Genomic DNA, 72089 nt, shown 5'->3' on the forward strand with positions numbered 1-72089 from the left:
TAGTGCTGAACCCATGGCAGGACCAAGAGGTGGAATGGACCAACAAAGAATGCTGTAGTAAAGGCATGGTAGGTAGTAGGAGCAAGTGAGTAGATGGATCATTGCATGTGATGCCCATAGACTGAATTCTCTAGAAAGTGACGTCAGCAGCATGGAATATTTGTTTTCTGTGGTGGGAAGTAAAGATAATAATAATCTTTACAGTTTGCACACATTATCATCACTGTCCCCAATGTCTCACAATCTAGATTCCCTATCACTATGTTTTTTGGAATGTGGGAGGAAACTGGAGAACCCGGAGGAAACCCACGCAAACACAGGGAGGAAATACAAACTCCTTGCAGATGTTGTCCTTGGTGGGATTTTAACCCCGGACCCCAGCGCTGCAAGGCTGCAGTGCTATACATTGAGCCACCGTGCCACCCTAAAGATGTCTTTAAAGATAGTTTTTTGTGGAAATTAAAGCCGCCAGAGTTTGAGGTGAGAAGAGCAGCCAAGGGCTTTATTACACTCTCTGCAGAAGCCCCTACTACCAAATTGTCAGCTTCCGACTTGTGGCCACCGGCTGTCCCTACCTGCAGCTCCAGCTCCCCACTAAGTGTATCTCAGGTTGTGTTAGAGACTAATTCGTTGGTTGAAATTTACCTTCTAAGCAAGTCCATCTGGCTCCATCCTTTAGAAAACCCTTTCTGCCTTTTGTTCCAGTTGCTTCCAATGAGTCCATGCAACTATAGAGGTCAAAGCTTTTGGTGGAGAAGCAGCAATGGAGATTGTCTTATATCCAATGTCTGCATTGTGGAAATAAATCACATTTCCTTAGGAATTTTCAGGGAGAATCTCCAATCCTTGGACAAGTAGGAAAGGCTTACCTAAGCGATAAACCCATACTCACCAGCTTGCAATGTCCATGAGTTTCTACAGTCCAGCTGAGCTGTAAATCTCCTGCTCATGTCCTTAGTTTGTAATCGATCTAAAAAAAAACCCTTCAATTGCCTCTATTAAAAATGATCTTCTTGACATCATCCACTTTATTTCTGTGCAAATGAACTGGCATATAGCCACTTTACAAGAAAAATGATACTGTTCTCTATACTAACTAAACCCGGATTCTGGGTCTTCAAAAACACTCCCCTAACATTGACTTGCTCACTGGCCAGGTAACTTTCTGGAGAAATATTGTCATTCCCAAAGCCTACTGGACATCTAGCCACCGTCTCATAGGTCCAGGTATTCGGACTTGAGGGCTATCGAAGGTACCTATGTTGGCATCATTCAAAAGATTAGAATAAGTTTGGAAGAGAGAATTACAGATACTGTGGAGAACATTAAAGCTCTTGCCCAGGGTTGTAATGAACACGGTCATAGGAGGTGAAATTGTGACCTGGCCTGTTGGAGAGGGGACCCGTCTAGGGCAGAGGGGGCATCCACGGATGCACTATAACCACTTGACCAAGCACAGGAGTCTCCGCCTAGCCAGACGAGAATCCAATATCTTCTCTACCTCATACTCCAAATTACCCTCAACCAATACAGGGTCAGGGGGCGCCACCACGGGAACCACTGGATCCACAAACCTTTTCAACAATGATTTGTGAAAAACGTTATGAATTTTGAACGTACCTGGAAGGGCCAAACGGAAAGAAACGGGATTAAGGATTTCCAAAATCTTATAAGGTCCAATGAACCTTGGCTTGAATTTTGAAGACGCAACCTTCATCGGAATATTTTTTGAGGACAACCAAACCATATCACCCACTTTAAACAGAGGGCCAATGGTCCTATGCCGGTTGGAAAACCGTTGGGCCTTTTCCTGAGAGTGGGACAACTTGTCCACTACTTGGTCCGAAATCTGCTGCATTCTGTCCACCACAGAATCCACACTTGGGCAAGCAGAAGCTTCCACCTGCCCCGATGAAAATCGAAGATAAAAACCAAAGTTACAAAAAAAAGGAGACATCAAAGTGGCAGAACTAGCTCTATTGTTTAGAGCAAATTCGGCCAAGGGCAAAAATGAGACACAGTCATCCTGAACAGCAGATATGAAACATCTCAAATAGGATTCCAAAGTCTGGTTTGTTCTCTCAGTTTGTCCATTGGTCTGAGGATGAAATGCAGAGGAGAAAAATAACTGAATTCCCAGTTTAGAACAAAAAACTCTCCAAAATCAGGAAACAAACTGGACTCCTCTGTCTGACACAATGTTCTTAGGAATCCCGTGCAAACGAACCACCTGTTGTAAAAACAGGGGCACCAACTCAGAAGAAGATGGCAACTTTGGGAGTGGTACAAGATGGACCATCTTAGAAAATCTATCACAGATCACCCAGATAAAAGTCATTCTCTGAGAGACAGGGAGATCAGAAATAAAATCCATTGAAATATGGGTCCATGGCCTGCTGGGCACTGGCAGGGGCATCAACAAACCACTAGAATGAGAACAGGACTTGGACCTGGAACAAGTCACACAGGACTGCACAAAATTCCTGACATCACGAGATAAAGCAGGCCACCAAAAGGACCGACTGACCAAATCTCTGGTACCAAAAATATCTGGATGACCACCTAACGTGGAGCAATTAATTTCAGCCATTAATTTTTTCCTCCACTGGTCAGGGACATACAATTTCCCAACAGGGTATCGTTCAGGTTTGTCCTCCTGAAATTCCTCCAGGACAAGTCTCAAATCGGGCGAGACGGCGGAAAGAACCACACCCTCATTTAGAATGGTAATAGGCTCGGTCACATCAAGAGAATCCGCAAAGAAACTCCTAGAATGGACGTCCGCCTTAACATTCTTAGTGCCCGGAAGAAAGGTGACCACAAAATTAAAATGCGTGAAAAACAAGGCCCACCTAGCCCGTCTAGGATTCAAGTGCTTGGCTGATTCAAGATAAATAAATTCTTGTGGTCGGTGAGGACCACAACTTGATGTCTAGCTCCCTCCAACCAATGTCTCCACTCTTCAAAAGCCCACTTCATGGCTAACAACTTCCGATTCCTCACGTCATAGTTACGTTCAGATGGTGAAAATTTTCGATAAAAGAAGGCACAGGGATTCATCTTAGAGGTTACCGGATCTCTTTGAGACGAAACGGCTCCTGCACCGATCACAGAAGCATCTACCTTCACCTGAAATGGAAGTGAAACATCAGGTTGCCGTAGAACCGGAGCAGAAGTGAATCTCCGCTTAAGCTCCTGAAACGCCGAGACAGCCTCTGGAGACCAATTCACCACATCAGCGCCCTTTTTGGTCAAATCCGTCAGTGGTTTAACAATACCAGAAAAATTACTTATAAATTTACGGTAGAAATTAGAAAAACCCAAAAACTTCTGGAGAGCCTTCAAAGAAATGGGCTGAACCCAATCATAGATGGCCTGTACCTTGGCCGGGTCCATTTCAATAGCAGATGGGGACAAAATGAATCCCAAAAACGAAATCCTGTATACACCAAAGAGACATTTCGATCCCTTAACATACAGAGTATTTTCTCTCAAAATCCGGAACACAGTCCGAACATGTTCCACATGAGAATCCCAATCACTGGAAAAAATCAAAATATCATCCAGATAAATGATCAAAAACTTATCCACAAAGTCCCGGAAAATATCGTTCATAAAAGATTGGAAGATGGAAGGAGCATTAGTGAGCAAGAAAAGGCATCACCAGGTACTCAAAATGTCCCTCCGGAGTAATAAAAGCCGTCTTCCATTTCTCCCCATGCTTGATGCGAATAAGATTATACGCCCCCCCTGAGGTCAAGTTTGGTAAATCAGCAGGCACTTTTAACTTTGGGAAATATATCAGAAATCAGGGGTAATGGGTACTGGTATTTAACAGTGATCTTATTAAGGGAGAGATAATCAATACATTGCCTTAATGAGCCATCTTTCTTGGCCACAAAAAAAAACAGCACCTAAAGGTGAAGAGGATGGTCTGATATATCAAGGAGTCTTTAGAGAAGGGTCATAAGATCACATAGCATCATGTTTAGGTACCGATAAGTTGAAAAGCCGACCTTTAGGAAATTTTCAACCGGGCATCAACTCAATTGCACAGTCATAACTCCTATGAGGAGGCAAAGGCGCAGACTTACTCTCACTAAATACATCAGAGAAATCAGCCAGATAATCAGGAATATCATGAGACTGGGGAGAGATGGAGAAAACAGGAGCGTCCCTAAGAACACACTGACAACCCCAACTCACCACAGACACAGTTTTCCAATCTAACACAGGATTATGGGTCTGTAACCAAGGAAAACTCAGTACAATAATATCATGTAAATTGTGCAACACCAAAAATGTTCAATTCTCTTGGTGGTCCGGGGCGACCAGCATTATCACCTGGGTCCAAAACTGAGGTTTATTCTCCGCCAAAGGGGTAGCATCAATACCCCTCCAAGGAATTGGGGTCCGCAGGGGTATCTTGGGAAAACCACAACGCTTGGCAAAGTCAAAATCCATCAGATTCAAAGCTGCTCCTGAATCCACAAATGCTTTAGCTAAAAATGTAGACAAGGAGCAGATCAAGGCAACCTCCAAAAGGAACTTAGGCTGTACACTGCCAACCGCAAATGAGTGAGCAAAACGTTTCACTCATTTAAGGCAGACAGAAATAGCATGAGAGGCATCCCCACAAAAGAAGCCTAACTTATTATGCTTTCTAAACTCTTGACGTTGCGCCCTAGACAAAACCTTATCACATTGCATGGGTTCAGAGGTTTGTTCTCAAGGCCGCACTGCCTCTCGCGTAGTTTTATGTTCTCGTAAACGCCGATCAACTAGAATGGCCAACAACATAGAGTCGTCAAGACCATAGGGGACAGGAAATCCCACCATAACATCCTTTACGGATTCTGCCAGACCTTTCTGAAAGAGAGCTGCTAGGGCATCATCGTTCCATTTAGTAAGGACCGCTCACTTTCGGAATTTTTGACAGTTTAACTCAGCAGCATCCTGACCCTGTTTCAATGCCAATAAGGTTTTCTCAGCTTCATCAATAGCATTAGGTTCATCATACAACAACCCCAAGGCTTGTAAAAATGCATCTACATTAGCCAGAATAGGATCTCCAGGTGTCAGAGAAAAGGCCCAGTCCTGGGGATCGCCGCGCAGCAAGGAGATGACAATTTTAACCTGCTGCGCAGAGCTCCCCGATGAGTTAGGTTTCAAAGCAAAAATAGTTTATAATTATTCTTAAAGTTCAGAAATTTAGACCGATCCCCAGAAAATACATCAGGAGTAGGGATCTTTGGTTCTACAGCAGATGATTGAGCGAGATAAGCAGAAATTCTCCGCACTTCAGCAGCAAGTTGCTAAACACGATCGGCCAATTGCTTTGTTTCCATTAAAAAAAAATCCTCCTATGGCCCCAGAGAAAAAAGAGGAAAAAATATATTAAAAATTCTGACACTTTTTTTTCTCTCTTTTTTTTGCAGTTCTTTCCTTCTTTAGAGTACCCTAGAGTCTACAGTTAGGCAGGTGATTCTGTTATGAATGGGTCACCGAGGAGGATGGCAGCAATAGCCTAGGCCACCAGAAAACCAGAGAGGTTGATCACTCAGCGGATTGCAGACCCCTAATCTTAACAACACAACTAGAAGTAGCCGTAGGGCGTACCTACGATGCCCTAGACGCCTCGGCACAGCCGGAGAGATAACTAAGCCTGGAGCAAGAAAGGTGAAATCTAAACTGCCCTGGAGCAGAAGCCCCAAAGACAAGATAGCCCCCAACATATATTGTCGGTGAGACAAGATGAGGCACAAACACAGACAGAAAATAGACTGAGCAAATGATGGGGCCCAAACTGTCTAGATAGGATAGGAAAGGAAAGACACTGTCTGCAATCACGCAAAAACCCTAAAAAATCCAACACGTCTGATGTACAAAAAACACTGAGGTCACACAACCTCGCCCCCACTATATCAGCATTCTGGTGTGAACTGGCAGCAAGCAAAAAGGCTAATACAGCAGGAGACTGAGCAAACAAACACAAGCTGTAACATACAGAGCCAGAGCCAGCACAGCCCCAGGGGGGAGCAGGCTGACCCCTGACAGCAAGGCAAAATCAGATGCAAAGGATTAGCAAATGAAACTTGGCTGAAGAATGCAGGATCAGGCAGGAGACAGATATCCTCAAAAATGCACAGGAAGAAACCAAATCACCGGTAGTCACTTAGAGAAGCTTGCTCGCTTATATCCACCCAGTCTGAACACCCACTCCTCCAATCATCCTCTACAGCTGTTGGACTACCATCAGCCTGACCAGCTCCACTACCAGCAGTATCCACCAGAGGGAGGCCTGCCTCAAAAGTCAGATTAAGAGAGTTCACAACAGGACATTATTGCTATATGAGCGACATTATTAACAATTTGGGGCCACATAGGATGACATTGTTATTATGTTAGGGCAAAAAATGAAAGCATTAATTCATGGTTGTAAAATCGGAGGACACTATTACTATATAAGGGCCACATAGGTGGACCATATAAATGTATGTGGCCATATAGGGGAATATTACTAATGTATGGGGACCACAAAGAGGGACAATATATTTGTAAGGAGCATATTAGGTGGACACTGCATAATTCTGCTGTATGAGTGCCACGTGGGGACAATTCAACCATACGAGTGCCTCGGTGGGGTCATTTGAACTGTTTAAGTGCCTTGGTGAGGACAATTCTACCATATGTGTGCCTCGGTGGGGACTCTTCTATTGAATGAGTGCCTCGGTGGGCATAATTCCACTGCATGAGTGCCTCAGTGGGGACAATTCTACTGGAGTGCCTGGATGGGGATAATAAATATAAGGGCCACATAGGTGGACCATATAAATGTATGTAGCCATATAGGAGAATATCACTACTGTATCGAGACCAAAAAGAGGGATATTATCTCTCTAAGGGGCATAATAGGTGAACACTGGATACTTCTACTGTATGAGTGCCTCGGTGGGGACTATTCTACTGTATGAGTGAATTGGTGGGGATAATAAATATAGGGGCAGCATAGGTGGAAAATGTAAATGTATGTGGCCATATAGGGGAATAGTACTAATGTATGGAGACCACAAAGAGGGACAATATATCTGTAAGGAGCATAATAGGTGGACACTGGATAATTCTACTGTGTGAGTGCCTTGGTGGGGACAATTCTACTGTATGTGCGCCTCAGTGAGGACAATTGTACTGTATGAGTGCCTCGGTGGGGACAATTGTACTGTATGAGTGCCTCGGTGAGGATAATTGTACTGTATGAATGCTTCGGTGGGGACAATTGTACTGTATGAGTGCCTCGGTGGGGACAATTCTACTGTATGAGTGCCTTGGTGGGGACAATTATGCTGTATGAGTGCCTCGGTGGGGACAATTGTGCTGTATGAGTGCCTCGGTGGGGACAATTGTGCTGTATGAGTGCCTCGGTGGGGACAATTGTGCTGTATGAGTGCCTCGGTGGGGACAATTCTACTGTATGAGTGCCTCGGTGGGGACAATTCTACTTTATGAGTGCCTCAGTGAGGACAATTCTACTATATGAGTGCCTCGGTGGGGACAATTATGCAGTATGAGTGCCTCCGTGGGGACAATTCTACTGTATGAGTGCCTCGGTGAGGACAATTCTACTGCATAGATGTTTGTGCAGATACAAGTCATGCCTGCTTGAAGTGATAGCGGTCTGCGCCGGATGAAGTAGAGAATAGAATTGGAAACATCAGCGGGGAGTATCTAGAGTTACCAGCACGGTGTATACTGACACCTTCCACTATATGGTTATTGTACGAGGGTAAACTGGGCACGGTGAGGCAGTATTGGTCCCTTGTATTCAGTATTATTGGTATATTGGTCTTGGTATAGTGAGTTTTGCTCACTAGCAGGAGATGGTTACAGTCAAACATTATGTGGTAATAATAAATGGTCATTGTGTGGCGGTATTATTTGTTTCTTGTATGTGGTATTATCGATCTTAATATAGTGGGTTTTGTTCAGTAATAATATGGGGATAATATTTGTCATTCAGTAACTACAATACTATATTATTAAGATTATTTAGATAAGAAAGTTATCTTATTGCTGTGTTTTACTGTCAGAGTTCTATATTATATCTGTATTAATTTTTATGTGGGGTCTAGCACAGCCTCTATCAACACTACTGGAGTCCATGTATCTGGTTCATATATTGCCCTGGAGACCATAGGACTCTAGTTACGCTACCGATCATGCCATTAATCCACAGATTTCATCTTCACAAAACCAAGAAAGGGAGACCTAATGTGGAAGAAGGTGCTGTCACCGGTCAATGCCGCACGAGTGGCATCCAACAAGATTGTCAAAAATTAATTATAGTGTTGTACAAAATGTGAGCAGCAGAATAAGAAAGACCAACACTAATGGCACCAGACGTTTGGTCAGGAGTATTACCAAACACAGGTTACAATTGACCTTATTTGCCTCCAGCATATGTGTTATGGCATATACATTTGGGCTCAAAAGTTTACATCCCCCGGCAGAATTTTTGCTTTCTTGGTCATTTTTTTCAGAGAATAGGAATGATAACACCAAACCTTATCTCTACTCATGGTTAGTGGTTGGGTGAAGCCATTTATCGTCAAACTACTGTGTTTTCTCTTTTTAAATCATAATGACAACCCAAAACATCCAAATGACCCTGATCAAAAGTTTACATACCCCATTTCTTACTACCGTGTATTGCCCACTATAACATCAATGACAGCTTGAAGTCTTTTGTGGTAGTTGTGGATGAGGTTCTTTATTTTCTCAGATGGTAAAGCTGCCCACTCTTCTTGGCAAAAAGCCTCAGGAGACTGAGATGGCCACTCCAGAACCTTCATTTTGTTCTGCTTTAGCCAATGACAGGTCGACTTGGCCTTGTGTTTTGGATCACTGTCATGTTGGAACATCCAAATACGTCCCATGCGCAGCTTCTGGGTTGATGATTGCAAATTTGCCTTCAGTATTTGCTGATAATGTGCGGCATTCATCTTTCCTTCATCTTTGACCAAGTTTCCTGGGCCTTTGTAGCTCACACATCCCAAAAACATCAGTGATCCACCTCCGTGCTTTACAGTAGGAATGGTGTTCCTTTCATCATAGGCCTTGTTGACCTCTCTCCAAATGTAACGTTTATGGTTGTGGCTAAAAAGTTCAATTTTGGTCTTATCACTCCAAATTGCCTTGCTCCAGAAGTTTTGAGACTTGTCTCTGGGCTGTTTTGCGTATTGTAGGCGAGATATTTTGTGGCATTTACACGTCTGACGACTCGACCATGCCGCCCATTTTTCTTCAAATGGTATTGGGCATCTTGAAACAGCCTCACCGCTAGTTTTCGGAGAGTCCAGTATTTCAGCTGATGTTATTTGTGGGTTTTTGTTTTCATCTCAAACAATTTTCCTGGCAGTTGTCAACGAAAATTTGGTTAGTCTACCTGGCCATGGTTTTGTTTTTACAGAGCCCTTGGTTTTCCATTTGTTAATCATAGTTTGAACACTGCTGACTGGCATTATCAATTCCTTGGATATCTTTTTGTATCCCTTTCCTGTATTATATAGTTCAACTACCTTTTCCCGTAGATCTGTTGACAATTCTTTTGCTTTCCCCATGACTCGCAATCCAAAAACGCCAGTGGCTGGATAAAATATGCAAGAGTCTGTCTGGATGTCAGAATTTATGCACACACACTGATTACAAGCAAACAGGTCAAAGGTGAGGATGCTACCTTTAGTAGCCATTCAAACCCATTTGTGTCAACTTCTGTGCATGTTATCGGGCCAAAATCACCGGGGTATGTGAATTTTTGATCAGGGTCATTTGGATGTTTTGGGTTGTCATTAATATTTAAAAAGAGAAAACACAGAAATTTGACAATAAATGGCTTCACCCAATCACTAACCATGAGTGGAAAAGACGTTTTGGTGTCATCATTCATATTCTCTGAAAAAAAGGCCCAGAGAGCAAAAATTCTGCCGGGGTATGTAAACTTTTGAGCACAACTGTATATCTTATCGGTCATCTCAATCACAGAACAAAGATGTTACCTCTGATAGCGACACCATCAGTCAGTGGTTTACACAGAACGGTCTGCCTGATCACAAATTACTAAGATGGATAATTTTTAGATTTTTTTATTTTTAAAAAAATATGAAAGGTTTGTCAGTGTCCTGTGTTATTAAATGAGCTGTTGTTACGACCGGCTACCATCTGCTTTTATAGAGAAATGACATTATCAAGGCAGTGTTTGAACAGGGTTGGATACAGTCCTAGGAGTGTTTAATCCATCTTTGCAGGGCGATTGGAGGCTTTTTGCAATTTGCAGCAAATTTGTTTAGTTGAGAATCAAATTAATGGGAAAATATTGTCAAAACTGACTGTGATGGTGTGATATGTTATGTGGGTATCATTTTGTGTCTATTTATATTTTGCGGATTTCCATAGTGTTCTCCTGTTGCCCTGTATCATTCCGTGTATTCCCCAAATTGTCTAGAGTCTCAATTACCTTCCAAAAGTCTGATAATTGAATTAGCTCACTTACTGTCTGCAGCCTGACTGTATCTATGCCTCTTGTTGAACCCCCTGTGGTGTCTTAATCCCCAAGGCACCTTTGTCAGGTCTGGGAGGCCTGAAAACTGCCCCAACCTGTCTGACTACCCCTGGACACAAGGAGGGGGGCTGGGGAGGACAGGAGCTGTACAAGTCAGACCCTGTGTGGTGATGATCATGTGAGGACAGCACGTCAGAGAGAAAGGGAAGCATATGGACCCATTTTATCCTCTGTCTGCTGGATTATTGGACTCTCATCTCCTTGGACATTCATCCTGTTACTGGACTACATTCTTGTTCTGGACTATTGTATCCTCAGTGTGGTGGATTGTTTATGGACCTTTTAGTTTTGCCTATAATAAAGGTCTTGGGATTGTTCACACTTCCCTCGCTCTGTTGCTTGTGTGGTATCAGAGAAGGGCCCCGTGACACTGACAAATTCAATTCTCAAATGATTCACTCATCTATAGCTGTCCCCTATTCATCCAGAGAGCGTTAATGGAAAGTCGCCTGAACCGGCAGAGGATGTGACCTGATTAGAGATGGGAAAATCTCTAATCAAAATTCTCCTGGAAATTGGAGTCATGATTATTTGATTCAAATCACAAATGAAAAGACATTTTCTATGTTGTGAAGTCTCCTGACCAAGTATCATAAATAAATGGATGGGCCAGAAATGGGCTAGAAATAGTAAAATATCACAGTCACCTAATGCCGCTACCGGCTGGTCCAGACTTCATCTGCTCCGCTCCGGCTCTGGTCTCCTCTATTGTTGCGATGCTTCCAATGCCGGCTAGGCCTCAATGCACATTATGACGTGTCATTGTGCCTCAATTATACGAATCTATCAATCAATATATCTGTCTTTTTTTCTCTTTCTTCTTTGCAGCATTAGTCACTTATTCCCTGGGGACATACAGTATGTCTATGCATGAACTGTACGGCTGCAGTCTCTGGTGGGATATTACTGCACTCATGTAACGAGAAGAAATGCCGATGTCAAAGCCGATCTGTGACATTGCTCATCCTGCAGCCTCCATCAGGGACCCGGAGCAGATATATAGCGCTGCCATCACCGCTCCCCCGTGTCCTGCTCTCTATAGGTGCAGGATGCAGATCACTGCTGGGAAGGGGAAAACGTATGTAATCGTTGTAAGGTAAGAAAAGGAATCAGATCAGAAGGCAAGGAGTGGCCGCCAGCAACACCCGCCTCTGGAGCAAAAGAGGGGGCGTCAGAAATATTCTAGAAAGGCTGCATTTACCTGTAGATCCGCACAGCTGCAAAAGGAAGAAAAGGCCGAGAAAAGGAAGAGGAACGAATATCACAGAGCTGAGATCCTTACACAACACGGGAGGATTGTCTGCATCATCGTCTTACTGACTGTTACACGTCACAGCATCCCCTGCTTACTCATAGTCTGCTACACTGATTGTATTCTGCAACATGTCATATTCATAATATGCTCTATCTTACCTGACATATCTATACAGTGACTGCACCAGCAGAATAGTGAGCGCAGCTCTGGAGTATAATACAGGATGTAACTCAGGATCAGTAATGTAATGTATGTACACAGTGACTGCACCAGCAGAATAGTGAGCGCAGCTCTGGAGTATAATACAGGAGGTAACTCAGGATCAGTAATGTAATGTATGTACATAGTGACTGCACCAGCAGAATAGTGAGTGCAGCTCTAGGGTATAATACAGGATGAAACTCGGGATCAGTAATGTATGTACACAGTGACTGCACCAGCAGAATAGTGAGTGCAGCTCTTGAGTATAATACAGGATGTAACTCAGGATCAGTAATGTAATGTATGTACACAGTGACTGCACCAGCAGAATAGTGAGTGCAGCTCTTGAGTATAATACAGGATGTAACTCGGGATCAGTAATGTAATGTATGTACACAGTGACTGCACCAGCAGAATAGTGAGCGCAGCTCTGGAGTATAATACAGGATGTAACTCAGGATCAGTAATGTAATGTATGTACACAGTGACTGCACCAGCAGAATAGTGAGTGCAGCTCTGGGGTATAATACAGGATGTAACTCAGGATCAGTAATGTAATGTATGTACACAGTGACTGCACCAGCAGAATAGTGAGTGCAGCTCTGGGGTATAATACAGGATGTAACTCAGGATCAGTAATGTAATGTATGTACACAGTGACTGCACCAGCAGAATAGTGAGTGCAGCTCTGGAGTGTAATACAGGATGTAACTCAGGATCAGTAATGTAATGTATGTACACAGTGACTGCACCAGCAGAATAGTGAGTGCAGCTCTGGGGTATAATACAGGATGTAACTCAGTATCAGTAATGTAATGTATGTACACAGTGACTGCACCAGCAGAATAGTGAGTGCAGCTCTGGGGTATAATACAGGATGTAACTCAGGATCAGTAATGTAATGTATGTACACAGTGACTGCACCAGCAGAATAGTGAGTGCAGCTCTGGGGTATAATACAGGATGTAACTCAGGATCAGTAATGTAATGTATGTACACAGTGACTGCACCAGCAGAATAGTGAGTGCAGCTCTGGAGTATAATACAGGATGTAACTCAGGATCAGTAATGTATGTACACAGTGACTGCACCAGCAGAATAGTGAGTGCAGCTCTGGGGTATAATACAGGAGGTAACTCAGTATCTCTAATGTAATGTATGTACACAATGACTGCACCAGCAGAATAGTGAGTGCAGCTCTGGAGTATAATACAGGATGTAACTCGGGATCAGTAATGTAATGTATGTACACAGTGACTGCACCAACAGAATAGTGAGTGCAGCTCTGGAGTATAATACAGGATGTAACTCAGGATCAGTAATGTAATGTATGTACACAGTGACTGTACCAGCAGAATAGTGAGTGCAGCTCTGGGGTATAATACAGGATGTAACTCAGGATCAGTAATGTAATGTATGTACACAGTGACTGCACCAGCAGAATAGTGAGTGCAGCTCTGGGGTATAATACAGGATGTAACTCAGGATCAGTAATGTAATGTATGTACACAGTGACTGCACCAGCAGAATAGTGAGTGCAGCTCTGGGGTATAATACAGGATGTAACTCAGGATCAGTAATGTAATGTATGTACACAGTGACTGCACCAGCAGAATAGTGAGTGCAGCTCTGGAGTATAATACAGGATGTAACTCAGGATCAGTAATGTATGTACACAGTGACTGCACCAGCAGAATAGTGAGTGCAGCTCTGGGGTATAATACAGGAGGTAACTCAGTATCTCTAATGTAATGTATGTACACAATGACTGCACCAGCAGAATAGTGAGTGCAGCTCTGGAGTATAATACAGGATGTAACTCAGGATCAGTATTGTAATGTATGTACACAGTGACTGCACCAGCAGAATAGTGAGTGCAGCTCTGGAGTATAATACAGGATGTAACTCAGGATCAGTAATGTAATGTATGTACACAGTGACTGCACCAACAGAATAGTGAGTGCAGCTCTGGAGTATAATACAGGATGTAACTCAGGATCAGTAATGTAATGTATGTACACAGTGACTTTACCAGCAGAATAGTGAGTGCAGCTCTGGAGTATAATACAAGATGTAACTCCGGATCAGTAATGCAATGTATGTACACAGTGACTGCACCAGCAGAATAGTGAGTGCAGCTCTGGGGTATAATACAGGATGTAACTCAGGATCATAAAGTAATGTATGTACAACACAGTGACTGCACCAGCAGAATAGTGAGTGCAGCTCTGGGGTATAATACAGGATGTAACTCAGGATCAGTAATGTAATGTATGTACACAGTGACTGCACCAGCAGAATAGTGAGTGCAGCTCTGGGGTATAATGCAGGAGGTAACTCAGGATCAGTAATGTAATGTATGTACACAGTGACTGCACCAGCAGAATAGTGAGCGCAGCTCTGGGGTATAATGCTGGAGGTAACTCAGGATCAGTAATGTAATGTATGTACACAGTGACTGCACCAGCAGAATAGTGAATATATTTAAAGGGCTGTCACATTGTAGAAGGATCAACTTTATTCTCATTTGCACAAGGAAAGACTAGAAGCAATGGGATGAAATTGAATGGGAGGAGACACAGTTAAGATATTAGAAAAAACTTTTTGACAGAGTGATCAATGAGTGGAACAGGCTGCCACGAGAAGTGGTGAGTTCTCCTTCAATGGAAGTCTTCAAACAGAGGCTGGACAGACATCTGACTGGGATGATTTAGCGAATCCTGCTTTGAGCAGGGGGTTGGACCAGATGGCCCAGGAGGTCCCTTCCAACTCTACGATTCTATGATTCTATGAGTGCAGCTCTGGAGTATAATACAGGATGTAACTCAGGATCAGTAATGTAATGTATGTACACAGTGACTGCACCAGCAGAATAGTGAGTGCAGCTCTGGAGCATAATACAGGATGTAACTCAGGATCAGTAATGTAATGTATGTACACAGTGACTGCACCAGCAGAATAGTGAGTGCAGCTCTGGAGCATAATACAGGATGTAACTCAGGATCAGTAATGTAATGTATGTACACAGTGACTGCACCAGCAGAATAGTGGGCGCAGCTCTGGGGTATAATACAGGAGGTAACTCAGGATCAGTAATGTAATGTATGTACACAGTGACTGCACCAGCAGAATAGTGAGTGCAGCTCTGGGGTATAATACAGGATGTGACTCAGGATCAGTAATGTAATGTATGTACACAGTGACTGCACCAGCAGAATAGTGGGCGCAGCTCTGGGGTATAATACAGGAGGTAACTCAGGATCAGTAATTTAATGTATGTACACAGTGACTGCACCAGCAGAATAGTGAATATATTTAAAGGGCTGTCACATTGTAGAAGGATCAACTTTATTCTCATTTGCACAAGGAAAGACTAGAAGCAATGGGATGAAATTGAATGGGAGGAGACACAGTTAAGATATTAGAAAAAACTTTTTGACAGAGTGATCAATGAGTGGAACAGGCTGCCACGAGAAGTGGTGAGTTCTCCTTCAATGGAAGTCTTCAAACAGAGGCTGGACAGACATCTGACTGGGATGATTTAGCGAATCCTGCTTTGAGCAGGGGGTTGGACCAGATGGCCCAGGAGGTCCCTTCCAACTCTACGATTCTATGATTCTATGAGTGCAGCTCTGGAGTATAATACAGGATGTAACTCAGGATCAGTAATGTAATGTATGTACACAGTGACTGCACCAGCAGAATAGTGAGTGCAGCTCTGGAGCATAATACAGGATGTAACTCAGGATCAGTAATGTAATGTATGTACACAGTGACTGCACCAGCAGAATAGTGAGTGCAGCTCTGGAGCATAATACAGGATGTAACTCAGGATCAGTAATGTAATGTATGTACACAGTGACTGCACCAGCAGAATAGTGGGCGCAGCTCTGGGGTATAATACAGGAGGTAACTCAGGATCAGTAATGTAATGTATGTACACAGTGACTGCACCAGCAGAATAGTGAGTGCAGCTCTGGGGTATAATACAGGATGTGACTCAGGATCAGTAATGTAATGTATGTACACAGTGACTGCACCAGCAGAATAGTGGGCGCAGCTCTGGGGTATAATACAGGAGGTAACTCAGGATCAGTAATTTAATGTATGTACACAGTGACTGCACCAGCAGAATAGTGAGTGCAGCTCTGGGGTATAATACAGGATGTAACTCAGGATCAGTAATGTAATATATGTACACAGTGACTGCACCAGCAGAAGAGTGAGTGCAGCTCTGGGGTGTAATACAGGATGTAACTCCGTGGTATAATACAAGATGTAACTACAATGGCATGTAAAAATTTGGGCACCCCTGGCTAAAACTGAAATTATTGTAAACAGTTAAAGTGCCCCTGTCAGCAGAATTGTGCACACTAACTTACAGACAGTGTCAGTTCAGCGCCGTTATACTGATTACAATGATACTTGGTAATACTTGTGGTTTAGATACTGAGCACAATCCTGCTGACAGGGGCACTTTACACACACTGCAAATGAAATGATCTCTGAATGGCCTAAAGTTAGAGATGACACATGTCCTTGGCATTTTTGGCAACAAAATTGTTATTTCTTTCATTTTAAAAATTACAAAAAGGAAAAAGGGCCGATGCAAAAAGTTGGGCACCCTTGGAAATTTGTGTGCTCAATTATCTTTGACCAAGGTTTCAGACCTTAATTAGCCTGTTAGGGTTGTAGCTTGTTCACTATCATCGTTAGGAAAGGCCAGGTGATAAAAACTTTCCAGCTTTGTAAAAACCCAGCCTCATCTAACCTTGGGCCAAAAATCAGTAGCCATGGGTTCTTCTAAACAGCTGCTTAGCACTCTGAAAATTAAAGTGGAGGAGGCCCACAAAGCAGGAGAATGCTATGAGAAGAGAGCAAAGTATTTTAAGTTACACTTTACTCAGTTTGAAATGCAATTAAGAAAAGGCAGTTACCAGGAACAGTGTAGGTCAAGATAAGGTCTAGAAGACCAAGCAAAATGTCAGTGAGAGCTGCCTTTGGGTTTGCTAGAGAAGCAAAGCAGAACATCTGCTTGACTGCTAAAGACCTTCAGAAAGATTTAGCAGATTCTGAAGTTGTAGTACATTGTTCTACTGTTCAGAGACACCAGCACAAATATGGCCTTCAAAGAAGAGTCATCAGAAGAAAATCTCTCCTGTGTCCTCACCATAAAATTCAAGGAAGGTCAGAAGTATGCAAAAGAACATCTAAACAAGCCTGATGCTTTTCTAAACATGTCCTGTGGAGCGATGAGATTAAAATAGAACTCTTTGGCCACAATGATCAAAGGTATGTGTTGAGAAAAAAGGGAACAGAATTTCAGGAATAGAATGTCTCGCCAGTCTCAGATCAACGTCTCAGATCAATAATGCTTTGCTGTTTTTTTTTTGCTTTTTTTTGCAGCCAATGGCAGTGGGAACATTTCATATCATCAACTGTAAAAAAGCTGAAGGTAAAAAGAGGATTGTTAGGGCTGGCGGAACGCACCAAATTATAAAATAATAGTAGGCGCGATCACTGCCCGGGGTCCACCGTGCAGAGTTGGTATGCTGCTGCTTAGTAACGGCGGGCGCTCAATAGGGCGGTATAACACACGCGGGTTAAACGTCACCCGGTGTGCGCTCGGCAAACTCTGTTACCTTACAGAGCCGCACTAACGCTAATACACAAATGCCGAGCCTGTTCACACTCGCAGCGCTTGGGGAGAAGACCGCTCAGTCACAGGACTCTGGCCCCAGGACATAGGACCAGCGTCCCTCTAGACCTACCGAGCGTGTGGCATCGCAACTGCAAACGCCGCTAACAGAAACTGATTGCCATGAAGCGACAGTGCCTGCCTTGGTACGATGGTGCCCTATGGCAGGCGACACCATCGGACGCTAGTGCTGGGATATGATGAGCACTTGTGGCCTATGGCTAGCCACTGGCTGATGCTGACTCTGCAACTAATTCCCTAACCACATACGTAATATCAAAGGGAGGGGAATTTAATGAGTCATTCACCAGGTACATGCATCCGTCATCATCCACACATATAGCAACTAGAGTCTATACTAGCGCATGGCCGAGCGGCCATGCGGACCTTTTATAGCCGTGCGCTTCCGGGACCTTCCTGATGCTCCAGATGGACCAATTGGAACAGGAGAAGGACCTGAGCATGTGACTCCCGATCCCCAATGGGAGATCGTCTCATGAGCATGCACAGTGGGCCGAAGGAAGGACTTAGTCTCTGGAGTCTTTTGCTGCTGGCCAGGCTGCATTGCCATAACAGGAACAGAGGTGGCAGTAGCAACTGAACCCACAATGCTGGTGTGGGCTAAACGCCGGGATCGTGAAGTCTGCTGAGCAGGCTCCACTGTGGCTGGAGAGGAATGGGAGACCGAAGGTGGTAAGGCTCGGGATTCCCGCTGTGCAGCGCTCGGACCCCGACACCTAACATTGAAGACTTCTACAAATGGGTAATGAACCTAAACACACTTCAAAATCCACAATAGACGACCTCAAAAGACGCAAGCTGAAGGCTTTACAATAACCCTCATAGTCCCCCGGTCTTAACATCATTGAAAATTTGTGGCCAGACCTCAAACTGGAAGAGCTTTCTAAGCAAGAATCATGTCTGGCTACAACAAGTGTTTACAAGCTGTGATACTTTTAAAAGGGGTCGCTACTAGGTACTAAAACTAAAACAATGACTTTAGTCTTTTAGGCAAAAAAAAAAGAAATGAGTCATCTGTAACCTTTGGCCTTTTAGAGATACTTTCATCTTCAACTTGCTTAACTGTTCACGATAACAGTAATTTTGACCAGTTGTGCACAAACTTTTCCATGCCACTGTATGTACATAGTGACTGCTCCAGAAGAATAGTGCTCTAAGCCATGATTAGTATACAGACTTATAGAAATAGATTAGCCAGTTAACATGTCGTCTGTCCATACTGTAAGGACGTTGTGTTAGGGACAAGGCTACAAGAAGAGGAAGCTCCTCCACCTCTTCCTCCTTGGGCTCTGCTTCTGACCCGCTGCCGACCTTTGATAAGGAACAAAGAAATTAATGATTTTAATATTATATATAATTAATCCAGCCCTGGGTTCTTAAATGTGTAAATGGATTTAAGGTGTAAGGGGTTTTCTACAGAGTTGGTCTCCAAAACACAATGTATATGAAAAAATGTGATGGAACAACTTTATATGTCTAGGAAATATGGAAGAGGATGTATGAACCAGACTGATGTCTCCAGGGGACATTTGGTTGCCTACAATTTCTCTTCGCGTCATAAATTCAGTGCAACTTTAATGCTTATATATAATACAAAACATTGTGTACCAGATGTAAGATTTTAAGCTTCCCAGACATGTGTGTTGTCCATCGTTTTTATCACCATATGACAAGTTACAGCCACAATTTTACCACTATCTGTAGCCAAATATTGTCAGGAAGTCATTGCAGAACTTTTACTTTTTTATTAGTTCAAGTATCTGTTTTTTTCCATTAGGGGAGCTTCAATCATAAGGATTTCCTCCACTATTCTGATAATGGTCAACTTCACGGCAGACGGTGTAGCGTCGTGGGCCGGGCTGGGGGGGTGGTCCCTCTGTATACCACGCAGTGATGTACAGACAAAAGATGGGGGCAGATTTCAAGCGCAACAGGTCCAAGTTTATTTTCTGCCGTCCGACTGACGGCCCTCACGATACACCGCAATTCTCTTCACGGCCCTCAGTGTCCAGGCCCCATTACACACTCACACATCGTACTTTTCCACCAGGGACGTAATTACACGTACCGTCCCTTTTTCACTTAGTGACGATCCTGTCAGCACAGTCACTGTGGCCGCCTTAGGCCCGTTCACCATCAGCACTTTTACTGGTCAGCTATCGCCTTCAATACAGTACGCTTTTCTCCGGTGCATCGTCTGTACTGCAGTACTCCCAGTCAGGACCACCCCCCCTGACTTTCTCTCTCCTCAGTCCCCTGGTTTGGCTCTCCTCACAGCACACAAACTGTCACAGACTCCTTGTCTCTTGAGCACCTCCCGGGGACTGGAACTTTCTGGAACCCTCCTGTCAAATTTATAACTTTCCCGGTTTCCTGTAACTCCTCCCCCATGACCAGCGGTTTCTAAAGCCCTAAGCTGCTGTTAAGTCCTGAACTTACATTCCTCCCTGCCATCTAGTGGTCAACCCATGGTACTGCACGTCATCTACACTTTCCTAGCTGTCTCCCCACTGTCATAACTGCTATCTGCCTAAACTGTGCAAACCCTCCTGTCTTCTTACTAATAAGTCTGTCCGTCAGGTCACCTTCCCTACACGCCCCCTTCCTTTGTCTATTGTCATCCTCGACAATCGTCGTCCCTGCCTTAGTCGTTCTGAAACTTCCCCTACTTTCTGTTGTCGGACCGGTGGTTGGGCCATACCCACCATCTGCGGGGGCCGAACCAAACCGGGAGCACCATGCTCCGAGCAGCCTACCGCCACTCGCCAGCGAGCACGCCACATGACAACGTCTCTCAAAGTGGGCTAGGTACACCCGGATTCTCTCTACGGCGTGTACCTTCCCCTGCTCTCCCCTTCTGTCACCTTTCACTATCCGATACGCCATGATCGAGGTCTTACACCTACCAGATCATTGTCAGCGTCCGCTTCCTTCTTCGGGAATGTCCGTGGTGTTATGGACCTGACTTGGGACTTCTATCCATCTCACATCTTCCATCTCTTTACCTTTCCTTCAATAACAAGTCATGGTCGGTGCCCCGGGCACACAGACCCTCTAATCTCGTAGACCCCTTTGGTCTCACATTCCTTATGGTCACACATTTACTTTGGTCACACACCCCCCCATACTCGGACCTGTTGCAATCTTCTTATGCATATTATACATTAAACCAAACTTTATAATATGACACAAGTACCCCTTTTATCATTTGCTGCGTCTTTTTTTCCCCCTTTTTTTTTTAACAAAAAAAATGTAACAGACTTTCTCCCCCTTCCTTTAACATTGGCACTCCCTTTTTTTTTTTAATATGCACCCCCGCCATGTCAGGCAAACCAAATTCAACAATTTTAACAAAACAAAAAAACCTTTTTCTTTCTTAACGCAAACTGTCCCAATGACCTGCTTAACGTTACAACGAATTCCTGACAGTCCACGCCATCTCCTGGTGGCTGGTAACAAGGGACCCCACAGCCGTGGAGCTCCCGGGATGCAGGGAGTGTCCTTAAAGTCCTTTCTATGGGGGCTCGTGATCTTCGGGTTCAAAGAGCACGGCTACTGCATAGTAGCCGCGAGGACAATATTCCTTGTAATAGGATACCAAGTCCCCCTCTTGCAAGGCCTGGCCATGGTGGATCGATGCCACGTTGGTGTATACTTTCTGGCCGGTTGCAAGGTCTCGGATAAACCCATACCCCTTTGATATATTGGTGTATAAAAGCCGTCCCAAGGATCGTGTAGCCGCCATGCCAGCCTCTCCCCTCTCATGGAGCAGGTTCCAAATCTCCTGCTCCCCGGCCTTTTTCTTTTTGATGACTTCCGCGACCCAGACGGAGGGTCCAGTATAGGCCCTGGAGTCCGATGGGCGGGACTCAGCCAGGGTCGAGTGCGGGGCAGAGGCGACCATAGATGTCAGCGGCCCAGCAGTCGCTGAGGCCGGGCGGCGAGGAGGATCAGCTGTAGTTCCTGTTGAATAGGCCGCAGAGCCTGACAAATAGGCCGCAACTGTCTCCAGCGCCGGCACAGACGTGGCCACGGGGTAGGCCGCACCTGGAATTGCAGTCGGGGGCCGGAATATCAGCCGGTTTCGGTGATGAGGTCGTTACTGGCAGAGGGAACGCAGCAGCGCCTTCCGCGGACAAGCTCCGCACTGGTGACACCGGGCGGGGTGGCTCGGGGACGGGAGCGGGGGCCTTACTCAGCTCAGCGTAGATCTGCAGTCAAGCCTTCAGGAACACCGGAGCCACCGGCGGAACCGGGGGAACTCTCACCTTCCCCGACGCCGCTGCCTCTGTCATAACATCCCGCGTCTCATCCCGCAGTCTCCGTCCTTCACCCCGCCGTCCGGCGAGGCTAGCCTCCATGCTCGGGGGTTCCGCAGTGAGGCACTCCGATGTCCACTTTGGCGGCCATTCCCGCAGGGCCCGCAATTGCTCTACTTCTCCGCCCAAGATCCGAGCGACTGCCCATGAGTCTAAAAGATAAGTCTTCCGGCTAGGCTCGTTCTCCCGACGCCATCGCCACTCCAGGCGCCCGATGCCTCGACAACCACAGCGTCACATCCCGTCCGGTGGGCAACAATCAAATGGCGCCAAGCAGCCGCAGCCAATCTCTTCCTCCGCGTCACACCCTCTACTGGGTGGGGTGATGGCAGGCCTCTCCACCCAGCTGCCTGGGTCCAGTACGTGGGAGCGTCGGCCCCCTGGTACATATCGCTTCCCCCAGGGGTACATTGGCGGGGGTCCCAGTCCATCCGGGACAACTGCAAACACCCGGATCTCTCTCCTGCGGTGGAGCAACACTGCCATCTTGCACAGAACCTGGTACCGCCCCTGATCCTCTGCCAGCACCGCAGATCCTCCACATCATTCATTTGTAATCCACAGATTAGCAATTTGTATTCCACAGGTGTTTATAATCCAAACCGAGTAGTCCAAATCCTTTTCCATTCCTCAGAGGCAGGCCTGCCGCAGAAGATATCGTATTAGCGGCGGTGATCCTGCCGACTACTCCAAGTGTAGCATCGTGGGCCGGGCAGGGGGGGTGGTCCCTCTGTATACCGCGCAGTGACGTACAGACAAAAGATGGAGGCAGATTTCAGGTGCAACAGGTCCAAGTTTATTTTCCGCCGTCCGACTGACAGCCCTCACGATACACCGCAATTCTCTTCACGGCCCTCAGTGTCCAGGCCCCGTTACACACTCACACACCGTACTTTTCTACCAGGGACGTAATTACACGTACCGTCCCTTTTTCACTTAGTGACGATCCTGTCAGCACAGTCACTGTGGCCGCCTTAGGCCCGTTCACCATCAGCACTTTTACTGGTCAGCTATCGCCTTCAATACGGTACGTTTTTCTCCGGTGCCTCGTCTGTACTGCGGTACTCCGTCAGGAACACCCCCCTGACTTCCTCTCTCCTCAGTCCCCTGGTTTGGCTCTCCTCACAGAATACAAACTGTCACAGACTCCTCGTCTCTTGAGCACCTCCCGGAGACTGGAACTTTCTGGAACCCTCCTATCAAATTTATAACTTTCCCAGTTCCCTGTAACTCCGCCCTCCATGACCAATGGTTTCTAAAGCCCTAAGCTGCTGTTAAGTCCTGAACTTACACTCCTCCGTGCCATCTAGTGGTCAACCCAAGGTACTGCACGTCATCTACACTTTCCTAGCTGTTTCCCCACTGTCATAACTGCTATCTGCCTAAACTGTGCAAACCCTCCTGTCTTCTTACTAATAAGTCCGTCCTTCAGGTCACCTTCCCTACAACAGCAACAAGGTGACCAGTCTAGAGAGGCAGATCGTCAGGAACAGCTTCCTTGCCGTTTTGTTCTTGTCGTTCTGTGTCTTCATCTACGTTGTGGCTGCTATTTTGCACGCCTTCTTCTCCAGCCCCCATGTTTGGGAGAATGCTCGCAACATCCTCTTCGTCCACATGCTCATAAACGATGCCTTGATGATATTTGTGCTAATATTCCTCTTTCCTATGACTATCTTTCTTGTACACATGCCTGTGTCCATTTGTTATGCTCTGGTCACATTCTCTGGGAGCGCTTTTCTGGTTATGCCCTACAACTTGGCCATCATGTCCTTGGAACGTTACCTTGCCATTAGCTATCCATTAAGACATTCACAAATCTGCAACGTACAGAGGTCACTTTTGGCTATAGGAGTCATGTGGGCTGTGGGTCTTGCTCCGCAGCTCCTTGACTTTATCGCCATGTGTTACTCAATGCCCAGGGGTTTCTTCTCAGCCAGCTTAGTATGTGTATGGCCAGCATTTGTAATGAGCGATTTCCAAGTTAAGTTAAGGTCATTCAGTGAGATTAGCGGTCTCTCCTTGGTGGGATTCGTTATCTTCTACACTTACATCAATGTTATGGTGGTGGCTCGGAAGATAGGGTCAGGGAAGTATTCGGCATTCAAGGCAGAGAAAACCGTCCTTCTTCACGCCCTCCAGCTCGGACTTTGTGTGATGTCTTACACATCCTCATTAACTGATGCATATATGACTAAATATTTCTTCTTCATTCCCATAACCAACTTTTTCTTTTGCCTCCCGAGATTTATCAGTCCTTTAATTTATGGCATAAGAGATGAAGTGTTTCAGAAACACATGAGGAAGATGAACTCCTTCATTTCCTAAATTATTCCAAATTTGTAAGTCGGATTCTTGAACTCAATCAGCTATAAACATTTCTAAAGAAACCTGGAGTTAGCGATACGGCTGTTCAGTTCTTACCGCAACATTAAAAAGGTTCCTGTCCTGTAGTAATCCAATGTGCCAGCACTAAGATATGAAGCATCGAAGTCACATGAAAAATCAGTAGAGAATTGGGGACGTGATACTGTACCCCAAGTGCACATGTAATTCCAGATCTGGAGTTTACATCCAGTGAGATATTTTAAGATTCGGTCAAAGGAATTGGCAGAGGAATGAGGAGCAATAATGCGAGAAGAAGATTAACAGGGCAACAGAGTTAATGTAAAGCTATTAAAAATGTTAACTAAAAATCTACCTTGATTCATAAAATGTTGCTGCGCGCAAAAGAAATAGAAAAAACTTAAGCTCTTTGACCTGGAAATAGTAAAGATCAACAATTCGATTCTTAACTAATCAAAAGAATTTAGAATTTCCAAATATTCATGGATTCCAGCGAATATGAATCTCCGAGAATCCAACGTATTGAAATCCAGCCAAAAATATATTTTATTTTTTAGAAAAAAAAAACAAAAAGAAATTAAAATTGATACCGCCGTTCCTCCAGTGGTTTCCTAGGTTCACGCTCTGGCACCAGTCTCCTCTTCACTGGCGCTTCTAGCCTAAGAAGTTAGTAGAGGAACGGCAGGGAGCTCTAGCTGCATGGACAGGTGAGGGGCTTGGTGCATATTTTTTTTTATGTTTTTCACCCCCTTCCTGGGCAATTTGTCTATTATGCATTGAGTTTAAAAACCTCAGAGCAAACTAATCTGCTTTCTGTTAATGTGAACTGGGGCTCATTCGATTCACAGCTAATAATTTCAGGGTGAATCAGATTTCCTTACTGATTTTGAGAGTGTCTGACAATTTTTGGAGGATTTGATCCTCTTTATTAGATAACAGATGTCCGCTTTAGAAGATCATATTGTACTTCTCTATTAGGAATACGGAATGCCATCAAAGTATCCTCAGCTACTTAGGTGGGCTTATTTTTTAAGACAGATTTCTGAGATACACTATATAGACAAAAGTATTGGTCCCCACATCATAATCAGTGAATTCCAGTTTGATCTTCAGTCCCATTGCCCTCAGTGTATAACATCCAGCCCCTTGCTCCCCCAAGTTTATAATATCCGGACCCTCACCCCTGGTGTATAACATCCGGCCCCTTGCTCTCCCAGTTTATAATATCCGGACCCTCACCCCTGGTGTATAACATCCAGCCCCTTGCTCCCCCAGTTTATAATATCCGGACCCTCACCCCTGGTGTATAACTTCCGGCCCCTTGCTCCCCCAGTTTATAATATCCAGACCCTCACCCCTGGTGTATAACATCCGGCCCCTTGCTCCCCCAGTTTATAATATCCGGACCCTCACCCCTGGTGTATAACATCCGGCCCCTTGCTCCCCCAGTTTATAATATCCGGACCTTCATCCCCGGTGTATAACATCCGGCCCCTTGCTCCCCCAGTTTATAATATCCGGACATTCACCCCTGGTGTATAACACCCGGCCCCTTGCTCCCCCACTTTATAATATCCGGACCTTCACCCCTGGTTTATAACATCCGGCCCCTTGCTCCCTCAGTTTATAATATCCGGAGCTTCACCCCAGGTGTATAACATCCGGCCCCTTGCTCCCCCAGTTTATAATATCTGGACCCTCACCCCTGGTGTATAACATCCGGCCCCTTGCTCCCCCAGTTTATAATATCCGGACCCTCACCCCTGGTGTATAACATCCGGCCCCTTGCTCCCCCAGTTTATAATATCCGGACCCTCACCCCTGGTGTATAACATCCGGCCCCTTGCTCACCCAGTTTATAATATCCGGACCTTCATCCCTGGTGTATAACATCCGGCCCCTTGCTCCCCCAGTTTATAATATCCGGACCTTCACCACTGGTTTATAACAGCCCCTTGCTCCCCCAGTTTATAATATCCGGACCTTCACCCCTGGTGTATAACATCCGGCCCCTTGCTCCCCCAGTTTATAATATCCGGACCTTCATCCCAGGTGTATAACATCCGGCCCCTTGCTCCCCCAGTTTATAATATCCGGACCTTCACCCCTGGTGTATAACACCCGGCCCCTTGCTCCCCCACTTTATAATATCCGGACCTTCACCCCTGGTTTATAACATCCGGCCCCTTGCTCCCTCAGTTTATAATATCCGGAGCTTCACCCCAGGTGTATAACATTCGGCCCCTTGCTCCCCCAGTTTATAATATCTGGACCCTCACCCCTGGTGTATAACATCCGGCCCCTTGCTCCCCCAGTTTATAATATCCGGACCCTCACCCCTGGTGTATAACATCCGGCCCCTTGCTCCCCCAATTTATAATATCCGGACCCTCACCCCTGGAGTATAACATCCGGCCCCTTGCTCACCCAGTTTATAATATCCGGACCTTCATCCCTGGTGTATAACATCCGGCCCCTTGCTCCCCCAGTTTATAATATCCGGACCTTCACCACTGGTTTATAACAGCCCCTTGCTCCCCCACTTTGTAATATCCGGACCTTCACACCTGGTGTATAACATCCGGCCCCTTGCTCCCCCAGTTTATAATATCCGGACCTTCACCCCTGGTGTATAACATCAGGCCCCTTGCTCCCCCAGTTTATAATATCCGGACCTTCACCCCTGGTTTATAAAATCCGGCCCCTTGCTCCCTCAGTTTCTAATATCCGGACCTTCACCCCTGGTGTATAACATCCGGCCCCTTGCTCCCCCAGTTTATAATATCTGGACCCTCACCCCTGGTGTATAACATCCGGCCCCTTGCTCCCCCAGTTTATAATATCCGGACCTTCACCCCTGGTTTATAACATCCGGCCCCTTGCTCCCTCAGTTTATAATATCCGGACCTTCACCCCTGGTGTATAACATCTGGCCCCTTGCTCCCCCAGTTTATAATATCCGGACCTTCACCCCTGGTTTATAACATCCGGCCCCTTGCTCCCTCAGTTTATAATATCCGGACCTTCACCCCTGGTGTATAACATTCGGCCCCTTGATCCCCCAGTTTATAATATCTGGACCCTCACCCCTGGTGTATAACATCCGGGCCCTTGCTCCCCCAGTTTATAATATCCGGACCCTCACCCCTGGTGTATAACATCCGGCCCCTTGCTCCCCCAGTTTATAATATCCAGACCTTCACCCCTGGTGTATAACATCCGGCCCCTTGCTCCCCCAGTTTATAATATCCGGACCTTCACCCCTGGTTTATAACAGCCCCTTGCTCCCCCAGTTTATAATATCCGGACCTTCACCCCTGGTGTATAACATCCGGCCCCTAGCTCCCCCAGTTTACAATATCCGGACCTTCACCCCTGGTGTATAACATCCGGCCCCTTGCTCCCCCAGTTTATAATCTCCGGACCTTCACCCCTGGTTTATAACATCCGGCCCCTTGCTCCCTCAGTTTATAATATCCGGACCTTCACCCCTGGTGTATAACATTCGGCCCCTTGCTCCCCCAGTTTGTAATATCTGGACCCTCACCCCTGGTGTATAACATCCGGCCCCTTGCTCCCCCAGTTTATAATATCCGGACCCTCACCCCTGGTGTATAACATCCGGCCCCTTGCTCCCCCAGTTTATAATATCCAGACCTTCACCCCTGGTGTATAACATCCGGCCCCTTGCTCCCCCAGTTTATAATATCCGGACCTTCACCCCTGGTTTATAACAGCCCCTTGCTCCCCCAGTTTATAATATCCGGACCTTCACCCCTGGTGTATAACATCCGGCCCCTAGCTCCCCCAGTTTATAATGTCCGGACCTTCACCCCTGGTGTATAACATCCGGCCCCTTGCTCCCCCAGTTTATAATGTCCGGACCTTCACCCCTGGTTTATAACATCCGGCCCCTTGCTCCCTCAGTTTATAATATCCGGACCTTCATCCCTGGTGTATAACATCCGGCCCCTTGCTCCCCCAGTTTATAATATCCGAATCCTCACCCCTGGTGTATAACATCCGGCCCTTTGCTCCCCCAGTTTATAATATCCAGACCTTCATCCCTGGTGTATAACATCCAGCCCCTTGCTCCCCCAGTTTATAATATCCGAACCTTCACCCCTGGTTTATAACAGCCCCTTGCTCCCCCAGTTTTTAATATCCGGACCCTCACCCCTGGTGTATAACATCCGGCCCCTTGCTCACCCAGTTTATAATATCCGGACCTTCATCCCTGGTGTATAACATCCGGCCCCTTGCTCCCCCAGTTTATAATATCCGGACCTTCACCACTGGTTTATAACAGCCCCTTGCTCCCCCAGTTTATAATATCCGGACCTTCACCCCTGGTGTATAACATCCGGCCCCTTGCTCCCCCAGTTTATAATATCCGGACCTTCATCCCAGGTGTATAACATCCGGCCCCTTGCTCCCCCAGTTTATAATATCCGGACCTTCACCCCTGGTGTATAACACCCGGCCCCTTGCTCCCCCACTTTATAATATCCGGACCTTCACCCCTGGTTTATAACATCCGGCCCCTTGCTCCCTCAGTTTATAATATCCGGAGCTTCACCCCAGGTGTATAACATTCGGCCCCTTGCTCCCCCAGTTTATAATATCTGGACCCTCACCCCTGGTGTATAACATCCGGCCCCTTGCTCCCCCAGTTTATAATATCCGGACCCTCACCCCTGGTGTATAACATCCGGCCCCTTGCTCCCCCAATTTATAATATCCGGACCCTCACCCCTGGAGTATAACATCCGGCCCCTTGCTCACCCAGTTTATAATATCCGGACCTTCATCCCTGGTGTATAACATCCGGCCCCTTGCTCCCCCAGTTTATAATATCCGGACCTTCACCACTGGTTTATAACAGCCCCTTGCTCCCCCACTTTGTAATATCCGGACCTTCACACCTGGTGTATAACATCCGGCCCCTTGCTCCCCCAGTTTATAATATCCGGACCTTCACCCCTGGTGTATAACATCAGGCCCCTTGCTCCCCCAGTTTATAATATCCGGACCTTCACCCCTGGTTTATAAAATCCGGCCCCTTGCTCCCTCAGTTTCTAATATCCGGACCTTCACCCCTGGTGTATAACATCCGGCCCCTTGCTCCCCCAGTTTATAATATCCGGACCCTCACCCCTGGTGTATAACATCCGGCCCCTTGCTCCCCCAGTTTATAATATCCGGACCTTCACCCCTGGTTTATAACATCCGGCTCCTTGCTCCCTCAGTTTATAATATCCGGACCTTCACCCCTGGTGTATAACATCTGGCCCCTTGCTCCCCCAGTTTATAATATCCGGACCTTCACCCCTGGTTTATAACATCCGGCCCCTTGCTCCCTCAGTTTATAATATCCGGACCTTCACCCCTGGTGTATAACATTCGGCCCCTTGATCCCCCAGTTTATAATATCTGGACCCTCACCCCTGGTGTATAACATCCGGGCCCTTGCTCCCCCAGTTTATAATATCCGGACCCTCACCCCTGGTGTATAACATCCGGCCCCTTGCTCCCCCAGTTTATAATATCCGGACCTTCACCCCTGGTGTATAACATCCGGCCCCTTGCTCCCCCAGTTTATAATATCTGGACCCTCACCCCTGGTGTATAACATCCGGCCCCTTGCTCCCCCAGTTTATAATATCCGGACCTTCACCCCTGGTTTATAACATCCGGCCCCTTGCTCCCTCAGTTTATAATATCCGGACCTTCACCCCTGGTGTATAACATCTGGCCCCTTGCTCCCCCAGTTTATAATATCCGGACCTTCACCCCTGGTTTATAACATCCGGCCCCTTGCTCCCTCAGTTTATAATATCCGGACCTTCACCCCTGGTGTATAACATTCGGCCCCTTGATCCCCCAGTTTATAATATCTGGACCCTCACCCCTGGTGTATAACATCCGGGCCCTTGCTCCCCCAGTTTATAATATCCGGACCCTCACCCCTGGTGTATAACATCCGGCCCCTTGCTCCCCCAGTTTATAATATCCAGACCTTCACCCCTGGTGTATAACATCCGGCCCCTTGCTCCCCCAGTTTATAATATCCGGACCTTCACCCCTGGTTTATAACAGCCCCTTGCTCCCCCAGTTTATAATATCCGGACCTTCACCCCTGGTGTATAACATCCGGCCCCTAGCTCCCCCAGTTTACAATATCCGGACCTTCACCCCTGGTGTATAACATCCGGCCCCTTGCTCCCCCAGTTTATAATCTCCGGACCTTCACCCCTGGTTTATAACATCCGGCCCCTTGCTCCCTCAGTTTATAATATCCGGACCTTCACCCCTGGTGTATAACATTCGGCCCCTTGCTCCCCCAGTTTGTAATATCTGGACCCTCACCCCTGGTGTATAACATCCGGCCCCTTGCTCCCCCAGTTTATAATATCCGGACCCTCACCCCTGGTGTATAACATCCGGCCCCTTGCTCCCCCAGTTTATAATATCCAGACCTTCACCCCTGGTGTATAACATCCGGCCCCTTGCTCCCCCAGTTTATAATATCCGGACCTTCACCCCTGGTTTATAACAGCCCCTTGCTCCCCCAGTTTATAATATCCGGACCTTCACCCCTGGTGTATAACATCCGGCCCCTAGCTCCCCCAGTTTATAATGTCCGGACCTTCACCCCTGGTGTATAACATCCGGCCCCTTGCTCCCCCAGTTTATAATGTCCGGACCTTCACCCCTGGTTTATAACATCCGGCCCCTTGCTCCCTCAGTTTATAATATCCGGACCTTCATCCCTGGTGTATAACATCCGGCCCCTTGCTCCCCCAGTTTATAATATCCGAATCCTCACCCCTGGTGTATAACATCCGGCCCTTTGCTCCCCCAGTTTATAATATCCAGACCTTCATCCCTGGTGTATAACATCCAGCCCCTTGCTCCCCCAGTTTATAATATCCGAACCTTCACCCCTGGTTTATAACAGCCCCTTGCTCCCCCAGTTTTTAATATCCGGACCCTCACCCCTGGTGTATAACATCCGGCCCCTTGCTCACCCAGTTTATAATATCCGGACCTTCATCCCTGGTGTATAACATCCGGCCCCTTGCTCCCCCAGTTTATAATATCCGGACCTTCACCACTGGTTTATAACAGCCCCTTGCTCCCCCAGTTTATAATATCCGGACCTTCACCCCTGGTGTATAACATCCGGCCCCTTGCTCCCCCAGTTTATAATATCCGGACCTTCATCCCAGGTGTATAACATCCGGCCCCTTGCTCCCCCAGTTTATAATATCCGGACCTTCACCCCTGGTGTATAACACCCGGCCCCTTGCTCCCCCACTTTATAATATCCGGACCTTCACCCCTGGTTTATAACATCCGGCCCCTTGCTCCCTCAGTTTATAATATCCGGAGCTTCACCCCAGGTGTATAACATTCGGCCCCTTGCTCCCCCAGTTTATAATATCTGGACCCTCACCCCTGGTGTATAACATCCGGCCCCTTGCTCCCCCAGTTTATAATATCCGGACCCTCACCCCTGGTGTATAACATCCGGCCCCTTGCTCCCCCAATTTATAATATCCGGACCCTCACCCCTGGAGTATAACATCCGGCCCCTTGCTCACCCAGTTTATAATATCCGGACCTTCATCCCTGGTGTATAACATCCGGCCCCTTGCTCCCCCAGTTTATAATATCCGGACCTTCACCACTGGTTTATAACAGCCCCTTGCTCCCCCACTTTGTAATATCCGGACCTTCACACCTGGTGTATAACATCCGGCCCCTTGCTCCCCCAGTTTATAATATCCGGACCTTCACCCCTGGTGTATAACATCAGGCCCCTTGCTCCCCCAGTTTATAATATCCGGACCTTCACCCCTGGTTTATAAAATCCGGCCCCTTGCTCCCTCAGTTTCTAATATCCGGACCTTCACCCCTGGTGTATAACATCCGGCCCCTTGCTCCCCCAGTTTATAATATCCGGACCCTCACCCCTGGTGTATAACATCCGGCCCCTTGCTCCCCCAGTTTATAATATCCGGACCTTCACCCCTGGTTTATAACATCCGGCTCCTTGCTCCCTCAGTTTATAATATCCGGACCTTCACCCCTGGTGTATAACATCTGGCCCCTTGCTCCCCCAGTTTATAATATCCGGACCTTCACCCCTGGTTTATAACATCCGGCCCCTTGCTCCCTCAGTTTATAATATCCGGACCTTCACCCCTGGTGTATAACATTCGGCCCCTTGATCCCCCAGTTTATAATATCTGGACCCTCACCCCTGGTGTATAACATCCGGGCCCTTGCTCCCCCAGTTTATAATATCCGGACCCTCACCCCTGGTGTATAACATCCGGCCCCTTGCTCCCCCAGTTTATAATATCCAGACCTTCACCCCTGGTGTATAACATCCGGCCCCTTGCTCCCCCAGTTTATAATATCCGGACCTTCACCCCTGGTTTATAACAGCCCCTTGCTCCCCCAGTTTATAATATCCGGACCTTCACCCCTGGTGTATAACATCCGGCCCCTAGCTCCCCCAGTTTATAATATCCGGACCTTCACCCCTGGTGTATAACATCCGGCCCCTTGCTCCCCCAGTTTATAATCTCCGGACCTTCACCCCTGGTTTATAACATCCGGCCCCTTGCTCCCTCAGTTTATAATATCCGGACCTTCACCCCTGGTGTATAACATTCGGCCCCTTGCTCCCCCAGTTTATAATATCTGGACCCTCACCCCTGGTGTATAACATCCGGCCCCTTGCTCCCCCAGTTTATAATATCCGGACCCTCACCCCTGGTGTATAACATCCGGCCCCTTGCTCCCCCAGTTTATAATATCCAGACCTTCACCCCTGGTGTATAACATCCGGCCCCTTGCTCCCCCAGTTTATAATATCCGGACCTTCACCCCTGGTTTATAACAGCCCCTTGCTCCCCCAGTTTATAATATCCGAACCTTCACCCCTGGTGTATAACATCCGGCCCCTAGCTCCCCCAGTTTATAATGTCCGGACCTTCACCCCTGGTGTATAACATCCGGCCCCTTGCTCCCCCAGTTTATAATGTCCGGACCTTCACCCCTGGTTTATAACATCCGACTCCTTGCTCCCTCAGTTTATAATATCCGGACCTTCATCCCTGGTGTATAACATCCGGCCCCTTGCTCCCCCAGTTTATAATATCCGAATCCTCACCCCTGGTGTATAACATCCGGCCCTTTGCTCCCCCAGTTTATAATATCCAGACCTTCATCCCTGGTGTATAACATCCAGCCCCTTGCTCCCCCAGTTTATAATATCCGAACCTTCACCCCTGGTTTATAACAGCCCCTTGCTCCCCCAGTTTTTAATATCCGGACCTTCACCCCTGGTGTATAACATCCGGCCCCTTGCTCCCCCAGTTTATAATATCCAGACCTTCACCCCTGGTTTATAACATCCGACCCCTTGCTCCCCCAGTTTATTATATCCGGACCCTCACCCCTGGTGTATAACATCCAGCCCCTTGCTCCCCCAGTTTATAATATCTGGACCTTCACCCCTGGTTTATAACATCCGACCCTTTGCTCCCCCAGTTTATAATATCCGGACCCTCACCCCTGGTGTATAACATCCGGCCCCTTGCTCCCCCAGTTTATAATATCCGGACCTTCACCCCTGGTTTATAACATCCGGCCCCTTGCTCCCTCAGTTTATAATATCCGGACCTTCACCCCTGGTGTATAACATTCGGCCCCTTGCTCCCCCAGTTTATAATATCTGGACCCTCACCCCTGGTGTATAACATCCGGCCCCTTGCTCCCCCCAGTTTATAATATCCGGACCCTCACCCCTGGTGTATAACATCCGGCCCCTTGCTCCCCCAGTTTATAATATCTGGACCCTCACCCCTGGTGTATAACATCCGGCCCCTTGCTCCCCCAGTTTATAATATCCGGACCTTCATCCCTGGTGTATGACATCCGGCCCCTTGCTCCCCCAGTTTATAATATCTGGACCTTCACCCCTGGTTTATAACAGCCCCTTGCTCCCCCAGTTTATAATATCTGGACCTTCACCCCTGGTTTATAACAGCCCCTTGCTCCCCCAGTTTATAATATCCGGACCTTCACCCCTGGTGTATAACATCCGGCCCCTTGCTCCCCCAGTTTATAATATCCGGACCTTAACCCCTGGTGTATAACATCCGGCCCCTTGCTCCCCCAGTTTATAATATCCGGACCTTCACCCCTGGCTTATAACATCCGGCCCCTTGCTCCCCCAGTTTATAATATCCGGACCCTCACCCCTGGTGTATAACACCCGGCCCCTTGCTCCCCCACTTTATAATATCCGGACCTTCACCCCTGGTGTATAACATCTGGCCCCTTGCTCCCCCAATTTATAATATCCGGACCCTCACCCCTGGTGTATAACACCCGGCCCCTTGCTCCCCCACTTTATAATATCCGGACCTTCACCCCTGGTGTATAACATCCGGCCCCTTGCTCCCCCAGTTTATAATATCTGGACCTTCACCCCTGGTTTATAACATCCGGCCCCTTGCTCCCTCAGTTTATAATATCCGGACCTTCACCCCTGGTGTATAACATCCGGCCCCTTGCTCCCCCAGTTTATAATATCCGGACCTTAACCCCTGGTGTATAACATCCGGCCCCTTGCTCCCCCAGTTTATAATATCCGGACCTTCACCCCTGGCTTATAACATCCGGCCCCTTGCTCCCCCAGTTTATAATATCCGGACCCTCACCCCTGGTGTATAACACCCGGCCCCTTGCTCCCCCACTTTATAATATCCGGACCTTCACCCCTGGTGTATAACATCCGGCCCCTTGCACCCCCAATTTATAATATCCGGACCCTCACCCCTGGTGTATAACACCCGGCCCCTTGCTCCCCCACTTTATAATATCCGGACCTTCACCCCTGGTGTATAACATCCGGCCCCTTGCTCCCCCAGTTTATAATATCTGGACCTTCACCCCTGGTTTATAACATCCGGCCCCTTGCTCCCTCAGTTTATAATATCCGGACCTTCACCCCTGGTGTATAACATTCGACCCCTTGCTCCCCCAGTTTATAATATCCGGACCCTCACCCCTGGTGTATAACATCCGGCCCCTTGCTCCCCCAGTTTATAATATCCGGACCTTCATCCCTGGTGTATAACATCCGGCCCCTTGCTCCCCCAGTTTATAATATCCGGACCTTCATCCCTGGTGTATAACATCCGGCCCCTTGCTCCCCCAGTTTATAATATCCGGACCTTCACCACTGGTTTATAACAGCCCCTTGCTCCCCCAGTTTATAATATCCGGACCTTCACCCCTGGTGTATAACATCCGGCCCCTTGCTCCCCCAGTTTATAATATCCGGACCTTCACCCCTGGTGTATAACATCAGGCCCCTTGCTCCCCCAGTTTATAATATCCGGACCTTCACCCCTGGTTTATAAAATCCGGCCCCTTGCTCCCTCAGTTTATAATATCCGGACCTTCACCCCTGGTGTATAACATCCGGCCCCTTGCTCCCCCAGTTTATAATATCCGGACCTTCACCCCTGGTGTATAACATCCGGCCCCTTGCTCCCCCAGTTTATAATATCCGGACCTTCACCCCTGGTGTATAACATCCGGCCCCTTGCTCCCCCAGTTTATAATATCCGGACCCTCACCCCTGGTGTATAACACCCGGCCCCTTGCTCCCCCAGTTTATAATATCCGGACCTTCACCCCTGGTTTATAACATCCGGCCCCTTGCTCCCTCAGTTTATAATATCCGGACCTTCACCCCTGGTTTATAACAGCCCCTTGCTCCCCCAGTTTATAATATCCGGACCTTCACCCCTGGTGTATAACATCCGGCCCCTTGCTCCCCCAGTTTATAATATCCGGACCTTCACCCCTGGTGTATAACATCAGGCCCCTTGCTCCCCCAGTTTATAATATCCGGACCTTCACCCCTGGTTTATAAAATCCGGCCCCTTGCTCCCTCAGTTTATAATATCCGGACCTTCACCCCTGGTGTATAACATCCGGCCCCTTGCTCCCCCAGTTTATAATATCCGGACCTTCACCCCTGGTGTATAACATCCGGCCCCTTGCTCCCCCAGTTTATAATATCCGGACCTTCACCCCTCGTGTATAACATCCGGCCCCTTGCTCCCCCAGTTTATAATATCCGGACCCTCACCCCTGGTGTATAACATCCGGCCCCTTGCTCCCCCAGTTTATAATATCCGGACCCTCACCCCTGGTGTATAACACCCGGCCCCTTGCTCCCCCACTTTATAATATCCGGACCTTCACCCCTGGTGTATAACATCCGGCCCCTTGCTCCCCCAGTTTATAATATCCGGACCCTCACCCCTGGTGTATAACACCCGGCCCCTTGCTCCCCCACTTTATAATATCCGGACCTTCACCCCTGGTGTATAACATCCGGCCCCTTGCTCCCCCAGTTTATAATATCCGGACCTTCACCCCTGGTTTATAACATCCGGCCCCTTGCTCCCTCAGTTTATAATATCCGGACCTTCACCCCTGGTGTATAACATTCGACCCCTTGCTCCCCCAGTTTATAATATCCGGACCCTCACCCCTGGTGTATAACATCCAGCCCCTTGCTCCCCCAGTTTATAATATCCGGACCTTCATCCCTGGTGTATAACATCCGGCCCCTTGCTCCCCCAGTTTATAATATCCGGACCTTCACCACTGGTTTATAACAGCCCCTTGCTCCCCCAGTTTATAATATCCGGACCTTCACCCCTGGTGTATAACATCCGGCCCCTTGCTCCCCCAGTTTATAATATCCAGACCTTCACCCCTGGTGTATAACATCAGGCCCCTTGCTCCCCCAGTTTATAATATCTGGACCTTCACCCCTGGTTTATAAAATCCGGCCCCTTGCTCCCTCAGTTTATAATATCCCGACCTTCACCACTGGTGTATAACATCCGGCCCCTTGCTCCCCCAGTTTATAATATCCTGACCCTCACCCCTGGTGTATAACATCCGGCCCCTTGCTCCCCCAGTTTATAATATCCGGACCTTCACCCCTGGTTTATAACATCCGGCCCCTTGCTCCCTCAGTTTATAATATCCGGACCTTCACCCCTGGTGTATAACATCCGGCCCCTTGCTCCCCCAGTTTATAATATCCGGACCTTCACCCCTGGTTTATAACATCCGGCCCCTTGCTCCCTCAGTTTATAATATCCGGACCTTCACCCCTGGTTTATAACAGCCCCTTGCTCCCCCAGTTTATAATATCCAGACCTTCACCCCTGGTGTATAACATCCGGCCCCTTGCTCCCCCAGTATATAATATCCGGACCTTCACTCCTGGTGTATAACATCCGGCCCCTTCCTCCCCCAGTTTATAATATCCGGACATTCACCCCTGGTTTATAACATCCGGCCCCTTGCTCCCTCAGTTTATAATATCCGGACCTTCATCCCTGGTGTATAACATCCGGCCCCTTGCTCCCCCAGTTTATAATATCCGAATCCTCACCCCTGGTGTATAACATCCGGCCCTTTGCTCCCCCAGTTTATAATATTTGGACCTTCATCCCTGGTGTATAACATCCAGCCCCTTGCTCCCCCAGTTTATAATATCCGGACCTTCATCCCTGGTGTATAACATCCAGCCCCTTGCTCCCCCAGTTTATAATATCCGAACCTTCACCCCTGGTTTATAACAGCCCCTTGCTCCCCCAGTTTTTAATATCCGGACCCTCACCCCTGGTGTATAACATCCGGCCCCTTGCTCCCCCAGTTTATAATATCCGGACCTTCACCCCTGGTTTATAACATCCGGCCCCTTGCTCCCTCAGTTTATAATATCCGGACCTTCACCCCTGGTTTATAACATCCGGCCCCTTGCTCCCTCAGTTTATAATATCCGGACCTTCACCCCTGGTGTATAACATCCGGCCCCTTGCTCCCCCAGTTTATAATATCCGAATCCTCACCCCTGGTGTATAACATCCGGCCCTTTGCTCCCCCAGTTTATAATATTTGGACCTTCATCCCTGGTGTATAACATCCAGCCCCTTGCTCTCCCAGTTTATAATATCCGGACCTTCATCCCTAGTGTATAACATCCAGCCCCTTGCTCCCCCAGTTTATAATATCCGAACCTTCACCCCTGGTTTATAACAGCCCCTTGCTCCCCCAGTTTTTAATATCCGGACCTTCACCCCTGGTGTATAACATCCGGCCCCTTGCTCCCCCAGTTTGTAATATCCAGACCTTCACCCCTGGTTTATAACATCCGGCCCCTTGCTCCCCCAGTTTATTATATCCGGACCCTCACCCCTGGTGTATAACATCCAGCCCCTTGCTCCCCCAGTTTATAATATCCGGACCTTCATCCCTGGTGTATAACATCCGGCCCCTTGCTCCCCCAGTTTATAATATCCGGACCTTCACCCCTGGTTTATAACAGCCCCTTGCTCCCCCAGTTTATAATATCCGGACCTTCACCCCTGGTTTATAACATCCGACCCTTTGCTCCCCCAGTTTATAATATCCGGACCCTCACCCCTGGTGTATAACATCCGGCCCCTTGCTCCCCCAGTTTATAATATCCGGACCTTCACCCCTGGTTTATAACATCCGGCCCCTTGCTCCCCCAGTTTATAATATCCGGACCCTCACCCCTGGTGTATAACACCCGGCCCCTTGCTCCCCCAGTTTATAATATCCGGACCTTCACCCCTGGTTTATAACAGCCCCTTGCTCCCCCAGTTTATAATATCCGGACCTTCACCCCTGGTGTATAACATCCAGCCCCTTGCTCCTCCAGTTTATAATATCCGGACCCCCACCCCTAGTGTATAACATCCGGCCCCTTGCTCCCCCAGTTTATAATATCTGGACCCTCACCCGTGGTGTATAATATCCGGTCCCTTGCTCCCACTCTTCAATGTCCAGCCCCATTGCCATCCTCTACATAACCTCCAGCCCTTCATCCCTGGAGTATAGGCTCCAGACCAATCATCCCTGCTGTAGAACATCCATACCCCCGCCATGTTGTATGCGCCCCGATACCAGCGTGTTCCTGTCATAAAAGCCACTGGTGTAATAAGTCTGTTCATGACATTTCTTCTTCCCGAATATTCCCCCATCACCTGTGAGGATTACTGCGAAGTGCAAGGAACTTCAGCAACTCAGCCACAAAGATGAGACCCCAGTGGGGGCAGTGTGCTGAGGAGTAGAGGGCAGAATAGTCACCACCACTCAGTGAGCACAAATACTGCACCCCTCGGCTGAGATCTTCATGGCCGAGCAGCTGCATGCAGCCATACGTCACCAAGCACAATGCTGAGCATCAGAAGGAGTGGTGTACAGCTGCCACCACTGGAGAATGGAGAAGTGGAAACTATAGATAATCAGAATAATCAAAGGAGAATTAAATTTGAGTTGAACTTCCAGAAATTTGCAGATCCTTGCAAATTTGAACAGTCTGTGAGTTGATTTGTGCGAAATGTCCAAAATTAAGAATGTCCTGCTCCATTTAACACGTTGCTGAGGAATGACAGAATGGGCTAATGATATCAGGCATGGTCAGGGTGGCTTCTCATTAATGTCCTGCCACTATCAGCACACAAGATCTAGTAGCGCACTATCACAGAAAGTATAAAAAATGAGGGACAGCCAAACCGCCTCATGTTACGCCTGAACAGTGTGGGGATTGTAGGACAAAAAAAGGCCAAAATTGGTTTGCGTTATTCTAATGCATATTAAAAATGGGAGTGTTAGTCAGCTTGTGAATAATAATCCAAAGATTGAATTGAGATAGGGAGGTTCTGAAGCTGCAGAGTCAGTGCGACATTGAATTCATTGATCTGTGCTGTAGTGCAGTAACAGCACCAAAAAATTTGCATTACTGTCCAATCTTTACTCGCTGCAAGTGAAAACCAGGAGGGCAATATTCACTGCTCAAAAAAATAAAGGGACACTTAAACAACAGAATTTAACTCCAAGTAAATCAAACTTCTGTGAAATCAAACTGTCCACTTAGGAAGCAACACTGATTGACAATCAATTTCACATGCTGCTGATGGAAATTATTGGCAATTATCAAGACACCCTCAATAAAGCTTTGGTTCTGCAGTTGGGGACCACAGACCACATCTTAGTGCCAATGCTTTCTGGCTGATGTTTTGGTCACTTTTGAATGTTGGTTGTGCTTTCACACTCATGGTAGCATGAGACGGACTCTGCAACCTACACAAGTGGCTGAGGTAGTGCAGCTCATCCAGAATGGCACATCAATGTGAGCTGTGGCAAGAAGGTTTGCTGTGTCCAGCATAGTGTCCAGAAGCTGGAGGCGCCACCAGGAGACATGCCAGTACACCAGGAGATGTGTAGGGGGCATTAGGAGGGCAACAACCCAGCAACAGGACCACTACCTCAGCCTTTGTGCAGGATGAGCACTGCCAGAGCCCTGCAAAGTGACCTCCAGCAGGCCACAAATGTGCATGTGTCTGCACAAACGGTTAGAAGATGACTCCATGAGGATGGTCTGAGTGCCCGACATCCACAGATGGGGGTTGTGCTCACAGCCCAACATCAGGCGGCCCTCCAAAGAAATTCCACCCCACGCCATTACTGACCTACTGCCAAACCGGTCATGCTGAAGGATGTTGCAGGCAGCAGATCGCTCTCCACGGTGTCTCCAAACTCTGTCACGTCTGTCACATGTGCTCAGTGTGAACCTGCTTTCATCTGTGAAGAGCACAGGGCGCCAGTGGCACATTTGCCAATCCTGGTGTTCTGTGGCAAGCGCCAAGTGTCCTACACGGTGTTGGGCTGTGAGCACAACTCCCATCTGTGGACGTCGGGCGATCAGAGCATCCTCATGGAGTCAGTTTCTAACCGTTTGTGTAGACACATGCACATTTATGGCCTGCTGGAGGTCATTTTGCAGGGCTCTGGCAGTTCTCCTCCTGTTCCTCCTTGCACAAAGACTGAGGTAGCGATCCTGCTGCTGTGTTGTTACCCTCCTACGGCCCCCTCCACGTCTCCTGGTGTACTGGTCTGTCTCCTGGTAGCGCCTCCAGCCTGTGAACACTATGCTGACAGACACAGCAAACCTTGCCACAGCTCGCATTGATGTGCCATCCTGGATGAGTTGCACTACCTCAGCCACCACGTCTCATGCTACCACGAGTGCGAAAGCACAACCAACATTCAAAAGTGACCAAAACATCAGCCAGAAAGCATTGGTACTGAGATGTGGTCTGAGTTCCCCCCTCCTGCATAACCACTCCTTTATTGAGGGTGTCTTGATAATTGCCAATAATTTCCATCTGTTGTCTATTCCATTTGCACAACAGCATGTGAAATTGATTGTCAGTCAGTGCTGCTTCCTAAGTGGACAGTTTGATTTCACAGAAGTTTGATTTACCGTACTTGGAGTTATATTCTGTTGTTTAAGTGTTCCCTTTATTTTTTTGAGCCGTGTATTAACCTTTGTCCTAATTTTGCTATAAGAAGTGTCCTGAAACCGGGGGTTCTGTGCCACAGGCATTAAAGCCATACTTGCTTTTATTAATTTATTTGTTAATTTATTTTTTTCATTTTTAAATGCAAATCACAAATCTCCAGAATCCAGAAATTTAAAAACAATTATCTACCTCAAAGTTTACGTGTTGCTATTTATTTTGACACTTCTTTGCAGTAGTACTCTAATAGAAGACCCACTTATGCCACCCGAATACAGTGGACTGTTGCAGGTTATTGCCTTTTAGATGCAAAACTAAGAAGCTTTCTTTGTCGTGTTCTTTTTTTGGAAAATACTATTTTTTTTACCTCTTTTACAGTAGAAGTCTACACTTCACTGTTAACAATGTCAAGCTTTTGTAATGAAAAAAAATCAGCCAAAGAAGAATAATTTCAGAACTTTTGCCATCTTCAATGTCACCCATAACCTGCATAAATACATTAAGAAACGAACTGATATAATTTTGAGGTGGAAAATAAAAATTAAGTAGTATGGTTGCATAAGTGTGAACACCCTCTTATAATTGGGGATTTAGTTGTGTTCAGAATTAGCCAATCACATTTAAACTCGTGGTAAATATTAGTCAGTACACAGCTGCTATCATTTATAGGAATTCTGATTAGCCCCATACAAAATGTTGCTGCTCTAGTAGGGTTTTCTTGACATTTTCTTACATTTTTCAGCAGAAGACATGGTCTGCAAACATCTTACAACACAGCAAATGGGTCTCATTGTAGAAAGGTATCAGCCAGAAAAGGGTAGAGAGGTGCCAATTATTATAAGGAAAAAAGTCTATCAAAAGCATAAGGGAAAATGTGTGAGGAGACTAATGGTACCGTTACACTAAGCGACGCACCAGCAATCCCGACAATGATACGACCTGGTAAGGATCGCTGGTGCGTCGCTACATGATCGCTACATGGCTGTCAAACAGGCAGACTTACCCAACGATGCAGCAACGATCCAGCGATCCGTATAACGACCTCGGCAGTCGTTGGGACCTTGTCACACAGCAGCGATTCTGCCGATTCCCACCTGCATCCCTGAGTTCTGCGTCGCTAACGAGGTCGCTCGTCGGTGTCAAACACAGCAATGCGCGCTGGCCAGCGGGACACCAGCGATCAAAAAATGGCCCAGGACATTCAAGCACGATCAGCGACATCGCAGCGGGGGCCTGGTTGCCGCTACGTGTCACATATAGCGAGAACGCTGGCAAGGTCACTGTTGCGTCACAAAATCGGTGACGCTTCAGTGATCTCGCTAGCGATCTCGCTATGTGAGACGGGGTCTTTAGAGGGAACTTTTTGGTCATAATTCCAAATGGTATGTTTGGCACAAAGCCAGCACTGTGTATCACTGAAAGAGCACCATACCCACAATGAGGTATGGTGGAAGCAGCATTCTGATTTGGGGCTGTTTTTCGGAAGCTTGAACTGGGGCTTTAGTCAAGATGGAGGGAATTATGAATAGCTGAATATATCAGTCAAAAGTAAAAAAAGTAAAAAAAATAGGCAGCACTCAAATTAAATGTGAAAAAAAAAGTGGATACTTTACTGATCCTCAAGTGGCTTATTGATTTATTGAATATATCAGTCAATATTTCAAAAAACATAAATCAAAAAAGGTTGGCTTTATAATGATGTACGTACAGTCTCACTGTGTAAAGAGATATACTGTATATGATCAATTAGCTCAGTTCTCTATATTACTCTAACCAAACACCCACAGAAAACACTTAGATCTAATATAAATACTTTTTTAATGAAAGCGACATATATACATGTAGCAAAAATACACAAAATAATTAAAAAGATGCCTCATGCCGCGACAGACATTGAAATTGACCCGTTTTTCCTACATTAGACCACCTTGTATGCATGCTGTATTTGTTCTTAGTACAAAATATATATAATACTTAATGGATTTCTGCAAGCATTCACTATACTGCTGAACTAACTCTATAACAATAAATATAATTAGTTATATACAGGAGAATTCCATAGTATAAGTATTGTCTTGCAGCTGCACTCATTGTCTAGCAGTAATGTCTTTCCCCCTCTCCCCATCTGCCACTCCTCTTTTATCTCTAACCTCCTCCTTCAGCCTTTTGCAGCTTACTAACTCTCCTACGGATGAAGACGGAAACTCCCTCGACTTGGTCTTTTCCCGGCTTTGCTCAGTGTATGATTTTACCAACTCCTCTCTCCCACTCTCTGACCACAACCTTCTTTCATTTTCTGTCAAGAACTGTCATCCGGGTCAGGACACCCCCACTTTCCACACTTATAGAAATATACGGGTCATTAACACACAGAAACTTATGAAGAATTTGCAGTCATCATTGGCCTTAATCTCCTCCCTCTCCTGTCCTGACTCTGCACTGAAACATTATACCGTATTTTTCGGACTATAAGACGCACCGGACCATAAGACGCACCCCAATTTTAAGAAGGAAAATAGGGAAAAAAATAATAATGTGTCAAATGGGGGTCCGTCTTACAGTCCGAATTCAGCTTACCTGGGAAGGGATCCGGCACAGGTGGAGGAGTGGTCACAGAGGTCATTCAGTGCTTCAGGCTGGTGCGGTGGCGGCGGCTCTGTGCTGGGGAAGGTGGGCTGTGCTGGGGCAGCTGGGCTGTACTGGGGAAGGTGGGCTGGGCTGGGGCAGGTGGGCTGTGCTGGGGCAGGTGGGCTGTGCTGGGCTGGGGCAGCTGGGCTGGGGCAGGTGGGCTGTGCTGGGGTTGGTGGGCTGTGCTGGGCTGGGGCAGCTGTCCTGGGGCAGGTGGGCTGTGCTGGGGCAGCTGGGCTGGGGCAGGTGGGCTGTGCTAGGGTAGGTGGGCTGTGCTAGGCTGGGGCAACTGTCCTGGGGCAGGTGGGCTGTGCTGGGGCAAGTGGGCTGTGCTGGGGCAGGTGGGCTGTTCTGGGGTACGTGGGCTGTGCTGGGGCAAGTGGGCTGTGCTGGGGCAGGTGGGCTGTTCTGGGGTAGGTGGGCTGTGCTGGGCTGGTGTAGCTGTCCTGGGGCAAATGAGCTGTGCTGAGGCAAGTGGGCTGGGGCAGGTGGGCTGTGCTGGGCTGGGGCAGCTGTCCCGCGGCAGGTGGGCTGTGCTGGGGCAAGTGGGCTGTGCTGAGGCAAGTGGGCTGGGGCAGGTGGGCTGTGCTGGGCTGGGGAAAATGGGCTGTGCTAGGCTGGGGCAGCTGGGCTGAGTGGGGTGAGGGTGGCAGTGGGCTGTGCTCAGGTGCAGGGGCAGCGGCTCCACCAGCATTTCCTCGCAGCCTGGAGGCCCCCGCACATCCGTTGATGGCTGCCGCCATGTTGCGGTGGCCTCCGGGAACATGGACGTCGGGAAGATGGCCGCCGGTCCATCAGATCTCGTCCCGAGATCTCGGGAGACGAGATTCAAATCTTGTTCCCCGAGATCTCGGGACGAGATGTGAACGCGCGCATGCGCCGTCCCCGGACCGGCGGCCATCTTCCCGGCGTCCATGTTCCCGGAGGCCACCGCAACATGGCGGCAGCCATCAACGGATATGCGGGGGCCTCCGGGCTGCGAGGAAATGCCGGCGGAGCCGCCGCCCCTGCACTGGAGCCCCACCCACTGCCACCACCGCACCGCAGAGCCCCGCCCGCTGCCACCACTGCACCGCAGAGCCCCGCAGCACCCGCACCAGTTTCCAGCCATGATTGGAGGTTAGTATATTGCGACCATAAGACGCACCCCCCACTTTCCCCCAAAATTTTGGGGGAAAAAAGTGCGTCTTATGGTCGGGAAAATACTGTAATTATTATAATGAAAAGCTGCAAAGTGTCCTGGATGAAGCTGCACCTCCTATACATAGAACAACTCGGCACAGATGGCGACAACCCTGGCACACGCCGCAAACATGTTTCCTAGAGCGGTGCTCCAGGTGAACCAACGAACTGGCCAATTACTTCAATGGAAAAATTTAGCATATTCAATAGGAAATTTTCTTCAAATCCCCTCATACCATGCACTGACCTCCTTCCCCCACTGCATCTAGCTTACGCTCTGATTTTGAACCAGTCACAGAAGAAGTGATCAGACTCCTTGCATCTTCTTGCCCTACTACTTACACCAGTGCCCCTATTCCATCACATCTCCTCCTGACCCTTTCCCCGGGTATCACCACTCACCTAACAAAAATATTCAACCTCTGTTTCTCTTCCGGTAACTTTCCCTACTAATTTAAGCATGCCACCATGCATCTATTACTTAAAAAAAATCCCTTGTCCAACACTGTGCTGCTAACTATAGACCTGTCTCTAATCTTCCCTTCATATCAAAACTCCTGGAACACTTGGTTCACTCCCGTCTAATCTGCTATCTCTCAGATAACTCGCTTCTCGCCCCTCTTCAATCCAGTTTCTGCTCTTTACACTCTGCTGAAACTGCCCTCACTAAAGTCTCTAATGATCTACTAACAGCTAAATCTAATGGTCAATACTCCATGCTAATTCTCTTGGATCTCTCTGCAGCATTCACACTGTGGATCATCAGCTCCTCCTCACTATGCTTCCCTCCATCGGTCTCAAGGAAACCGTTCTACCTTGGTTCCCCTCCTACCTCACAGACCACTGGCTCTTCCTCCTCTCATCTTCCCCTTACTGTTGGGGTTCCACAAGGATCGGTTCTAGGCTACCTTCTCTTCTCCTTAGAATGTAGATTTGGTTTCCAGTACCATCTCTATGCTGATGACACCCAATTATACACCTCTACTCTTGACATTATGCCTGCATTATTACAAAACACCAGTGATTGTCTTACCGCTGTCTCCAACATCATGTCCTTCCTCTATCTGACACTGAACCAAAAACTGAACTCCTTGTGTTTCCTCCCTCTACTAACCTACCTATGCCTAACATTGCCATTTCCATGTGTGGTTCCACCATTACTCCTCAGCAACATCCCCGCTGTCTTGGGGTGATACTTGATTCCGAGCTTTCATTCACCCCCCATATCCGATCACTGGCTCGCTCTTGTTATGTGCACCTCAAAAGTACCGTACTTCTAGAATTCAACCTTTTCTTACTTTCGACTCTGCAAAAACTCTTACTGTCGCTCTTATTTATTATTGTCTGGACTATTGTAACTCTCTACTAATCGGTCTCCCTCTTACTAATCTCTCCCCTCTCCAATCTGTCCTGAATGCTGCAGCCAGGATCTTATTCCTCATCAACCATTTCACCGATGCCTCTACCTTGTGCCAGTCATTGCACTGGTTACCCATCCACTCCAGAATTCAATATAAACTTATCACTCTCACCCACAAAGCACTCCACAGTTCAACACCACCCTACATCTCTTCCCTCGTCTCAGTATACCACCCTACCCGTGCCCTCCGTTCTGTTAATGACAAGAGGTTGACATCCTCAATAATCAGAACCTCCCACTCCCATCTCCAAGACTTCTCACATGCTGCGCCAATTCTTTGGAATGCACTACCCAGGATAATTCTATTAATCTCCAATACCCACAGTTTTAAGCGTGCCCTAAAAACGCATTTATTCAGACTGGCCTACCGCCTCAACACATTTATTTAACTATCCCTGTGTTTCCCATTCCAAATTTCACCATAACCAGGTTCCTCGTATCATGATCTCACATGCTTTATGCATCTAACCCCTATACCCCAAGAGTGGTTTGCACTTAACGACTGGGCCAATTTTTACAATTCTGACCACTGTCCCTTTATGAGGTAATAACTCCGAAACGCTTCCATGGATCCCACTGATTCTGACATTGTTTTCTCGTGACATATTGTACTTCATGTTAGTGGTAAAATTTCATTCAAATAACTTGTGTTTATTTGTGAAAAAATGGAAATTTGGCGAAAATTTTGAAAATCTCGCAATTTTCCAACTTTGAATTTTTATGCCCTTAAATCACAGAGATATAGCACAGAAAAAACTTAATAAGTAACATTTCAAATATGTTTACTTTACATCAGCACAATTTTGGAACCAAAATTTTTTTTGTTAGGAAGTTATAAGGGTTAAAAGTTGACGAGCGATTTCTCATTTTTGCAACACCATTTTATTTTTACGGACCACATCACATTTAAAGTTACTTTGAGGTGTCTATATGATAGAAAATACCCAAAAGTGACATCATTCTAAAAACTGCACCCCTCAAGGTGCTCAAAACCACATTCAAGAAGTTTATTAACCCTTCAGGTGCTTCACAGGAATTTTTTGAATGTTTAAAAAAAATGAACATTTAACTTTTTTTCACAAAAAAATTACTTTAGGTCCAATTTATTTTATTTTACCAAGGGTAACAGGAGAAATTGGACTGCAAAAGTTTTTGTGCAATTTGTCCTGAGTACGTTGATACCTGATATGTTGGGGGGAACCACTGATTCGGCGCATGGCAGAGCTCTTTTTGGCTGGAATTGAGATCGGACACCATGTCGCGTTTAGAAAGCCCCTGATGTGCCTAAACAGTGGAAACCCCCCACAAATGACACCATTTTGGAAACTAGACCTCCCAAGGAACTTATCTAGATGTGTGGTGAGTACTTTGAACCCCCAAGGGCTTCTCAGAAGTTAATAACGTACAGCAGTACAATTAAAAAATCAAATTTTTTCTACAAAAATTATCTTTTCACCCCCAATTTTTATTTTCCCAAGGGTAACAGGACACTTAAAATTATTGTGCAATTCATCCTGAGTATGCTGATACCCCATATGTGGGTGTAAACGACTATTTGGGCACATGGCAGAGCTCGGAAGGGAAGTAGCGCCATTTGACTTTTTTGGCTGGAATTGAGATCGGACACTATGTCGCGTTTGGAAAGCCCCTGATGTATCAAAACAGTGGAAACCCCCCACAAATCACACCATTTTGGAAACTAGACACCCCAAGGAACTTATCTAGATGTGTGGTGAGAACTTTGAACCTCCCAGGGCTTCACAGAAGTTTATAACGTACAGTGGTAAAATTAAAAAATCATATTTTTCCAACAAAAATGATCTTTTCACCCCAATTTTTATTTTCCCAAGGGTAACAGGACCCTAAAAGTTATTGAGCAATTTGTCCTGAGTATGCTGATACCCCACATGTGGGGGTAAACCACTATTTGGGCGCATGGCAGAGCTCGGAAGGAAAGCAACGTCATTTGACATTTTTTGCTGGAATTGGGATTGGACGCCATGCCGTGTTTGGAAAGCCCCTGATGTGCCTAAACAGTGGAAACCTCCCACAAGTGACCTCATTTTGGAAACTAGACCCCTAAGGAACTTATCTAGATGTGTGGTGAGCACTTTGAACCCCCCAGTGCTTCACAGAAGTTTATAACGCCCGGGCGTGAAAATAAAAAAATCATATTTTTTCCACAAACATGAGCTTTTAGTCCCCAATTTTTTTTATTTTCCCAAGGGTAACAGGAGAAATTGGACCTGAAAAGTTGTTGTCCAATTTGTCTTGAGTACGCTGATACCCCATATGTGGGAGAAAACTACTGTATGGGCACACGTCGGGGCTCAGAAGGGAAGTAGTGACGTTTTGGAATGCAGACTTTGATGGAATGGTCTGCGGGTGTCATGTCGCGTTTGGAGAGCCTCTGATGTGCCTAAACTGTTGAAACTCCCCACAAGTGACTGCATTTTGGAAACTAGACCCCCCCCACGGAAATTATCTAGATGTGTGGTGAGCACTTTGAATCCCAAAGTGCTTCACAGAAGTTTATAACGCTTGGGCGTGAAAATAATAAAATCATATTTTTTTTCCACAAAAATGATATTTTTGCCCCAATTTTTTATTTTCCTAAGGGTAACAGGAGAAATTGGACACCAAAAGTTGTTTTGCAATTTGTCCTGAGAAGGCTGATACACCATATGTGGGGGTTAAACAGTTTGGGCGCATGGCAGAGCTTGGAAGGGAAAGAGCACCTTTTTCAACGCAGAATTGGCTGGAATTGAGATCAGACGCCATGTTGCATTTGGAGAGCACCTGATGTGCCCAAACAGTGGAAACCCCCAATTCTAACTCCAACCCTAACCACAACACACCCCTAACCCTAATCTCAGCCCTAACCCTAGCCCCAGCCCTAATGTGAAAATGGAAATAAATACATTTTCTTTTAATTTTATTATTTTTCCCTCTCTAAGGGGGTGATAACGGGGGGTTTGATTTACTATTTATGGCGGTTTTTATGTTTGGCAGCTGTCGCACGCTAAAAGACGCTTTTTATTGTAAAAATAGTTTTTGCATCACCACATTTTGAGAGCTATAATTTTTCCATATTTTGACCCACCGAGTCATGTGAGGTCTTAGTTTTTGCAGGACGAGTTGACATTTTTATTGGTCTCAATTTCGGGCACGTGACATTTTTTGATCGCTTTTTATTCCAATTTTTAGGACGCAGAATGAACAAAAACCAGCATTTCATGAATTTCTTTGCTTTGTTTTTTATTTTTATTTTTTAAGGGGTTTGCTAAAGGGGTTAACTAATGGGACAGTTTTATAGGGCGGGTCGTTACGGACGCGGCGATACCAAATATGTGTACTTTTATTGTTTTTTTTTTTATTTTCAAAAAATGAATTTATTAGGTAATATTTTTTGTTTTTAATTTATTTAGCAATTTTTTATAAATTATTTTTACACTTTTTTTTAACTTTATTATACTGTCCCAGGGGGGACATCACTGTCATGTGACAGATTGCTGATCTGTCACATCACAGATCGCTGTGACAGATCAGCAATCTGTCACAGGCATTGAAGCAGACTTCCTCATGCCTGCGCTTTTCAGGCAGTGAGGAAGCCAGCTCCCTGCAGGCCCCCGAAGGTCCCTGTCGCCATATTGGATCCGGGGACCTGCAAGGAAGAGTCCCTCGCAGCAGAGATGCACATCGCGCTGCTGCGGGGGTGTCAGGGAAGCACGGATGGAGCCCCCTCTCTGCTGATGCTTCCCTAAACCCCCGGTACACTGCGATCGCGTTTGATCGCAGTGTGCCAGGGGTTAATGTGCCGGGGGTGGTCCGTGACCACCCCTGACACATAGTGCCGGGTGTCAGCTGTGATAATCAGCTGACACCCGGCCGCGATCAGCGGCGCTCCCCATGGGGGGCCACTCTGATCGCTTAGATGTACTATCCCATCCCTGGTCATAGGGGCCCGGGTACCGTGGGCGGGATAGTACATGTAATGTCGGGAAGGGGTTAATAGCCCTCTGTGTCTGTACTGTTACATACTTAGGCTGATAACCGGTTCATGCAGCATTACATGAACACCCTATTACATTGATGGCTGCACCGTACAATACAAACAACTGTTACCACCCACCTTTCGTGTCTCCCTCTTTCCTCATAGACTGTAAGCTTGCGAGCAGCGCCCTCATTCCTCTTGGTATCTGTTGATCAATGTGATTATTGTTATGCTGTAATGTCTATTGTCTGTACAAGTCCCCTCTAAATGTAAAGTGCTGCGGAATATGTTGGCGCTATAGAAATAAAATTATTATTTTTTATTATTATTATATAATTTTTGCACCATTTTTAAAAATTACGTAGCCTAAAAAATATCTGAAGCTGCTGTGTGTGATTAAATGGGTTGTAATTTGACGGTTGTTACCATCCATTTTTTCCTAACCAGAGAGGTTTAGATCATTTGAATAGTAATAAGGCTGTGGTTGCATTAAAGAGCTCAAATGTGGTTCAGTACAGTCCTGGAAGACCCCGGAGAGTCATACACGTATTTTCAGAGCAATAAGACACTTTGCAGTTTTGAAATTTGCCTTGAATTAATTCTCTGCAATTTTTTTCTGAAAAATCATCAAAAACAGTGAACTTTTAATTTCAAACAGTTCAATGATATTTTTAATGTTGTTGATTATTTGTTACCAGAGTCATAGAGAAAATCTGAGTCTTGCATCCATGCATACTCATACAGAAAGCATGCGGGTCCAGAAAGCCCACACTAAAAAAATTAAAGCTTAATATTAGAATTTTTTGGCTTTTTTATCTTTAAATATCCCAAAAACTCTGAAACATTTGTTAAAAAAAAAAAGATTATTACGGTAAAGTGTACAAATAAAGCCAAAAATTACTGCACACTACAATGGGTTAAACGATCGAATTGTTGGGTTACATATTAATACTACATTTCCAGTGATCATCACATTTAACTTGATTCTTTGAGGATTTTACCACCAAACAAAAATTAATGGTTCAAGTTTTTCCCAAGACAAAAGTATAGAAAACTTTTATCCAAGGAAAACATGGACTGGGAGATTTTACAGATCAATGTAGACGACTGTCACGTAAAAGCTTCAAAAAGCTCTCCCGTAATTACGCTAAAGCTCATTTAATTAAAAAAATGGAACAGCTGCAAAAAAGTAAGAATGATATGAGATTGTTGATTTCAATTCATGCTGCATTACTTAAAGAGGAGCTAAACTTTCATTATTTTTACAATTTTTTTCAAGCAAAGGTTATGATTAGAGTTGAGCGAAACCGTCCGATACTTCAAAGTATCGTATCGGATGGTATCGGCCGATCTTTAAAAAAGTATCGGTATCGCCGATTCCGATACCGGAAGTCCCATTCAAGTCTATGGGACTTCCGGTATCGGAATAAGAAAAACCCTTTCCTGCCCTTGTACAGCCTCTCTGGGGTCTGTACGGGCCTTTCGGGGGCTGTGCCGGCCTGCCAGGGGGTCTGTGCAGGCTCCGGTGGTCTGTGCCGGCCTGCCGGGGGGCTGTGCCGGCCTGCCGGTGGTCTGTGCAGGCTCCGGTGGGCTGTGCCGGCCTGCCGGGGGGCTGTGCCGGCCTGCCGGGGGGCTGTGCAGGCTCCGGGGGGATGTGCCGGCCTGCCGGGGGGCTGTGCCGGCCTGCCGGTGGTCTGTGCAGGCTTCGGGGGTCTGTGCAGGCATCGTCCGATGGGACTACAAGTCCCATCGGGCGATGCCTGCTACCATGACAGTGATTGACACATTAGCCAATGATGGGACAGTAGTAGTCCCATCATCCGGCTAATGTGTTGAATGTAAAAAAAAAAAAAAAAAAAATTACATGCTACATACATACAACATGCATGCTACATACATGCTACATTCATACTACATACTACATACATGCTACATACATGCTACATTCATACTACATACTACATACATGCTACATACATGCTACATTCATACTACATAAATACTACATGCAACATACATACTACATGCAACATACATACTACATATATACTACATACATACTACATATATACTACATGCATGCTACATACATACTGCATGCTACATACATACTACATGCTACATACATACTACATGCTACATACATACCACATATATACTACATACATACTACATACATACTACATGCATGCTACATGCATGCTACATGCTACATACATAACACATATATACTACATGCATGCTACATACATAGTACATGCTACATGCATGCTACATACATACTACATGCTACATACTACATATATACTACATGCATGCTACATACATACTACATGCTACATACTACATATATACTACATGCATGCTACATACATACTACATGCTACATACATACTACATATATACTACATGCATGCTACATACATACTACATGCTACATACTACATATATACTACATGCATGCTACATACATACTACATGCTACATACTACATATATACTACATGCATGCTACATACATACTACATGCTACATACATACTACATATATACTACATGCATGCTACATACATACTGCATGCTACATACATACTACATGCTACATACATACTACATGCTACATACATACCACATATATACTACATACATACTACATACATACTACATGCATGCTACATGCATGCTACATGCTACATACATAACACATATATACTACATGCATGCTACATACATAGTACATGCTACATGCATGCTACATACATACTACATGCTACATACTACATATATACTACATGCATGCTACATACATACTACATGCTACATACTACATATATACTACATGCATGCTACATACATACTACATGCTACATACATACTACATATATACTACATGCATGCTACATACATACTACATGCTACATACATACTACATATATACTACATACATACTACATACATACTACATGCTACATACATACTACGTATATACTACATGCATGCTACATACATACTACATGCTACATACATACCACATACATACTACATACATGCTACATGCTACATATATACTACATATATACTACATGCATGCTACATACATACTACATGCTACATACATACTACATATATACTACATACATACTACATACATACTACATGCTACATACATACTACATATATACTACATGCATGCTACATACATACTACATGCTACATACATACCACATACATACTACATACATGCTACATGCTACATATATACTACATATATACTACATGCATGCTACATACATACTACATGCTACATACATACTACATATATACTACATACATACTACATACATACTACATGCATGCTACATACATACTACATACATACTACATGCTACATACATACCACATACATACTACATACATACTACATGCTACATACATTCATACATATATACTACATGCATGCTACATACATACTACATATATACTACATGCATGCTACATACATACTGCATGCTACATGCATGCTACATATATACTACATACATACTACATGCTACATACATACCACATATATACTACATACATACAATACATTCATACAATACATACATAGACATACAGTACATATAACATAGAGTAACATACTTACCAATACTTGTCACATTGTTCCCCGAAGCCATTGTCTTTTCCGGAATAAATATTAACATAACAAACCACAAAAATACTCACCCACGATCCGAAGCAGTCCACGAGTGTGTCCCACGACGATCTTGGGTAGAGAACTGCAGCATCAGCTGATGCTGCCGTTCTCTACGGGCTGCAGGAATCCAATGACGGAAGGTAGGTATCCTTCCGCACTGTATTCCTCCGCCACTTAAAAAAAAAAAAAGTACCTAGTCTCACTTTATGCCATTGCTGTGTGGGAAATTCCCATGATGCGCACACACCGTATCGGAATGCTCAACACTAGTTATGATACTTTGCAAATCACTTTATTAGGGGATTTGTCTTCATTCCTGTAAAACAATTACATGTAAGTAGCTTCTAAACCTCGGCTTTTTCCTAGTCAATTTGATTTCCTTCATCTGCATTGGCATTAAGTAATTTGCAAAATTTCATAACTTTCCATGCTGGGCAAAATTATAAAAAAATTGAAAAGCAAAAAAACACAAAAACAAAAACAAAACCAAAAAAACATATATCATTCACGAGAACATGTTCAAGTCCTTTAGATGTAAAAAAGTAATAACAAGAAAGTTTGGAAAAATATTACAATTTTTTTTCCAGAAATCATAGAAAACGGAATTGCATCCATATCTCAGTAGAAAAATAAAGAAATAAAATAATAGATATATTTGATATCATCACATCGACCTATCAAAATATAAAGTCCAGCAAAAACAAAACTCCCCCAACATTCCTCTCACGTCCTGCTTGTCCTTTCATCTGTCCATGGCACGGTTGTGAAATAAAGGACATAGAACTTTTCAGCTTTAGCTGGTGAGTGCTGCATTTTTTCTTTCCATAGTTTCTGATCTATCAAAATGTAATTTTTTTTACCCATATGGTCAATGCCTTAAAGCAAACACAAAGAGTCAAAATGTCAAAATTGCTGTTTTTTTCTTGTTACAACCCCACAAAGAAAATGTAACAAAAAGGATCAACAGGTGAATCGCAAAAGCCAAAATATCTATAAAAACTACAGCTCGAATCTAAACACATTCTCACACAGCTACAACAATGACACATACAGGTGTCAGAAAATGGTGACATGAATCAGACTTTGAAAAGTTCTGAATTTTTTTAACTACTAAAATGTTTGTAAAACTTTGCTTTCGTGACAGAATGCTCCTTTGCAGCAATTCCAGCATTGCAGACCTTTGGCATTCTAGCAGTTAAGTTGCTGAGGTAATCTGGAGAAATTTCACCCCATGCTTCCAGAAGCTCCTCCCACAAGTTGGTTTGACTTGATGGGCACTTTTTGCGCACCATACGGTCAAGCTGCTCCCACAGCAGCTCAATGGGGTTGAGATCTGGTGACTGTGCTGACCACTCCATTACAGATAGAATACCAGCTGCCGGCTTCTTCCCTAATTAGTTCTTGCAAAATTTGGAGGTGTGCTTTGGGGTCATTGTCCTGTTGTAGGATGAAATTGGCTCCAATCAAGCGCTGTCCACAGGGTATGGCATGGCATTACAAAATGGAGTGATAGCCTTCCTTATTCAAAATCCATTTTACCTTGTACAAATCTCCCACTTTACCAGCACCAAAGCAACCCCAGACCATCACATTACCTCCATCATGCTTGACAGATGGCGTCAGGCACTCTTCCTGCATCTTTTTAGTTGTTCTGTGTCTCACAAATGTTCTTGTGATGTTCTGTGTGATCAAAACACCTCAAACTTGGATTCGTCTGTCCATAACACTTTTTTCCAATCTTCCTCTGTCCAATGTCTGTGTTCTTTTGCCCATATTAATCTTTTCTTTTTATTAGCAAGTCTCAGATATGGCTTTTTCTTTGCCACTATGCCCTGAAGGCCAGCATCCCGGAGTCACCTCTTCACTGTGGACATTGACACTGGCTTTTTGCGTGTACTATTTAATGAAGCTGCCAGTTGAGGACCTGTGAGGCATCGATTTCTCAAACTACAGATTCTAATGAACATGTCTTGTTTCTCAGTTGTGCAGCGGGGCCTCCCACTTCTCTTTCTACTCTGGTTAGAGCCTGTTTGTGCTCTACTCCAAAGGGAGTAGTACACACCGTTGTAGGAAATCTTCAGTTTCTTGTCAATTTCTCGCATGGAATAGCCTTCATTTCTAAGGACAAGAATAGACTTTCAAGTTTCACATGAAAGTTCTTTTTTTCTGGCCATTTTGAGAGTTTAATGGAACCAACAAATGTAATGCTCCAGATTCTCAACTAGCTCAAAGGAAGATCAGGTTTATAGCTTTTCTAATCAACCAAGCTGTTTTCAGCTGTGCTAACATACTTGCACAAGGGTTTTCAAGGGTATTCTAACCATCCATTAGCCTTCTTACACAGTTAGCAAACATAAAGTACCATAAGAACACTGGTTCTTGGAAATGGGCCTCTATACACCTATGAAGATATTGCATTACAAACCAGACGTTTGCAGCTACAATAGTCATTTACCACATTATCAATGTATAGAGTGTATTTCTGAATCATTTAATGTCAGCTTCATTGGAAAAAACTGTGCTTTTCTTTCAAAAATAAGGAAATTTCTAAGTGACCCTAAAATTTAAGCTTAATACAGTACAAAATTATTGTTAAACAACAGAAAATAAGAGAGAAAGAAAGAGGGGAAAGAAAGAAAGAACAGAGCGAAAGAAAGAACAAAGACAGAGAAAGGAAGATTCTATAAAGATACTATAGCAGCCTGGCTCACACTGTAATGCCCACCTGAGCTTCCTGATGCATGACATATCATGATCTGCTCACATGGCAGGCATCCCCATTTCCAAGGTGGAGGAGGAGGACACGGTGATGGATGTGAAGCATTCCCTGAAGTGCCTCCATGGTTCCGTCACAATCTCCTCCCGAAGTTACCCCATTTCTGGTCAGCTTCCAGCACGTAACTTCCGGTGGAACGTCACATGCGAGCTTTAAAGTGCTCTGCAGGGCTCCGATGTTTACTCCTGTGTCTGCTGGAAAAGTAACCTCCTGGCCGGGGCAGTGGGGCAGACTCAAAATCGGGACTGTCCCGCTGGATCTGGGACGGTTGGGAGGTATGAATGCTCCCCACCATACACCTTGTACACACATGGCTCCGCACACCTCATACACACATGGTTCTGCTTTGTATGCTTCGCACACACGGCTCCGCCCCTACACATCTCTGCTCCGTACACCTCGTACACACAGGGCTCTGCTCCATACATCTCGTACACACACGGCTCCGCTCCGTACATCTCGTAGACATCTCTGCTTCGTACACCTCATACACACGCAACTTTGCTCCATACACCTCGCACACACGCAGCTCCGCTCCATACACCACATACAGATGGCTCCGCTCCGTACACCTCATACACACACGACTCCACTCCGCACACGTTGTACATACACGGTTCCGCTCCACACACCTTGACACACACGGCTCCGCTCCATACACCTCGTACACACGGCTCTGCTCCGTACACCTCGTACACATAGCTCCGCTCCGCACACCTCATACACACGGCTGCGCTCCATACACTTCGTACACACACCTCTCTGCTCCGTACACCTTGTACCCATGGCCCTGCTACATCCACCCTGTAAGCCCCTCCTGACCCCACAAATAAACTTCCCTCATCCAGCACCAAGACAACCATCACAGCAGAGTCCTGCAGACACAGAGGCTCCTGATCATGTGACCCCTGACTCCTCCCCTCCTGGGACATCATCTCAGTTCCTGTGCGCAGAGAAGGGAACAGCCTAGCTCCGTCATTACTGACTGTGAGAGGCTGCGGTGGGTCTCTAGGAGGGCGAGGATGGGGTGCATGGGGGCGTGGTGGCTTATTTCCCTGCAGTGCAGGAAAGTAAAATCCCGCATGGGACAGCGGGTGGGGGGTCCAAATCGGGACTGTCCCGCGAAATCCAGGACGGTTGGGAGCTTTGCATGTGGTGCACCAATGGAAAAATAGAAAAAAATAAAACAAGATTATATAAGAATTTAAAAAATAAATATTAAATTTAGCTTAAAAATATGTACATAAATGAATCAAAAAACTAATTTTAAATTAAAAAAAAATATAAAAAATAATAAAACTCTGCATGTTTTTTTTGCAGTGCTAAGATTGCATTTCTATTATTCACTTTATGACTAATTTCAAAAAAGATATTTTTGCAAATCAGGTGGAAAAATGTGTATTTGGGGATTGAAAGTCATCCAAACCTCTGAAGTAAGAGATGATGCAAAAAAAAAAAAAATCAGATCTAACCTGACCTAGGACTGAGAATTCTGCTGGGAGACAGAAACCTGTAAATGTTGGACTCTGTAGATATTGACGAAGACATTTGAGGCTTCAGCCAGATGTGACTCGGTAAGACTTTGCATAAGTAAAGTGTTTCATTTATCAGTATATTAAAATTCAAATTGAAATTTTTTTTTTCCAGTATTTTTTAAGTAACCTTTCTTTTTATATTGAATCTGGCCAAAAAATGTTTAACTTTCTATTTCTATTATATCGCACAATTATTTGTGTCTGATCAGATTGTGTTGCGTAATATTATATCTATTGTTTTATAAAAATGTTTAGCTTAATCTTTTATTTTTTTGCGTCAAATATTGGAAAAAAAATTCATAATTAGCAATCATTCATATAGGAATATTGTATCCAGGGAAAACTGGTTAGTCCAGATGTAAAAATTGGATTTCATTAGGTTTTACAGGACACAATTTGAAACAGCGTCAGTATCTATGTGGAGAAAATTCTGCTCTGTTGATGAAAAAGTAAAAAGTAAAACAACTCAGAAAATCTATTTTTTTAACCATTAAAATAATAAATAAAAAATAATTATATACATTTAAAATTACATTAATAGGATTAACCTGAAGATTCATATTGCATTTTTTTAATTAATGTTATAAAAAGAAAATCTAGAAAATAGCAGAATTGTTGGTTTTTACTATTTTAGTCCACTTAGACATTTTTTCCCAGCACATTATATGGTTTGGTGAATGGTGTCATTCAAAACTACAGAAAAATATATCAATCATAGTGATGGAAAAATAATAAAGCTTTTTGAAGAAGGGTCTGGAAAAGATGAAAGATAAAGAAACAATAAAATTGCCGGGTTATAAAATGTTGAGTTCTTTTATTGTACGGAAAACTAAATTGTATTTGTCTTGAATTTTTGGCGATTTTTTTCAAGCTGAGAAACTTGAACAATATGTGATTCACTTTGTGCCGACCACTTGATATGGCCATCACAATGTTACACTTTGGAGAAGGTTGGAATAACTAATTTTGTACATTGTGAATTTGGGCAATTGGTGTTTTCATGGGTTGTCATGAATTAGTAAATGGGGATTCTTTTTCAGAAGATACAATGATCTATTTCAGCAAATGAGTGCCAAATTGGAAGCTTTTCAGGCACCAAACTACCCCGCTCTTATCCAGATCTTTGCCTCCATGTTTAAACACTTCAGCATTGTCGAGTTACGGGTGAGGCTCTGCTTAGATCCAGAAAATTAATGAGAGGCAACAAAAAGAAAAGCGGCACTCACCAAAATTCTTTTTATTAAAAGTTCTTTAGTCCATAAGGTGGGACATTTTTGCAGTGCGCCAGGGATATGTGCGGGAGAAGAAGAAATGGACGCTTTTTTGGATCCATGTGGGTCCTCTTTCTTCTCCTCCCGCACATACCCCTGATCACCCCAGCAATGTCCCATCTTATAGACTTTGGTGAGTGCAGCTTTTCTTTTTGTTGATTGACATGGTATTACTGCAAATGTGCTGTAGTGGAATCACAGACCCAAATCATTCAAATGGTCCAAAGAAGTAAAAGATTTAAAAAAAAAAAACTCATGTCCCCTAATATTATTAAAGCTAGTTTCACACTTGAGTTAGGAGGTGCAGCGCACGGCGGCCGTGCAGCTCCACCCCCTGCCACGCCCCCTCCAGTCAGCTCCTCCTATGGAAACATGCTGCATGTGACCTGCATACCCTATCATTAGCATTCGGTACGCAGGCCGTCTGCTGGTATGATTTTGACGGCGCATGCGCCCTATTGATGGTGCGCCGAGCGCACCAAAATGCAACACGGTGCGTTTGGCACACGTCGGCACACCGTCAAAAGGGCGCATGCACCATCAAAATCATACCACCGCATGGCCTGTATAACCAATGCTAATGATAGGGTACGCAGGTCGCATGCATCGTCATGTGCCTAGGAGGGGGCATGGCAGGGGGCAGAGGTGCACGGCGACCGTGCGCCGCGCCTCCTAACGCAAGTGTGAAACTAGCCTAACCTGCAAATATGGGACTAATCTGCAGATGAAAAACATTGCAAAGTTGTCCGGGTGCCATACTGAAAATGCAGCTACTGGGAAGAAAGTAATGTGACTCCTCCGGTGAGCTGCCGGGTTTTAGTCATACAGACGTGCTCAGGGCAGCTACAGTCACCACTTACAGTATGGTGAGCACACCTGGTACTTTGATACTTTGATCTGCACCAATGCGCTGCAGAATAATCTGTCAATAAAAGTGCAGAGAAGTAACTGAAGTGCCCTTCTCTGTGTACTGAGCTGTCTCTGAAGGGGTTGTCTCTATCACTGAAAATCGGCGGCTCCCGGGAGGAAAAATATTAATTTCTTCCCAGTAGCTGCACTTTCTGTAAGGTGGCAGGACAGCCTTGAAATCATATTAACCTGTAAATTTGCACTATTCGCCCACTTTATCAATTCTTTCACAACAAAATTCTAACGAAAAAGCTTTATAAAGTTGCAAAACTTTAGGTGCAACTGAAAGTTGTGTCAACTTGTTGATACTTTTCCATACATATGCCAGTTTATCTCAGCTCTAGCAAAACTGGTGGAGCTGGGGAAGAATTGGGGCATGATGGAGCGAGAGGCCAGAGCTTGTCTAATTCATAACGATCTGTTTCGTTCTCTGTGCCAGAAATCTCACTCCAGTACCCGACTGGAATGAGATTTCTGGCTGAGCACACGGAGTTCCATGGAACTGGTCAGACGCTCCAGATTCATGCATCCCTTCATGAATCATTAGTGTCTAAATCCATCATGCCCCATATCATGACGTGCATAAACAATGGCGGTCTTGTATTGAGCCCTATACGGTGAGGTAAAAAGTATTTAGTCAGCCACCAATTGTGCAAGTTCTCCCACTTATAAAGATGAGAGAGACCTGTACTTGACATCATAGGTAGACCACAACTATGAGACATAATATGAGAAAACAAATCCAGACAATCTCCTTGTCTGATTGGGTAAGATTTATTTTGCAAATTATGGTGGAAAATAAGTATTTGGTCATTAAAAAAATTTCATCTCAATACTTTGTGATATATCCTTTGTTGGCAATGACAGAGGTCAAACGTTTTCTGTAAGTCTTCACAAGGTTGGCACACACTGTTGGTGGTATGTTGGCCCATTCCTCCATGCAGATCTCCTTTAGAGCAGTGATGTTTTGGGCCTGTCGCTGGGCAACATAAAATTTCAAATCCCTCCAAAGGTTTTCTATGGGGTTTAGATCTGGAGACTGGCTAGGCCGCTCCAAGACCTTCATATGCTTCTTACGAAGCCACTCCTTCATTGCCCTGGTGGTGTGCTTGGGTTCATTATCATGCTGAAAGACCCATCCACATTCCATCTTCAATGCCCTTGCTGATGGAATGAGGTTTGCACTCAAAATCTCACAATACATGGCCCCTTTCATTCTTTCATGTACACGGCTCAGTCGTCCTGGTCCCTTTGCAGAGAAACAGCCCCAATACAGTATGATGTTTCCACCCCCATGCTTCGCATTAGGTATGGTGTTCTTTGGATGCAACTCAGCATTCTGTCTCTGATGAGTTTTGTTTCTTACAAACAGTTCTACTTTGGTTTCATCAGACCATATGATATTCTCCCAGTACTCTTCTGGATAATCCAAATGCTCTCTAGCAAACTTCAGATGGGCCCAGACATGCACTGGCTTAAGCAGGGGACATGTCTGGCACTGCAGGATCTGAGTCCCTGGCGGCATAGTGTGTTACTGATGGTGGCCTTTGTTAGTGGTCGCAGCTCTATGCTGGTCATTCATTAGGTCCCCGTGTGGTTCTGCTATTGACCCCACGAGGTGAGATCTAGCGTGGAACCCCAGATCGAGGAAGATTATCAGTGGTCTTGTATGTCTTCCATTTTCTAATTATTGCTCCCACAGTTGATTTCATCACACCAAGCTGCTTGCCTATTGCAGATTCTGTCTTCCCAGCCTGGTGCAGGGCTGCAATTTTGTTTCTGGTGTCCTTCGACAGCTCTTTCACCTTCACCATAGTGGAGTTTGGAGTGTGACTGTTTGAGGTTGTGGACAGGGGACTGTTATACTGATAACAAGGTCAAACAGGAGCCATTACTACAGGCAGTGAGTGGAGGACAGAGGAGCCTCTTAAAGAAGAAGTTACAGTTCTGTGAGAGCCAAAAATCTTGCATGTTTTTAGGTGATCAAATAGTTATTTTCCACCATAATTTGCAAAGTAAATCTTGCCAAACCAGACAAGGTGATTGTCTGGATTTGTTTTCTCATTGTGACTCTCATAGTTGTGCTCTACCTATGATGTCAATTACAGGCCTCTCATATTTATAAGTGGGAGAACTTGTACAATTGATGGCTGACTAAATACTTTTTTGCCCAACAGTATCTGTAGGTTATGATGGCATTTGAGTATATGGCATGTTCCTTTAATTGAGATTTAACTGATGGTAAATTAAGATTGGTTCTGTCCATTGGCGTCACCTTGGAAAATGAAGACATTGGGCAACTTTGCAGTTTTCCACATCCTGAGACTAAATCTACATAAAACCCCTGGAGTATGTGATGTCATGAATGATGTTTTGGAGTTTTGTTTTATAATAAGACTTTTTCATTTTTGCTTTATCATCATTTTTTAGATTAATTTTTAAAATTGAAGCCACCAAAGAATACAATGGAGGACCCAATGACTCTCTACAGCAACAAGACTCACCTATCATATCTTGGACTCTATCATTTGCCTGAAAATGTAATAATTCTATATGTGGCTTTGATCTCCTCAACCTTCTGCTTGTACATCCCATCTATTATAATCATATTATCCGTGATCTTCACCACCGCTCACATTCGAGAGAATGTCCGATATGTTTTGTTCTGTCACATGCTCTTCAGCGACTCTTTACAGCTTACCATTGCTTTCTTTCTTTTTATAGTGACATCATATAATCTCCTTATGCCCATGAAATGGTGTTGTGCAATAAGTGGAATTGGAGCCTCCACAGCTTTGATTACTCCTTATAATTTGGCCCTTATGTCTTTGGAACGCTACATCGCTGTTTGCTTCCCATTGAGACACGGAGAGATTTGCACAGTATGGCGGTGTAAGGTGGCCATCATGGGGATGTGGGTGATTGGAGCTTTTCCTGTACTCATTGAGCTCGCTATTTTGTGTTACTTTATGAACAGCAATTTTTTTTCTTTTCAGATGTTGTGTATTTGGAAATATCTGCAAATATACAATGTTCAAATCACAATCAGGTTTCTGACCTCTTCCCTCAGCTTCAGCTCGATGTTGCTCATCATATTTTACACTTACATCCGAGTTATAATAGCTGCTCGAAAGATTAAGTCAAAGAAATCTTCTGCCTCCAAAGCGGCCAAAACTGTCCTGCTCCACGCGTTTCAGCTCCTCTTATGCCTTTGCTCCTACAGCAGCACATTCACCGAGACCCTCTTCAATAACCAATATATGAATATGGCCCCCATCAACTTCTTTGTGTTTATGTGCTTGCCGCAATATATCAGTCCCTTCATTTACGGGATAAGAGATGAATTGATCTGGAAAAGTATAAGGAAACTGATCTGCTCCACATAGAAATCAAGAATTTCAAAAATGTAACTGAAAATAAATAATGACTAATAATGAAATCATCAATGTCTTTTTCCATTCAGATTTCTGTTTACAAAATTTTATAGTTTGAATTAAAATTTTCATAAATGACAAAAGTTTCTAGTGAAACTGATTTGATTTTCTTTGTTAGTGTGTTGTCTCATCTGGAAAACCCATGACCATATCTGTGCCTGTGCCCATTTGTTATGCTCTGGTCACATTCTCTGCGATTACTTTTCTGGTTACACCCTACAACTTGGCCATCATGTCCTTGGAACGTTATCTTGCTTTTGCTATCTCTTCACCAAATTGCAACGTACAGAGGTCACTTTTGGCCCTAGGAGTCATGTGGGCTGTGGGTCTTGCTCCGCAGCTCCTTGACTTTATCGCCATGTGTTACTCAATGCCCAAGCGTTTCTTCTCGGCCAGCTTAGTATGTGTATGGCCAGAATTTGTAATGAGTGATTTCCAAGTTAAGTTAAGGTCATTCAATGAGATTAGCGGTCTCTCCTTGGTTGGATTCGTTATCTTCTACACTTACATCAATGTTATGATGGTGGCTTGGACAATCGGGTCAGGGAAGTATTCGGCATTCAAGGCAGAGAAAACCTTCCTTCTTCACGCCCTCCAGCTCGGACTTTGTGTGATGTCTTACACATCCTCATTGACTGATGCATATATAACTAAATATTTCTTCTTCATTCCCATAACCAACTTTTTCTTTTGCCTCCCGAGATTTATCAGTCCTTTAATTTATGACATAAGAGATGAAGTGTTTCAGAAACACATGAGGAAGATGAACTCCTTCATTTCCTAAATTATTCCAAATTTGTAGGTAGGATTCTTGAACTCAATCAGCTATAAACATTTCTAAAGAAACCTGGAGTTAGCGATACGGCTGTTCAGTTCTTACTGCAACATTAAAAAGGTTCCTGTCCTGTAGTAATCCAATGTGCCAGCACTAAGATATGAAGTCATATGAAAAATCAGAAGAGAATTGGGGACGTGATACTGTACCCCAAGTGCACATGTAATTCCAGATCTGGAGTTTACTTCCGGGGAGATATTTTAAGATTCGGTCAAAGGAATTGGGAGAGGTACGAGGAGAAATAATCCGAGAAGATTAACAGGGCAACAGAGTTAATGTAGACCTATTAAAAATGTTAACTAAAAATCTACCTCGATTCATAAAATGTCGCTGTGCGCAAAAGAATTCGAATAGACTTCTGCGCTTTGATCTGTAAATAGTAAGTAAGAGCAAATCCATTCTTAACTAATTAAATTAAATTAGAATTTCCAAATATTCATGGATTCCAGCGAATCTGAATTTCCGAGTATTCAACATGTTGAAATTCAGCCAAAAATATGTTCTGTTTTTTAGAAAACAAAGAAACAAAAAACAATAAAAATTGATACTCACCGCCGTTCCCCTGTGGCTTCCTAGGTTCCCGCTCTGTTGCCAGTCTCCTCTTCACTAGCGCTTCCAACCTAGGAAGTCAGCAGAGGATCGGCAGGGAGCTGCGGCTGCAAGGACAGGTTTTATGTTTTTCACCCCCTTTCTGGACCATATGTCTATTATGCATTGAGTTGAAAAACCTCAGAGCAAAATAAACTGCTTTCTGTTAATGTGAACTGGGGCTCATTCGATTCGCAGCAAATAAGTTCAGGATTAATCAAAGTTCCTTACTGATTTTGAGAGAATCTTCTAATTTTCAGAAGATTGATCCTCTGTAGTAGATAACAAATGTCCATTTTAGAGGATCATATTGTATTATTCTTTCTATAAGCAAAAGGGGAAAAGCGAATACATCAAAGAATCTTCAGCTACTAAGTTGGGCTTATTTTTTTAGAGATTTCTGAGATACACTGTATAGACAAAAGTAATTGTCCCCACATGTTAATCAGTAAATTCCAGTTTGTTCTTCAGTCCCATTGCCCTCAGCATATACCATCCAGCCCCTCACTCTCCCAGTTTATAATATCCAGACCCTCTCTCCTGGTGTATAACATCTAGCCCATGGCCTCCAGTCTGCAACATCCGGCCCCATTGCTACTCTTTACATAACTTCTGGCCCTTCACCCTGGGTGTATAACCTCCAGACCAATCATCCCTGCTGTAGAACATCCGTGCCCCCGCCATGTTGTTTGTGCCCCGTTACCAGCGCGGCGTTCCTGTAATAGGAACCACTTGTGTAATAAGTCTGTTCATGTCATTTCTTCTTCCTGAATATTCCCCCATCACCTGTGAGGATTACTGAGAAGTGAAAGGAACCGAAGCAACTCAGTCATGATGAGACCCCCAAAATGTTACAGAACGGGGGCAGAGAGCTGAGGAGCAGATGGTAAAAAAAGTCCAACCGCTCAGTGTGCACAAATACTGCACCCCCATCGGGATCTTCATGGCCGAGCAGCTGCATGCAGCCATACATCACCAAGCACAATGCCGAGTGTCAGATGGAGTGGTATAAAACAGCCACCACTGAAGAATGGAGAAGTGCAAAATAGAGATAATCAGAATGGTCAAAGGAGAATCAAATTTCAGGTGAACTTCCAAAAATTTGCAAATCCTTGCAAGTTTGAACAGTCTGTGAATTGATTTGAGTGAATTGGCCACAATTAAAAATGTCCTGCTCCATTTCACACTCTGCTGAGGAATGACAGAATGGGTTAATGATATCAAGAATGGCTAGGTGCTCTTCTCAATAATGTCCTGCAGCTACCACTACACATGATCTAACTAGGGACTATCACAGAAATTATAAAAAATGAGGCACAGCCAAACAGCCTCATGTTACGCCTGTACAGTGTAAGGATAGGAGGACAAAAAAAGGCCAAAATTGGGCTGCGTTATTTTACTGCACCTGTGCTGAAGCATATTAAAAATGGGAGTGTTAAGGCCCCTTTACATTTAGCGATGCACCAGCGATCCCGACAACGATACGACCCGGTCAGGATCGCTGGTGCATCGCTAAATGGTTGCTAGTGAGCTGCCACACAGGCAGATCTCACAGCGACGTAGCGATGCAGCAGCAGTCGTTACTTACCTTTCAGACGCGGCGATCCTGACGTCCTCCCGCCCGCGTCCACGTGTCGCTCATTGGTGCCAGCAGTAAGCCCAGCAGGAAGCGGCCGACGAGAAATGGAGCTGCACGATCTCGCGCGATCAGCGACAGACAGTGGGGGAACCGGTCGAAGGTATCACACATAGCGATATCGATAGCGATAACGCTGCTGCGTCACAAAATCATTGACGCTTTAGCGATATCGCTAGCGATATTGCTATGTGTAAAGGCCCCTTTAGTCAGTCTGTGAATAATAATCCAAAGATTCAGTTGACATAGGGAGGTCCTGGAGCTGCAGAGTCAGTGCGACAGTGAATTCATTGACCTGTGCTATACTGCAGTAACAGCAACATAATAACAGCATTATTGTTTTCTTAACTTGCTGCAAGTGCAAACCAGGAGGGCAGTATTTTTCCCTTTGTCCTAATTTTACTATAAGAAGAATCCTGAAATCGAAGGTTACATGTAGAGATGAGCGAATATTTCACTGTTTGGTTCGGATTATGATCGCTGATTTTGCAATATTCGCCGATTTATTTGTCGAATATTCACCAAAAATAACCGAACGTCATTAAAGTCAATGAGTGGCAAAAACAAATGCATGCCAACACCTTCAAATGGGCCCAAAAGCTGCCAAAACACATAAAATTAGGGGCAGACACAAGGAAAGTGGCCTCAATTCACTCACAGTACAAATTTTAGAATGGCACAGTAGCAATCAGCCATGCATAAGGTATCGAGATCTGGGCCAGCATTTAAAGCTTTCAAGTGGATGTAAAAGTAAGACGAGGACGTTGAAGGATCGGTGTAGGCCTGCTGTGCTGGGAGTCCTGATACCACATGCAACAGCTCAACCTGCTTTTATGCTCAGCCACACTCAGGTGGCACAAATATCAGTTTCTTAGACTAGTATTCTCAGAAAAATCTAGGAAAGATATATATCTTTGTACCGTATCAGCCAGTGGATAGAAAAATATTTAGAATTGAGAGTCCTCAGTGGTTGATACCTTTTAATGGATAACTGATTCAGCTAGCCATTAAAAGGTATCAACCACTGAGGACTCTCAATTCTAAATATTTTTCAGAAAAATCTAAGGATAGTAACACAAGTAGTTGACTAAGGAAGTGGAGGCCTGCTGGTCTCGGATGCCTACTGCAACAAGCAACACGTATGAAGGAGACCCAATCAAGAGTCTTCACATTTAAAGTAATTAGGAGCAGACACCACCAACGTAGCATAAATTTCACAAGAGTAGAAATAATATAATGGGGACTGACACCTCTTACACTACAGCCAACCTAGCAGATGTAGACCCAACCAGGAGTGTTCACATTTTCAACAATTGGTGGCAGGCATGAACAAAGTGGCATCAATTTCACCTGACAATTGGTGGCAGGCATGAACAAAGTGGCATCAATTTCACCAGAGTAGAAATAGTATAATAGGGACCGACACGTCTTCCACTACACCCACTGGCGTAGCGTGGGGGGGGGGCGGTCCGCCCCAGGCGGCATGTGTGTGGGGGCGGCGCGGCAGCAGCAATTCCACCCTGCAGTGCAGTGCAGCGGCGGGCAGGGAGCGATGCGATCACGGCAGCTCCGCTGCCTGCAAGAGTGAATAGCAGGAACGGAGCGGCAAGGGTCCGTCCTGCTTCCTGCCCGGAGGCCGCGCTTACTGTTTCACACAGAGGAGCGCCGCTGAATGACGTCATCATTCAGCGGCCACTGCTGTGTGAGGGAGGAAGCGCTGGCGATGCTGCGGACAGGTGAGAGGAGAGAGGTGGTGTCTTGTGTGTATGTATGTGTGTATGTATGTATGTATGTCTCTGTGTGTGTATGTCTGTGTGTATGTCTGTGTGTATGATGGAGCAGGCAGTGATGGGAGTGATGGTCTAGAAGGCAGTGATGGGGTGAAGGAGCAGACAATGATGGGGGTGATGGAGAAGGCAGTGATGGGGTGATGGAGCAGGCAGTGATGGGGGTGATGGAGCAGGCAGTGATGGGGGTTATGGAGCAGGCAGTGATGGGGGTGATGGAGCAGGCAGTGATGGGGTGATGGAGCAGGCAGTGATGGGGTGATGGAGCAGACAATGATGGGGTGATGGAGCAGGCAGTGATGGGGTGATGGAGCAGACAATGATGGGGTGATGGAGCAGGCAGTGATGGGGTGATGGAGCAGACAATGATGGGGTGATGGAGCAGATAATGATGGGGTGATGGAGCAGGCAGTGATGGGGTGATGGAGCAGACAATGATGGGGTGATGGAGCAGACAATGATGGGAGTGATGGGGGTGATGGAGCAGGCAATGATGGGGGTGATGGAGCAGGCAGTGATGGGGTGATGGAGAAGGCAGTGATGGGGTGATGGAGAAGGCAATGATGGGAGTGATGGGGTGATGGAGCAGGCAATGATGGGGGTGATGGAGCAGGCAGTGATGGGGTGATGGAGAAGGCAGTGATGGGGTGATGGAGAAGGCAGTGATGGGGTGATGGAGAAGGCAATGATGGGAGTGATGGGGTGATGGAGCAGGCAATGATGGGGGTGATGGAGCAGGCAATGATGGGGTGATGGAGCAGACAATGATGGGAGTGATGGGGTGATGGAGCAGGCAATGATGGGAGTGATGGGGAGAAGGCAGTGATGGGGTGATGGAGAAGGCAGTGATGGGGAGAAGACAATGATGGGGTGATGGTCGAGAGGGCAATGATGGGGTTGTGGGTGAGAATGCAATGATGGTGGTGGTGGAAAGGGCAATAAATGGGGGTGGTGGAGGAGGAGGAAATGATGGAGGTGGTGGAATGGGCAATGATGGGAGTGGTGGGGGAGAAAGCAAAGATAGTGGTGGAGAAGAAAATGATGGAGGTGGGGGAGAGGACAATAATGGGATGCGAGGGGAGGAGGACAATGAGGGGTGTGGGGGATTGGGATATACATAATAAAGGAGACTATGTAATATATACCTGTATGTGTGTGTGTGTGGCTATATAACATCAATAATCTATATATATATGTATATATACACACACGTAGCTTTGACGCCATAAAAGGAGGGGGGCCCGGACACATTTCTTGCACAGGGACCCCAAGCTGTCAGTGTCCGCCCCCTGTCCGCCAAAATAATTTGTACTTTCTGTTTTTTTTTCTGTCACATTATTAAAAATTAGTATTAAAAAAAGCCATTAGGTCTTCATCCAGCATCATCAAGCTAATACATACATATAGAGAACTGCAAGAAGTTGAAAGTCTAGAAATTTAGAAATAATAGCAGAGTTAGTAGCAGACTAAAAATTAGATCTTTGAGTGTAGTGTGGGCTCTTCGGATGCTTCCGAATTATCAACGACCAAAGGGGCGGCAAATTTTTCGACCGCCCCGGGCGCCACAAACAGTTGCTACGCCACTGACTACACCCAATCCAGCAGATGCACACCCAACCAGGAGTGTTCACTTTTAAAATAATTAGGGGAAGATATCACCAAAGTGGTATCAATTTCACCAGATTAAAAATAGTGTAATGGGGAGTGACATCTCTTCCACTACAGCCAATCCAGCAGATGGAGACCCAAACAGGAGTCTTCATATTTCAAAAAATTAGGGCCTGACACCATCAAAGTGGCATCAGTTTTACGATAGGAGAAAAAGTATAATAGGAACCGGTATGTCTTACACTACATCCAACCCAACAGATGAAGACCCAACCAGGAGTATTCACATTTCCAACAATTAGAGGCAGACACCAACAAAGTGGCATCAAGGAAGTGGCTGAGTGATGCAGTGCTCGTCGTGGCTGCATCATTCCGTGTCTGCACTGTACGGTGCAATGTAACCTCCTCCTCCACCTCCTCAGATGAATTACTCAGCTGCGTACCTATGTGTTCACACCAACTGGGGTATACAAACTCATCATCATCCTCTGTGTTATCACAATCATTCCCCTGAGCATCACCCTCCTCCTCTTCCTACCCTGACAGGACAGTACAGTCTGCCTGAACCTGCTCAGATATCTGAGTCTCATCAGGATTATCTCCCCCTGGGGGTTAACATCTGGTGACGAGGGTCAGGATACTGCTCAGTCCCTACTTTGTCCTGCCCCATATCCAAGTTAAAAAATTTTTGTAAATCAATAAAGATTATTTCCTCCCCTTCACTCTGTGAAGCTTTGGAGCACACTTCTGATGCCCATGGCATAAAATGTGTGAACAGCTCTGAAGACTCACCCATCTGTTGTTCCCTGTGGTTCATAGAATCATAGAATCATAGAATCATAGAATCGTAGAGTTGGAAGGGACCTCCTGGGCCATCTGGTCCAACCCC

The 72089-nt window shown here is 45.5% G+C and overlaps 3 protein-coding genes across 3 annotated transcripts; all 3 read left to right on the top strand.

Moving 5' to 3' along the window:
• The first annotated feature begins 17353 nt into the window (after positions 1-17353).
• On the top strand, positions 17354-24434 carry LOC141051471 (odorant receptor 131-2-like). Its single transcript, XM_073548395.1, has 2 exons — positions 17354-17363; positions 23542-24434. Exons 1-2 carry the CDS (start codon positions 17354-17356, stop codon positions 24432-24434), a joined length of 903 nt encoding a protein of 300 aa, XP_073404496.1.
• A 39343-nt stretch (positions 24435-63777) lies between these two features.
• Positions 63778-64698, top strand: LOC141051472 (odorant receptor 131-2-like). The gene has a single exon (XM_073548396.1). It carries the CDS (start codon positions 63778-63780, stop codon positions 64696-64698), a length of 921 nt encoding a protein of 306 aa, XP_073404497.1.
• Positions 64699-64888: 190 nt separating this feature from the next.
• Positions 64889-65530, top strand: LOC141051474 (odorant receptor 131-2-like). The gene has a single exon (XM_073548397.1). It carries the CDS (start codon positions 64889-64891, stop codon positions 65528-65530), a length of 642 nt encoding a protein of 213 aa, XP_073404498.1.
• Positions 65531-72089: the final 6559 nt, after the last annotated feature.

Source organism: Dendrobates tinctorius, unplaced genomic scaffold, assembly GCF_039654945.1.
Source record: "Dendrobates tinctorius isolate UK_male_01 unplaced genomic scaffold, ASM3965494v1 ptg000157l, whole genome shotgun sequence".
NCBI lineage: Eukaryota > Metazoa > Chordata > Amphibia > Anura > Dendrobatidae > Dendrobates > Dendrobates tinctorius.

Bases quoted from the DNA above. Each gene is read 5' to 3' on its own strand.
- LOC141051474 (XM_073548397.1), top strand. From the start codon at position 64,889: ATGACCATATCTGTGCCTGTGCCCATTTGTTATGCTCTGGTCACATTC.
- LOC141051472 (XM_073548396.1), top strand. From the start codon at position 63,778: ATGGAGGACCCAATGACTCTCTACAGCAACAAGACTCACCTATCATAT.